Source organism: Strix uralensis, chromosome 1 (genome assembly GCF_047716275.1).
Source record: "Strix uralensis isolate ZFMK-TIS-50842 chromosome 1, bStrUra1, whole genome shotgun sequence".
Taxonomy (NCBI): Eukaryota; Metazoa; Chordata; class Aves; order Strigiformes; family Strigidae; genus Strix; species Strix uralensis.
Window position 1 is genome coordinate 155,612,851 of NC_133972.1, and position 72,089 is coordinate 155,684,939.

The 72,089-nt window shown below is 39.8% G+C and overlaps 1 protein-coding gene across 1 annotated transcript; it reads right to left on the reverse strand.

Annotated features, from left to right (window-relative positions):
• Window positions 1–19,192: 19,192 nt before the first annotated feature.
• KCNV1 (potassium voltage-gated channel modifier subfamily V member 1) lies at window positions 19,193–29,336 on the reverse strand. Its single transcript, XM_074894422.1, has 5 exons — window positions 29,159–29,336; window positions 28,754–28,835; window positions 27,989–28,501; window positions 25,703–26,229; window positions 19,193–20,034 (listed from the first exon to the last, which is right to left on the reverse strand). Exons 3-5 carry the CDS (start codon window positions 28,468–28,470, stop codon window positions 19,523–19,525), a joined length of 1,521 nt encoding a protein of 506 aa, XP_074750523.1. The 5' UTR covers window positions 28,471–28,501; window positions 28,754–28,835; window positions 29,159–29,336; the 3' UTR covers window positions 19,193–19,522.
• Window positions 29,337–72,089: the final 42,753 nt, after the last annotated feature.

The window sequence follows — 72,089 nt, forward strand, 5'->3', positions numbered from 1 at the left end:
CTCCTTGAAGGCCCCCAGTGCAGGGACCTGTAGAGACAGCTCTGAGGATGTGGTGGATGTGCCCAGGGTATACCAGTCACTGCAACTCTGTCCTGGACTGCTCTGGACAGTGCTGAGTCTCTGACAGGGGGCAACATTCACAAATATTTCAGTATTCTCATTTGGGGAATTACTTGTATGAAACTAATTTCTCACAGACTTCAACAAACTTCCTTCTTGCTTATGTAAGGAATGGTAACAGTCCATGACTATAAGGACAATTTAGTCAGAAGGCAGCCAGTACTCACCCCTCTGTATAAATGATACCCGCTTCCCTCTGTAAAGGATTTCCTCATAGCTCTGTTTGGAGGATATCTGTTGATTTGGAGAAGATTCCCACTGTTGATACCCAGCAGTGGGAATACACAAACTCCAGAAAGTGCTTTTTCCTGGTCCATGAAGATTTAACTCAGCTTTTTCTGGGCTGTGCCACTCAAGGTCCTGTCTCCCAGGATTCCTTTAGAAAGATTTAGCAGATCAGCAAAATAACTGAACACAGGAACACCCTGGGACTAAGCCTAAGCCCGGCCAGAGACTGGGAAGAGCTGAGCCCTGAGCTCAGCAGACCTCTCTACCTTATGCTGGACACAACACAACCCTTGAGGGGTTTGCTCTCCCACTCTCAGGGATCAAGTCGCTCCCTGACTCTCCAGAGCTATGTCTGGGTTCACAGTAACAGGCCATGAAGGAAAGTGAGAGAGAATAACAGCTTCTTATAGATAACACACACTCCTGTGTTTCATGGGCAGGAACTTTTGCTGGTCCTGATGTCTTCTTCCCACAGATGGATGGTAGCACAGCTGTGACAGGCTCTGGGGAGGAAGAAATCAGGGCTGGTATGAGCATCCATCCTCTGTCCTCCAGCTGACCTTGTCCCCCAAAAGTGTGTGCATGACCAGCCACAGGTCAATACCCCTACCTCATGTTAAAGTACTGCCACCAGTTCAGGCCAGTCCACACCAGTTCTTGTTATGTAACAACATCAAAATTGGTTCATACTTGGCTGTGAATCTAGCTGGTTTTCCTCTTTTTTCCTTATAACAGATTTTTTCTGGTGGAGGTGTCAAAAAGCAGTAAACCCTCTAGATGATGTGGAAGCTTATGTTGTCTTGGGGTGATTAAGGGCCAAGAGAAAAACTGCTGATTTGTGAAAGGGAAGGAATATTACTTTAAAACATAAATTCTGCTCCCCTCTTTTTTTTTTTTTTTTGATCATCAAGATATTAAAATGCTCTGAAAGACCATGGTTTAGTTCTGAAAAACAAACTCACAAATACTGTCAGACTTGTGATATATAATAAAATTCAGCATGTTTATATAGCTGTTTTTTTTCTTCTGAAGAACTCATTATACCAGGTGGCAATACAATGTGATAGAATTAAAAGTACATGAGAAACCATAAATATAGCTGTTCTTAACTTTTGTGTGCTTGAATATACAACCTTAATATCTTTTCTTTAAGGAGATTTTTGTGATAAGTATGTGGAGTAATATTTATTTGCATTACAGTAATGCCCAGAAGCCCCGATTTGTATCAAGCTTGTTTATTGAGCTGTAGATCAAAATCCTAGTCTTTAGTATTGGAGTGAAAATTACTTGCTGTAGCACAGCAAAAGGCCACTGAAATCAGAGGAGAACAAATGGCAATAATACATATGCTACTGTCCCATCCCATCTGAAGACACCTATCTACATCTGTAACTCCAGCCTACTGACCTCCAGTGCAATAAGCCCTGCAAACCATTTCCTTTGCCCAGATAGAAATGTGAGGTTGCCAACCCTGCATAATTCACATAGTCCATAGAGACTTCTGAAACCCAACAGCCAGTTCACAGTGCTTTAGAGCCCCTGAATTTGGAAGCTGGACAACTTTATGTATTATGTTTTGAATCACATTTTTCTGATTAATATTTCACAATTTCTGAGATTAGCTCCTCAGTGCTGAATCACTGCTAGTCATTCAGTCCTGTTTCCCACTACTTTCCCCTTTCTCACTAATCCATTTGCAAAAAGCAGAATAGCAAGATTTTTCCATAGCCTCCAAGTATACTTGTTCTCTAATCTTCACTGTTTGCCACTGATTCCACTTGCGTGCTTGTGATGTGAGGTCAGAATGAGATGCATCCTCAGTTAAAGAAAAAAAGGTAAGAGTTCAGCAGAGTAGGCAAGTAAAAGAGGATTTTTCTTTTGCCATAAAAATGTTCTCATTTTTTGGAATGTCTTGCTGAGAAACATTTTCAGTTAATTAGATAAATCCTCTTCTCCATTTTAAACAACCTTAAACATAATTTGAAACCATTGCCAAGAAAGTCCAATTCACTTTGCATGCATGTTTGAAATAACATTATATTGTATGGGAAAAGTGAAATCCAGTTACTAATAGTGTCTCTGTCATTTGAATGACACCTCTAACACCCTGTCCAGCAAGAACTGATGTTGCACTCATATCAATTGCTATTCCCTGGCATATCACTCAGTGTGGTGCTGATTAGTGTTCCTGGAGAGGCAAATCGTTCCCTTCATGCAGCAGCAGGTCTTCTAATCAGTCTTCTATGACATATCTAGTTTCTTTTTACAGATATATTTAGTTCTGAAAGAATTTTTTTCCTCTTCATAATTACCATTTTCCAGGTTCCTATCTGATCAAAGCATAAGCACATTTATCCCTTAGATACATTTCTGCAGTGTTACAAACCCAGAAGGACACTACATTTAGACTTTTGAAGGTATAATAAGAACACTTTTCTCCACAGTGAGAATTTGTTCTTTTCAAATTAGTAGTATTATTATTATAAATTATTTAATAATTATACTAAAAATAAACAAACAACCCTAGACAAAAAAAAATGGTGTATACTTAATGTATAGTTAATTAGTCACTTGGCAGCCATCAGAAATAATTTTTATTTCTGTAAACAATGACTGGCATTTTAGAAACCATCTGAATATCATAGCAATAAAATGGATGAACAGATACTAAAGTACAAATGTGTTTTCTGAAGAGTAACAAAATGACAAGTTGCAGAGAAGCAGAATAATTAGATCGTTAGTTACAATACATTGTCCTAAAATTTCTATTATCGAAAACATTTTGACCTTGTTTTAAAGCATATGCTACATCCAAACTAGCCACATACAGTATTTCTTTTATATATTAAATATATATCTCAGGTCTCCTTGCAATGAAGTATTTCAGAAATTTCAGCAAGTACTTGAGAGAAATGTCTCCACCTTTCTTTCCACCTGCTGTGTGTAGTCCTATTTAGAAATCAATGTCAATTATCTCATCAGATGCAGAGAGTCAGATTTACTACCTGAATTTAGCTTTATAAGGGAATGAGTAGCACTCAGGACCAGAATTCTAGGTACAGCCATATGCAGATGAGAATATTCAGTGTGTAAACAACTGCTATGCCATAGACATGTCCTGAACATTGCTTATAAGATTTAATTCACTTCAAGTCAATTGAAAGACTCCATTAAAGGAAGATGAAATAGATCCTTAATAGTATGACATAAATTGCATTGGATAGGTACATTTTCAGTAGCAGCCACCCACTTTCAGTGGTCTTTTTTTTTTTTTTTTTTAATAAGAGACTTAACTAAAGTTGTTTGAAATTCTATAATGAAAATTGTCAGTACAGTTATACAGTCCTAAGAAGGGAGCTGGGGGTTGTGCTTTCCTTCTTTCAATTTATTTAAGAGGAGAACCAAGATTTATCACTGTTTTAATAGTTCATCTCCTTGTTTAAGCTTCAGTATAGAGAGAACACTACCCTTTAATCCTTTATTATTATGGTCATTATGGGCAGCTTAATTTCTGAACAAAAATCCATACATGCTTAAGTAATATTGCAAACTTAAGAGTGATGAAGAAAATACAAATTACAAAATAAACCCAGATATCATTATATCACAATTATTGGAAAGCAATAGCTCTTAGTTATTACTGGCAGGTCCAGAGCATGGGAGCTCTTCTACTCCCAGCTCTTCTGTTTTTACACAAACCATGATTACAAGTTCCAGTGCTTACAGACCCATTTATTCACCTGTTAGTGTCGTTATTCACCTTGTATCAGAGCAAGATGTTATTTTAAAGCAAACTAGTTTTATTTTTGCTTTTTAGTTTAAATAGATATGCTGTTAATTCAGCGTAGCTGGGCTTCAATGTCAACCATTAGTAGGCTGAAATGAATTAACCAGCCAGTTTTCTTGAAGACTCCTCAGGTTACCTTACAGTAGAGCAAGGAATTATGTCTCTAATGTGCAGTTCAAAAGCAGAACAGAGACTGATGGAGACTGCAGTTCTTCTTTCCTATATTAGAGAAGTCCCTTTTGAAGGCAATTCTAGAGCATGTTTTGAACAACTGGCTAACAATACAAATACAAAACCTCAGTAAAATAGGGAAAAGCAGGACAGAAAATATAGATTAGATTTTGAAACCTCAAAAATTGTTTTTGAGTGGTGAGGTGCAGCTAACTGGAAGGAGTGAAGGAAGTTCTCATTTCTTCTTTGTCTCTTTCAACAGATATGTAAGGTATTTGTCAGATTCTGGGCTCTTACAATGGAGTAGGTATTCCACAGACTGTATCAAATGTATTCCACTGTGTGATGCTTTATTAAGCTCCTGAAGAAAACAAACCCATGTGCTGTGTTGAAAGAGTCTTTCCTAAAGGAAAGAGTGCCATCAGTTAGGACAGGGGATATCTAGGAAAGATTGGGAGGAAACTGCTGACTGTTGGGCCCTCAAAAAGCAGCATGGTGATGGTGCTGAAGGATCGGTTTGGGGCTGTGCAGCTGTGGACAGATACCCAGAGCAGAGGGCTGGGACCTGTATGTTGATCAGTATCCCTCTTAGATTTAAAACTTAAAGGTTTCACAACCTTTAGTTTTGTTCTGCACTGAAACATGGAAGAACTGATGAAAGACCCTCATCTACCCCAGGCTAAGGGTCTCATGATTTCCCTAGGACTCTGGTATCAAGGGCTGAAGGGCAGACTGACAGACTGACATCCTAGTTGTAGAGCTATGGAAATCCTACAGAATGACAGAATCATCTAGGTTGGAAAAGACCTTGAAGATCATCCAGTCCAATCATTAACCTAACACTGACCGTTCTCAACTACACCATATCCCTCAGCGCTATGTCAACCCGACTCTTAAACACCTCCAGGGATGGGGACTCCACCACTGCCCTGGGCAGCCCATTCCAACACCTAACAACCCGTTCTGGAAAGAAATACTTCATAATATCCAGTCTGAACCTTCCCTGGCGCAACTTGAGGCCATTACCTCTTGTCCTATTGCTTGTTACTTGGTTAAAGAGACTCATCCCCAGCTCTCTGCAACCTCCTTTCAGGTAGCTGTAGAGGGCGATGAGATCTCCCCTCAGCCTCCTCTTCTCCAGACTAAACACCCCCAGTTCCCTCAGCCGCTCCTCCTACGACATGTGCTCCAGACTCTTCACCAGCTTCGTTGCCTTTCTTTGGACACACTCGAGTAATTCAATGTCCTTTTTGTAGTGAGGGGCCCAAAACTGAACACAGGAATCGAGGTGCGGCCTCACCAGTGCCGAGTACAGGGGTAAGATCCCTTCCCTGTCCCTGCTGGCCACGCTGTTTCTGATACAAGCCGGGATACCATTGGCCTTCTTGGCCACCTGGGCACACTGCCGGCTCATGTTCAGCCGGCTGTCAATCAACACCCCCAGGTCCCTCTCTGACTGGCAGCTCTCCAGCCACTCCTCCCCAAGCCTGTAGCGCTGCTGGGGGAAACATCCAGGGAGACAGAAACATCACAGAGTGAAGAAGTAATACATAAGATTTCTTGGTTTGATAAGTGTGAAGACACTGGAGTCCTGATGTAGGAAAAACCCCCACCTTTTTAGGTGGAATATGAGTGAAGAAGTCAAACAAGGGAAAATGCTACGGTAATTGAGAGAGTCTGGTTCCTAAACTGACTAGCCTTAAGATAATATCTTCCAGGTAGTAAACTTATCAACTTACCAGCCTCTAAGAGGAAATGCCCCTGGCAAGGAATCATTTGTTTAGAAAAGTTTCCATGGTATGGCATTTTGTGGAGAGTAATGATACACAGTATCTTATATGAATGCTTCATACTGAGCGCATAAAATCAAACAGTTGACTGAAATGGTTAAAGTGTTCTGTGAAAAAAACATTGAAAAATAAAACTGATCCATTGGAGCCTATTATAACACCCATATCCTCACAGAACAGAACAGATTTGCACTCTCACTGCCATCTGGAATGGAATTATGTTAGCAGTCTCTAAAAAATACAAATTAACTATTTCATGCATTTCCATTATGTGATCCTTCTTTTCTCTATTTGCAACCCCCGTTCAGTTAAGAATGACAACTTTAAAGTCATTGTGTGAATGTCGCATTTGCTTACTGTTCAGATCAGAAAGAGTAATAATGTTTGTGGAACAGATACATGAAACATGAAAGATAATTTAAAAGCAGTCTCTCTGTCATTGAGTTGCTGGCCTTTACTAAGATATAGCTGTAACAGACGCTGCTTAAACTTGCTAGATTATATATTCTTACAAGTAAAATGAACATCAGGTATGTATGATCAGTCTTTTACAGGTGTTTAAAATAACATTGTTGACATGCAAATCATGAAAAAAGTCAATTAAAGCATAAGAATATCTTTTTTACTGCTGGAAGGGAGCCCACAGTAGATTTATGTGGTTGCTCAAATTGGTCATTACAGTTAATGTTCAGTTTTAAAGCAGCACTGTGTGTGATTTGCAATTAAAAAACTGAGTTTTCCTCTTTCTCAACTATTTGTTATTCACAAGAAGTTGTGGAATAGTTTTGCATAAATAAGTTTCAGACTCAAGGCTGTTTCTGAAATGCTCACTTCAATGATTCAGTAATTGTGATTCATGTTTTGTAACCGATCACTAAAAACACATGGTATTGTTCCCCTTCTGAGAGAGGAAGACATAAAATGGTGAATCTATAACTCAATTTCTAGATGGATGGAAGAAATAGAACTAAAATTTAAGAAAACATTAAGTTTCATAAACTTTTTAAAATTATCCAATGTGTGATAGAGTAATAGAAAACAAGCAAGACTGAAGAAATAAGATGATAAATATGTAATCATTAGTCCCCAAATAATCCACAGGTGAAACATTTTGCTTTGGTTGGTCTCAAAGTTTGCATTGCTGAATTCTTTTCATTCTTTAAGCCTTTCAGATTTTTATCTGGTTTGTCCCATGAACATCTGGAGGACATAAGCTACATGGAACCAGAGTTAAAAATATGTCCTTTAGTACATATGAAATAATTATGCCCGGATTCATTCCAGCAAAGTTGAGGCATTTCATTCTTGGATTTACTTGTGCTAAGGGAGGGGAGCACTAAGAGAGCTGAAGAAATGTTTTCAACTGATTCACTGAGCAAAAGGAGAAAATACTTTTTATTATTATTTCCAATTCAATAAATCTTCCCAGAAAGGGCCATCACCAAAGTTGTGCATAGCTCTCCAACTGCAGTCTGATTAGATTGATTCAAAGCAGTCCTATCTGAATCCAGAGTGAAGAACTTCCCTGAAATCTGTGTGTTGAATGCTTAGACAATAAACTTGCTGGCACCAAAAAGGGCTCAAGAGGAATGATTTGTCTCTCCCTGATTTTGAGCTCTAAGATGTAAGTGCCTAAACCGGAGCTAGTCACCCTAAAGGTCCCTTCAGCCAATGGAAAATAATAGATGACTCTATTTTAGACATCCTGAAATGACTGCAAAGTCATTAAGATGACCTGTTTCAGTGTAAGGTTTTCTACACTGTGCTTATCTAGGGTTAGGTTAGATGACTCTCACTCCTGGTTGTAATATAACTTGTCCATACTGTGAGTTTTAAGGCAGCAGATTAGACCCTCAATGTTTTGAGTCTTTTTCATTAGTACTATGTAGCTGCCTCAGGCATAGCAATGCCCTGCAGGAGACAATGCCAAAATAACTCTTCATTCTAAGTTATTAAGCACAGATTGAGTATATTATTCTGGATTTAGTAATCTTGCTCTACAAAGGTCACTTCTTTAGATTTATCTAGTTTTTAGGGTGCAGATGAGTTAAATATTTCTGTACAGCAGGTTTTGCAGAATCCCCTAGATGCCTTTCATGAGGAACTCAAAAGACTGATCCCACTCTGTAGGTACCGGAATTGACTGATAGTTTTGTCTTACTTCATAAGGAACAGGACTCACATGCATTAATAAATATGTTGTCATTGTGCTGGCAGGTATGCGTTGGTAATGCATGAGTACCATGTCAGATCATAACAATGAAATGTAAAGGAGAAGCAGCCCAGATGGCCTGGTAGAGCATTGCAACTTAACCTTCTTTTCAGATATTATGTCCGACAAAGACTAATTTAGTTATACTTCAGAGCAAAGCCCTTGAAATAGCATTTCCATCAGGAAGCCTGGAATGACAGGAAAGAAACACAGTCTGACAAAGCTTTTGTTTCTAATCACTAAACGAAGTACTGATGTGTTATCCATGACCACCAGTATTGTTTACAAGCTTGGTTGCTGTAGTAATAGCATCATATGAATACAGCAATTGAGACTGTATCCTTCTGGCAGCAGAATTAGTTTTCAAGCCGCTTTTAATTGCTTGTTTACAAAATCGTCTATAATTTTCTGAGCACACAGCCCAACAAAATAGGAAGAAACTTGAATAGACCTATAGAAAGTCTCCAGCATTGCCTTTCTGGGTAGAGAGAGAAACTGATTCCAAATTACAGAATAAAAAAGAAAAGGAAAAAAAAAAAAAAAGACCAGCTCAATCAGATGGTCATTGGCATGGCTGCTCCTTCCCTGCAGCTGCACAGGTGGGAGCTGGAGAGTTCTCTCTCCACTACCAGGCCCCAGAGCAGCCCTGAGAGGCTGTATGAGGGGGCCTTCTACAAGTCTCAGACCTGCAGTCCCTCTTCTTGAGCCTGGGTTTGGTGTGACTCCAGGAACCCCACAAAGTAAGGATCACACTTTGCTGAGTCAGAAACCGAGGTCCATCAGCAATGATACCTTCCCCAGCACCCCAACACTGACTCACTGTCTCAGGTGTGGGTGACAGCTCTGAAACCCCCCTGCAGCTATTAGAAGGGATATAAACCTTCCTGCTAGGCAGTGCAGCCTAGTGATTTAGGCCATTTGGCAGCACTTAAGTGCTGCTGCTCCAAAGCCGTTTTGAGCACCAGTGCTGAGACTTGTTAGCCTCCTCCTTGGAAGGACAGGAATATGCCTATCAATTTTTATAGAGCTTGAATAAGCATGGAAGACTTATTTTGTGTGTTACAATTCCTGCCTTTAGTTTAGTTGCTGTGGATGAGGAGTGGGACCAATGGAGAAAACTAATTGCTGTTCTTTTGCGGTTTCTCTGTCCTTTCTGTCTGGATTGTATTGTGTTATGCTCATGTCAGAAACCACCAGCTGGTTCACTAATATAATTATTTGTTTTCTTTTTCTCTCATCCCTTTATCATAATGCTGGTACTGTGCAGCAGATACTACTCAGATATCTGAAGCAAACCTATCACTTAGCCTTTGCCCTGATATGAAATTTGTCCCAAATGTGCAGCAACAAACTTAAAATATTCTTTTTACAATGTCTCCAAGGTTTTTCAGGAACCTTTCCCTGGAAAAGAGCCTGTTCTGTGTATGCTGGAGCGGGAATGGAGGAGGTGAACCTGGCAAAGCTTTAACCTGATTCTGCAGCATTATGACTGTTCAGCTGTTTTGTATTTTAAACAAATGCTTCAGATCTTTTTATTCCAAAAAAAAAAGATTTTTTAAAGTGTGAAGGATTAATAATTATTCAGTTTACGAAAGGAAAGTATGCATCCAGCTACAGTGCTTTTTCCCTCACTCAAAAACAGGTCTTGTCCAGATCTATTTAAAATGTTAAATGTTTGAGTTTACATACCTAACCTGGCAAGCCAGAATCCTACACAAGAGATTTCTAATCCTTGCCCAGAGTACAGGATGAGGTGCATTTCAAAATAGTTAGTCGCTTGCATGGAAGTTGCTATATGCTAGATGGTTGGACGTATTTTTTATCTGAACCTAAATCTCATATTCTGGACTTGTCTTATCTCTTCTAATAGTTTCTGACTATTCTGCCTTTCTTTGCCCAGACTTAACCTGTAATTCAGTCTTTTAAGATTTTATTTTTCTTTTAAATATTTTTACAATTAGCAAACTATCATGTATTTTCAGCTTGCCTGCCTTACTTAAATTCTTAATTGTTTTTGCTACAGTATTGCTTTTAATTAGCAGATTATATTTTACCTTGCTAATTGAACACCTCTTCACAGGAAGGTTAAGTGTGGAAATGAGATTGTCTGGAAAAAAACAAATTGCACTGGCTAAAATTGAATGTGCAAATAATGCTTTATCACTCAACACATTCAAATTCTAGCATATTTGTTCCCTGGGTGAGTTCAGTGGTGTTAAATACATTCTCTTATAGGTGCAGTTGACCTACTGGGGCATATTCCACAGTTTTGGGGCACTGGCCAGGAAAAATATGAATACTCAAGCTGGAGAGGGAGCTGAGAATGTGGAGAGCAGCTCCTTCTGCCTGCGTGCCTTGTGGGTCTGCATTTCATTGGGGTCATTTCATGACCACTTGGTTTTGCCTCACAGACTGGATTTGGGTTGCAGGGTACAATGTCAAAAGCTGTGGCTTACTGCATCCCATATAGCATCTTTTGTTTCTGAAACAGGCACTTGTGCGACTTTCTGTCCTGTTATTGCCCCCGTACTCTCTTCTCCTGCCTATTACTAGTATTACTAGTACCTGCAACACAGGCCACATCATTCTACCATGAATAATCTAAAGGACCATGTCTCTCTGGCAAATATAGCTCTGATCTGAGACTTATGAAAAAATGCAGGCAAGAATAGCATGCTTGATCTTAAACTGAAGAGATAATGTGAATGGAAGCATACCATGAATAAATGAAACTGTCTTGATCCACCAGCTGGAGATAGGTCTGCAGTCTGTGATGATGTATGTGATAGAGAACATAAGCAGTGATTACTGAAGTACTGAATTGTCATCAGAAAGTGACATTCTTGATACAGAAAGATACCACATAAAAAACACCCGTCATTTTTGCACTGAATATTTTGCTTACTCTAGTGTTGGAACATTAAATAATTGTTAATAAGATGCACTGCCTCTCAACCAGACTGAAATCCTGGTGGCAGGTGAGGACAAGACCTTTCCCTTTTCATTTTTTTTTTTTTTTTTGGCTTGTGTATTGTCACATCTGTTCTAATGAAGTCTCCTGCTGGACAGCTGATGGGAGCATTTGTAGCATAATACAGCCTCTGTATTATAATGATGGCCAGTGGCATTTTGTTAGCTCAATCTGCCAGTATTTCTATTGTTATGCTTGTACAAGCAAACTGGATCCATCTCCATATGGGAGGAGGCAGTCTGTGTAACAGAGGCCATAATTTGGATGTCGGTTTTGGTTCCTTTTGTGGTCCAACTACATATCCAGCTTTCACACAACAAAACCTCTTATAAAAAGCATTGGCTGGAAAGTGGGCCAAATTCATCCTGGTGTAATTCCATTACATCAGCAGATTTGCCATGGGGAACATGTCGCATTATTCCTACAACAAACCCATATGAAGGCTTTTTGGACAAGCTTTGCTCCTTTACACTGTCAAATTGAATATAGGGTTTGTTTTGACCTACACATTGGGATGGAAAGGTCTTTAGGAAAGGGCTGTGTTTTGATTTAGTGCAACATTTGCACAATGGGATCTTGTCTCTTGAGTGTGTTTGCAGTACTAATTATACTAACTCTCTAAACCCAGAAGACAGATATTTTCTCAGAATGTATTCCTTCTTTATTTGTTACTGAAGTCTGGTTTCCTAGTGATATAAATAGATGTGTTACATGACAGGTCGTTTTTGACCAACTGTAAGCGTAATGCTTCCAGTACTTTGGAAATTGTGGTTCTGTTGGCTCCTAATCAATGCTGTCCTTGTAGCTGTGAGAGAAACACCACACTTGTTTCTTTTGACTTGGATTTTGTTTCTAATATAGGAAAACAGAACACAGGTTTGTGGGGTAGGTTTGTCTACATTTTGACACTGAAAGGCTGTGATTGGCAATTCTTCCATCTGTTATTCAGCAATTCCTGCCAGGAAAAGAAGATGGGAGGGTTAAATGAGGACTGACAGCAGAAATAACAAATAGCAGGAACTGGAAATAGATTAAATCTGATCTTACTCCTTTAACCTGAAGTCTACTTCTTACAAAAAGATTTTTTTAGTGCTGATCTACAGAAGAACAATGCAAATATGAAGCCACACATTTACACACAGTTCAGGGCAGAGGTGTGTCTGATGTACAGAGATGAATGGCTAGAATGAAGTATGAATTATTAGTATGTGATCTAATCTGTGGTATGGACTATGATGCATGTCAGTTAATGAGCTGAAAAGAATGTCTTCCTTTGCACTGAACTGTGTTCTTCAGTTCTTGTGAAAAGATATGAGGAGTAAAACACTCAAAGTTGGTCACAAAAAGTCACTTGTAAATCTCAGCTGAAGAATGTCAATTTCTTATTTTAAATTTAAATTAATTTAAATTAATTTTCTCTTTCCTGTTCTATCTTCATTATTTTTCTTCTCATACTCAGTATTAATAATGGCTCAATCTGTCTGTTTAGGGCTTCAGTAGTAATAGCTTTTATCACTGCAGCAGCTAACACACATCGCAAAAGCTATGGAGGGATGCCATGGAGCCTGTAACTCTTAACAGTTTCTGACATCATATTCTAAAGGTCATAATGATGTTGCTAGTGTAGGACAAAGGAGTTCTGAGTTCATGAATGTTGCTTCACTGGACAGCAGTTCTTAAGCAGAGACGTGTACATCTTGGAATATTTTTCCATAATTCAACATGATTGGATTGCATAATATATTTCATACCTCGGGCTGAGAGTCACAATTCAGAAATCTGTAACACAGGGCCAGCTGTAAAGAGTGACATCATTAGTTATCTTTTAACTATTTTCAAGCCAACTGCCTTTTTTGATTGTGTTGAAAAAATGTGCTTAGGACAAGTGAATTCACTGTGCTTGGTTTTTACGGCAATTGCAAGAGGCCATTATGAATTCTCTTCCAAGTTACCCTGAGAAACTGGTTCATGCATTAGGTAGTGAAGAGTCATGCACATTTCAGCCATTTGCCAAGATGTCTCACCGCTACACAGAGTTGGAAATAGAGCTGCATTTCTGCATCAAGCTGTTGGAAATGAAACGTGTATCAGCTTACAGCACTACACATTAATACTACATGACTTACAAGCACTTTTAGTTTTATTAAAAGCTGTACAAAATTAAGTATAGAGGAAATCTTACATCTATAGGAGTCTTGCTTTACTTGATAAGGAAGATTTCATTTTCAGAAGCTGTTACAAAAGCGTGCTTTTCTCACATCATAGTAGGCATTTGTACATACTTTTAATTAGATGAACACGACTATGGACTTTTTAAAAACCCAACCTAACTTCAGGCTGTTCTGGGTTCCTCATTCTCTGGGATGTTATAAATCCATCTTGGCATTCCGAGACAGACTGGGAGCAACTGATGTTTCTGTGGGCTGGTGTTGGGCTTGCTGGTGACATTAAGTGGGATCCCTTCCTTTCCCTCACCCAGCTAAAGGGGTTGCTGATGTCTGCAGAGCAGAAATATAGCATGAGTAAAATAGATAATAGTGCTCCAAATACCTTTAAATAGGCTTTGTTGTTAGTCTAGATTTTTTTGTTTCACACAGAAATCCTATAAAAGGGCAGTCTGCAGTACCTCCCTGCACCAACTTTCCTTCCTGTTTTTCTGTGAGAAGGGGTGTGTATGCTCATGCTTTTCAAGCACACCTGTGAAAGGCACATGCAAAATGGCCTGTGCTGTCCCTGTTGCTGACAGTGCCATCGTCTAGCAGAAGCACCATTCCTATATATCGGGGTCAAAGTTTTGTCAGAAAATATTCTATTTCATATATAAAAACAAACAAAAAAAAAGTTAATTATAATGGAATTCTTCAGCTTAGACTTTCATGAAAATCAATTTTCTGAAGGAATGTCTTTAGTTAATGACTGCTCATCAGGTCAAGCTCACTATTTACACCAAACTCAAATGTCTCATCAAGCTCTTATGAACAGTGAGTGTGTGGCAGCTCTGCTTTTGTTTGGAGAGGTGTGTGTTTTCTAGTACTTGGGTTTAAATAAAAGGCAAAGCTGTAATAATTACAGGACTCATTAAAACTCTCAAAAACCCTAATTGGCAAGAGGCTATAATCAAAAAATGCATCTCAGTCCTAGAGAGGTTATTGACTCCAGCCCTCCTCTTTAGTGAATAATGTTTTCAAGAGCCCAGAGCCCTGGAGACCCCTTGTCTGCAATCAGAGGTGTGACTACACCTGCACTGCTCTGCCCTTTCTGCAGTGAGGCTATGTGATAAAGAGCACAGACAACTAAGTACCAGAGGCATCAGCAACAGTTGCTCTAGTGCAGTTTAGATGATGATCATCTCAACAGAGTATGTTCTGGTAGAGCTGTGTGCATGCCTGTGTACCTCAGTGGAGGTCGAGAGGATAATACCATGGAAAATGATAAAAGCATGTCACTCATTATCAAAATAATTATAACAGTATGACAATACTTTGTTATGTCAGAACACAAAAAATGGGCATTACCTTGTAAAAGACCTCGTAACTTTCTCCTTTCCTTTTTGGTATTTTTTGTGCTCAAGCTGATTTGCCAGATTTGCCATACAGCAATCCCACAAGCTCAGAGTTGGTAGCAAAACTCCTGTCCTGGGCGGAAATTGCTCAACTTAGTTTATATCAAATCAAGACTGAAGTGTTTTACTGACTTACTAACACCACATAATTAACAAGTGATCAGTGAACTATGCATTCAGGATTAATATCAGTAATGCAACAGGTAAATCACAATCTTAGACACTTATCAAATATTAGCAAACACGAATTTCTAAATACCTTTCTATAAGTTACCCCCAGAAGTGATAAATCCCCCTCAGCTACCAGTAGACCCACTTCTCCTGGACATGGGACTTCCCTGATGTGCTGGTCTCTGCAACCTGGCACTCCAATGTTTTGCTGGAGTATCTCCATTAGGTCCTTGTCTTTTGTGTACTGGGGATCTCAGCACTGGACATACTACCCAGATGTCTCATCAGTGTTGAGCAGAGGAGCAGGACCACCTTCTCTGATCTGCTGGCAATGCTCTGGCTGATACACCCCAGGAGTCTGTTTGCTTTCTTCAAAGTAAGAATGACAAAGAACAATTTTAGTGATGTTTAAAAACTTCTGGTGAGTTTGGTCCACACTGTCCCCAACTAAAAGCTGCCCCTAAACATCTACAAACAAGTATATGATTTTTCAGACTGTTAGTTTTCACTGTAGTCTATGTCATTGCATTTTCACTATTACTGCTTCCTGTACTAGGGAACCAAGGTTAATGTGGACTTGCTCTAAGTAACACATCTACACCCTTTGATGTCAGTTTTTTAAAGTACTTGGTGTTTTAAGCTAAAATGCTGAATTTTCATCCAGTGTAACTGATGTTCTAACTCATGATCCTTTCTGCCATGTCTGCTGTGGGATGGAAATGGCAGGACAGATGTGAGGACAAGAGGTAGTTTCTTATCTTAGTGTGATATTCTAAAGACAGCAGAGTAACATTCTTAATTTGGTACCTTAGCGGTGACTGAGCTATTTTCTAAATCTGTGGTAGTAAGTACATGGTGTAGCTTCATGTTTCAGAGTTGTAATGTCCTGTACTGTTTCACAGAATCACAGAATTGTCTAGGTTGGAAAAGACCTTGAAGATCATCCAGTCCAACCATTAACCTAACAATGACCATTCTCAACTACACCATATCCCTCAGCGCTATGTCAACCCGACTCTTAAACACCTCCAGGGATGGGGACTCCACCACTGCCCTGGGCAGACCATTGCAACACCTAACAACTCGTTCTGTAAAGAAATACTTCATAATATCCAGTCTAAACCTTCCCTGGTGCAACTTGAGGCCATTCCCTCTTGTCTTATCACTCATTACTTCATTAAAGAGACTCATCCCCATCTCTCTGCAACCTCCTTTCAGGTAGTTGTAGAGGGTGATGAGGTCTCCCCTCAGCCTCCTCTTCTCCAGACTAAACAACCCCAGTTCCCTCAGCCAGTCCTCATAAGACCTGTGCTCCAGACCCTTCACCAGCTTCGTTGCCCTTCTCTGGACACGCTTGAGTAATTCAATGTCCTTTTTGTAGTGAGGGGCCCAAAACTGAACTCAGGAATCGAGGTGCAGCCTCACCAGTGCCGAGTACAGGGGTAAGATCCCTTCCCTGTCCCTGCTGGCCACGCTGTTTCTGATACAAGCCAGGATGCCATTGGCCTTCTTGGCCACCTGGGCACACTGCTGGCTCATGTTCAGCCGGCTGTCAACCAACACCCCCAGGTCCCTCTCTGACTGGCAGCTCTCCAGCCACTCCTCCCCAAGCCTGTAGCACTGCTGGGGGTTGTTGTGGCCCAAGTGCAGCACCTGGCATTTGGCCTTATTGAAACTCCTACAGTTGGCCTTAGCCCATCGCTCCAGCCTGTCCAGATCTCTCTGCAGAGCCTCCCTACCCTTGAGCAGATCAACACTCCCACCCAACTTGGTGTCATCTGCAAACTTACTGAGGGTGCATTCGATCCCCTCGTCTAGATCATCAATAAAGATGTTAACCAGGACTGGCCCCAAAACCGAGTCCTGGGGGACACCACTCGTGACCGGCCGCCAACCGGATTTAACTCCATTCACCACAACTCTTTGGGCCCGGCCATCCAGCCAGTTTTTTACCCAGCAAAGCGTGAGCCCATCCAAGCCTCGAGCAGCCAGTTTCGCCAGGAGAATGCTGTGGGAAATGGTGTCAAAGGCCTTACTGAAGTCAAGGTAAACAACAAGGTCAAGTTTTGTTGCTCAGTAAGAATGCTCTGGTTCTTCTATCTGTAAGAGCTGAAAGCAGAACTGGCCTTCATCTGTAAAATGATTTGGTAGTCTCAGCCCATAATGGGATAGATAACCTTGCTGCATAAACAACAGGATTGACAAACACTTCTTGGGAGACTTTGAATTTAAAATCAAGAGGTCTGAAAATAGAAACCGAAGCAGCTACAGGATAAAGTCTCAGCCGTATTTCCCCATGGGCATTTCTAGGAAACTTTATCTCCAGAGCTGGTGAAAGGAGTGAATCAACTGATACATCCCAGCACATTTCTCTCGTTCTTTTGAGTCCTTCATAAAAAGCACAGGATGCAATAAAAGCAGCCTTTCCCTAAAGAGAATCAATCAGCTATCTAACTGCATTTCCTTTCTCAGATCAGATGCTGCACAAGAAAGCACAAAAGACATTACAAAACAGCCTTCCCACAATGAAAGCTTCTTCTTAATTCTCTATAATTAGACTGACTTTTGAATGAGAAACAGCCTGTACAATTTGTGCAAGCCTGAGAGACTTCCTGCTCCAAGGAGCTATGAAATAATAACCTAGAGTGTGCTGCATCAAACCTTCCCCTGCAGAATTAGTTTTGTCTCCTGGACATCAATGGGAGTTTTGTGATGGAGATTCATAGAGTATTTGGGCAGAGGGGAACACTGTGATTAACAGTTTGCTCTCTGTGTGACATAGATCATGAGGCTGACCTATTAATTTTCACACCTAGACAATTTCTGGTAGAGCAAGACACCCTCTTTTAGTCTCCAGTATTTTTCCTTGGCTACCTTCCGACCCTGGTGACAGCTGAATGTGCTGCATTGGTCCCAAATCCAAATGCTGAATGATGCCAGCTGACAAATCAGAAGTTTCATGCTGAAATGCTGCTTGGTTTGCATCAAGGTTGGAGCCTTTGAAAATTTTGCTTGCTGTATTATGTTTACAGCACCATTCATAGGGAATGAGAGGAAAACATACTGTTGTTTCAAAGAAAGTATTATCCAATGTTTATTAAAAGCAGGTTATTTCACCCATTCATATACCCTCAAGGGCAGTTTAAGCCTTCTGCATACATGAATACCTTATAAAATTAAATAAACCACAGTTAATAGATTTTTTTTAGAATGTTGAATTAAGGTCAAATGTAAATAATGATTGTACTTACATTACCCAAAAGAAACGTGAAATGAGAGAGGTTTGTGATTTTTTAAAATTTAATTTACTAGTTGAGTTATATGCATACCGTGGCATGTCATAGTCTATAACAGTGAAATTATATTAAAGAAAAGCTTTGTTTGCTAAGAATAATATTGGGCCACTGGAGAGGTAAGTGGTGGGAAACTTGACTGAAAATACCTTTGATTATTTTAATTCCGTACTTTGATTACTTCATTAGACTAAACATCCAGTCCAACAAGTGCTCGTTTTTCCTTTGGAGCAAAAGATTTTGTTCTAATAATGGGGCAGTGAAGATTATTAATTTTTTAAAAATCTGTCCCACCTGGAATACCTACTGATTTTAATGGGAAATTGATAAACGAGTAGCTTATCTTTCACCATTTCTGTTTCTTCTGATATCCACCAGTGACTTTACTTGAGCACAAAAACTGCTTAGCTACACAAATAAGTTATGGGAATCAAAAGAGATACAAAAGTCATAGTTGAAACTAAGTTTGAAAATTACTTCTATGCTGCAAAGCCTGTATCAGCTCCTGCAATTTGTAGAGCAACTGCAGAGGATGCTCTACATTATGGCACCTATTTCATGACTATTTTATACCTTGCTGCAGATCTTGCATCTGCTTAATGGTTTTACCTATCTCCTGATACCCACCATGTATCTGGTAGCCCTCTGCTTCTCTTCAAATGAGGAAACTCTATCCCCCCAGGGTCTAGTAACCTCTTTTTCAAGCAAATGGAAAAGATGGGGATAAGAAAGAAGGTCAAGATGAAGCTTGTTATAGGAATGTTATCCTAAATTTATCCAACATTTCACTCCCTTAGACTTTCCTTTTCAGCTTTTCTTAGTGTCTTTAGCTTTTTCTTCCAATGTGAAAACAAATCTTACAGATCTTTAAAATTCAAAACACCATGGCAGTTTTCACTAAGACTTTATTATTATACATTAGCAAGGGCATAAGATTCATATACAAGTGTTTGCATCACTGTTTTACTTTGATGGACCCATTATTTCCTGTCTCACTCACCACAATCCAGTTCTGGAAGCAGATTTTAGAGTCTCTTAGGAGACTCAATATTATGAATTCTGCCTTTTGTATACAATAGTTATCTCAGTCTGTCCAAGTAAGTAAAACTCCAGCTGGAAAAGCAAATACCATAAGTGGCGAATAATAAAAAAAGAGATGCTTAGACTATGTTTTTGAAGTAGTCTTATTTGCTATACAAGGCTAAATAACTTAAAAGTCAAAACCAAAAATCATCTGCTCCACTGCTCCTTGTACTTGCTCTCTCTCTGCTTTTTAGCCGTAACATGTCCATGACACTGCGTGCATATATGTCTCGCAAATTAACATTTATATTTGACTCGCTGGATGAGTTCTTTGTGAGTTTCTTTAAAGCTTCACGCTGCCGAAGAGCAGCTTCTTTTATCTTCAGTGTAAAGTAACAGGCAGAAAAACGGTCATTTATTATAGCTATTGGCAAAGCCAAAACCAGTATTCCTGATAGTATACACATAAAGGCCACTACCTTACCAATGGTAGTGTCTGGTCTAATGTCACCATAACCAACAGTTGTCATGGAAGTTGTTGCCCACCACCAAGCACCAGGTACGCTTGTGAAAGTTGTGCCTGGCACACCTTGCTCAACAAAGTACTCCACGGTGGAAAATATAGATATTCCTACAGAAAGGAAAAGCAGCAGAAGGCCAACCTCCTCGTAGCACTGTGCGATAGTCATTCCAAGAGACCGCAAGCCTGAAAGATAAGAAATGCTGTCAGTAGGTTGATTCATGTAGCTGTTATAACTTCACAAAATATCTCTTATTTAAAAGCTGACTGCCTTATGTTTTTCTTTGACTGCTAGTGACCATGTCTTAAGAAAAAAAACCCACCATTCACTCAAAACAGGATAGGGGTGCTGCTCTCAACACTACTGGGAAAATGTGATTTAAAGAAACAGATTAAAATGTTAGACTGAACCACTGACATCATCTCCATTTCCTTAACACAGAGCATAGAAATTCTCCTCATTACTTATTGTTTGAACTATGTATGCATATAATTTAGAAAAACTAACCAATCTTGATTTAGTAATTGGCTATAACAGAAGATCTAGCACAGTTTTTAATTAGTTATCTAAATAGCCTCTTAAAGACATACTAAAAACACCTGCTCCCTACTTTGAGTCTGAACGTGCCAAGCTTCTGTTTTCCAGTCATTGTCATATTTTCTCTTGCACTGAGCAACCCTCAGTTACCAAATTCATGTTTCCAGGTAGGTGCTTAGAGCCCAGTTCAGCCCTTCAGTAACGTTTACTTTGCTAAGGACTCTTTTCAACCCTTTAATAGTTCTCACAGCCTCTCTTCAACCTCTCTTTCCCCCCAAAACGTATCAGTATCTTTCTCTAGACATCAAAACAAATAGAGTATTCCAGCAGCAAGCTGCACTTGTGCCAAAACCAGAGATAGCAAAGCCTCCCAATGCAAACATGGTATTCTGTCACTCCACTGACGTACTGTATCGGTCCCATTGTCCGTGAGCTGCACAGGGAGTTTGCATGCAGCCCACCACTCTCCATAACCTCTCCCATTCCTTTTAGAGCTGCTGCTTCAAGGCTAGGCCGCCTGACAAAGCAAGCAGGAAAGTAAATCCAATAATAGTGCAAGGGATAAATGCGCACATAAACAAAGAAGGAAGATAACAGGGTACAAACTCAGCTGAGACACAGGGGAGACTGAAATTATCTTTTGAATCACAAGCGACATTGGATTGGTTTTTAGTACTGTTCTTTAAAAATGTGGTATGTTTTCTTTAATAAATGAGAAAAACACAATACTTATGAATTGCCCTTCATGGGGTACACTTCTAACTAAACTAGTGTTTGTAAAATAGCTTATTGGAGCTCTGCCTCTGCTTGCAGACTTCATATGCTCATAAACGTAATAAGCAATTCGATTTGCTTTTCTTTCCTCAATCCCAAACTACAAGACATTAAAATTTCTTCTTGCTTTTTGGCTCTTTCTTTTCCCCTTCATGTCTGCTGAGTTTTAAAGTTTTTGTTTATATACAGCAAACAATGGATGTACACACTAGAGTTTGTAAGGAATGTTTCCTTTTTCAATGTTTTCTTCTACCAACTCCAGTTAAGGACTTGTCCATATTCAGGTTTTATATTACCGTAACTATGATCTGTTGGTTAGAATGTTTATTATAATGATATAGTTTAAATCTGCAACACAAGGGGAGTAAGATATGTCAGTGTGACCTTTTCTCTGTTAATATGACTGCCTCCACATTTTGAAAATGCACCAATATCAGCAGTGCAAAAGCTGTGTGAGACAACAGCAAGGATCCAAATCACTCTCATCTTGCAAGGAAGTTACTATCATCCATTGCCCTGCAAAGCTTCCTCCTGAACGACGTAGAAGAATAAGTCCTTTCAGGTGACCTGGGAAGAAGGCACTCCAATTTAAAATTACCTCTGTAGCACTTCTTTTCAAAGCATAAATGAGTACTATGAAAACCGGGGTTTGCTCTTTATGGTGGATCCTGAGAATACTATAGCTGAAAAACAGTCCAACTCTCACATAAACCAGGTCAAAATAAGGAGGAACAGGGCAGTGACTGCTAACTCTTTGTATCACATTGATGACACCTTCAGTAAAATATTGTTCCTATGGTTAATTATTCTGACGGTTCATGAGTCTGAATATTTTTATTATTCTTAGTTCTATTATCTGCATCTAAAAGATACATTTCTTCATGTCTTCAGATGAATTCAGGAGACATTTTTAGACAAATCTATGAATCAGACAAAGTACTGGACTCCACAGCTCTTTCTAAGTGGGAATCAGTTGGTGTACTCAAAAGAATCATGTATTCTGCTGTATTATTTTGCAACTTGTAAAAACGTCTGAGTCCTAGCACACAGCCAAACTAAGGCTGTTCCAGCACAGGCACCTCAGGAAGTCTTATGACTTTCCATGAGAACTCCTTGCCAGGAGCTGTAACAGCTTGGTTGCTCATCCTAAGGTGCTGTAACAGAGCTGGTGCGGGGCAGGCGAGCAGCACGAGCCCTGGGGCTAGCAGGAGGAAGGGGAAGTGTTTCTGCCATGCAGGTCAAGTTCCATCTCTTTACTGCCCAAAGAGACTTGGCAATACAAGTTGATGTTCGGAAGCTTCAGTTTACACAGAGCATTTAAATAATCCTAAATTTTTGGTAGTAAAATTGCTTAAGTTTTGCTTTTTCATGTCTCCGGAGGCATAGGCTACATACAGCCTTCTCTCAAACATATGCCCAATTGCCATCACAAGTAAGATGCTCACATCCTAATTCTTCTCAAGGAGCCAATCTGTAAGTGCTTCCCAGAGGATCAGTAAGACATCATACAAAACATGGCCCCAGGAGGAAGGCAACAGCTGAGGAGCATCAGAGAATGTGAGAAATCCAGGTTCATTTCTCACCTATTCTTGAAGCCACTCAAATCCATGGAGTAGTCTCACCCTCTAGCTATACATTTTCTGGGTAGAGGTACTACTGATTTCTCAGTTGTTCCTTGATGAAGTATAGCACTTTGCATAAATAATTACACACTCATGACAGTCTAGCCCAGGTGTTTCTAGGCATCACATCCCTCCTATTAGCCAGGTTCAGCTTTCAAACCCCACAAAAAGGGTTAAGTTGCCATTTCTTTAAAGTGAAGAAAAGAATTGATACATCTTTTCCTAACTCATTTCTGCCCCCAACAGCAGAGCCAGGCTGCTGTTGTGATCCCAGCTTTGCTGTGGGGCTGCACAGTATTACATTCTCCTTATGACTGTGAACACCCCTACTTGGTGAAAGGGGAGTTGCTGCCTGCAGCTACAAATTTTCTCATCTCTTTTCTTCTGATCTCATACTGCTCTTGCCACACAAATCAGGTGAGCAGTGCCTGAAGCTTTGTCTGGCCTGAGAGTGCAGGAATCAGAGGGAAGCTTCACTGGGAGGTAGCTTTAAGCTGCCAGATCCAAGGCAAGGGCACAGAAGAGCCACCCCTAAACACAAATTTATCAGGACTGCCTAGGTATGTGCAAGGAGGATGGTCTCTGTGTATGGTACTTATGGGGTTCATCTTACATTAGCAGCTGTGGTTAAGGATGTGTTTAGAACTATGTTAACAAAACTCTTCTGCTACATACCTCTAGCGGTCAGAAACAGGGCTTCAGGTCTGCTACTGTATGCTTCTATTTTGATTTATTAGGGATATTTTTCATCTTAGTAACAGATCTCCTCTGACCGAAGATCAAAACAGTTACTTTCTACATTTAAATGATACAGATTTGATTTAGTGTTCTGCGCCTAAGTGGGTAGCAACTACACTACCAAAGAAGCAAGCACAGCGATGGTAATGCTGCTCTGGATGAAACCATCCAGATACATATGTCACTGCCTGTATGTTGAAACTGGTACTTTGGTACCAGTAGAAAGATGATAGCTCACTTCCAGATTAGGAGACTAGATTTTTATACAATCAATTCACTTCTACCTAACATGGAATTACTAAACTCAATATTAATGGCACTCAATATTGTGATATAAACTGTGGTAATATTTTAATGAATTTAAGAATAAATAGAGAAGTTTAGACCATCCCTGAAAGTCAATATACCAGAAGTTAACAGTTATCACACAAACAGTTATTACACAAACATCTGAGCCATAGAACTGAGTTTCATGCATTCATTCTGTAACAGTAAAATGCGATAAACTGGAAACTAGAACTAGAATCCACATACTTCTGGATCACTATTTTGTTATTCAGCACAAAAGTACCTTGATGAGTTCAAATCTTATTTTCAAAATACAGTTAGAGAAGAATACATTCACATTACAGCTACCATCAAAAGTGGATAGCAGCCTTTCTTGCAAGCCCCCCGCCCCAACCCTGCAAAAATGATAATGAAGCAAAACAAACTCATTGACTGAATGAATCATTACAAGCTTCCTTTCAACTGCTTTCTAAGGGACAGTTATGCATCACTATAGGCATAATCTAGGGTAGACAAGTAAAATACTTCCCAAACCACTATGATTATGCTCAGTAATATTAAAGCTACTCCCTGCCATTGGTAGGCAACAAAATTAAAGGCCCACATTCTGCTGCTGTGAGCACACTGTAATGCCTGCTGAGTTGGAGACAGTTCACAAAGAGGGTGGAGATGGCTTTCCAAAAAATGGAGGGGCATTAATCCATTCCTGCTTCATAGCAGGAAAGCCTGGAAGGGTATGTTGAGCGTCATGTAAGAATGATCATCACTGTCTTCAGAACAGGCTAATATTGCAGGACAGAGACAATGACTTACTCTTAGGATCTAATTTTTCAAAGCTCCAAGTGTTGACTGAACATTTCTCCCGTCAAATTCAGCACCCACTGATTTAAGTGGGAACATAATTAAATAATTTTGAAAACGCCAAGCAATGGACAACATCATGGCATGCAGAGGCTGTGGTGGGAGTACAGCTTTTACTCTTTCATATAGCCAGACATGCATGTGTCAAGAAGTAATAATAAAAATAGGGTAAATGCAAATGCAACACCTTCCAGTCATTTCCAGCTTCCTCTGACAAATTCCCACCGGAAACCATGACCTTTTATGCCTTCCTTTCACCACTCAGAGTGTACAAAAATGTTCTCAGAAATGCGTTTCACCTTCCACCTTACCCCTGCTTGCTCTTCATCTGTCTGCTGACTTGTCAGGAGCACTTGGACATGAAGGGCCCCACACCAGTGGGTGAACTCTGACTGAACCTGACACTGATGCTCTGCACTCCACCTAGGTCCAACTTGGTAAGAAGCACCCAGCTGTGCTCTACATCCAAACAGGTACCAGTGTGTTTAACTGAATATCGTAAGATTCAGTTTAAAGTTTTCTTGAAACATTCTCTACTGCAGTTGTTTTCAGGATCTATGATGTAGACAGAATCGTAATATATTTCTTTGCATATACTTTTTAACAAAAAATTTGTGACTGGTAGTTGTAAGCGGTCATTAGTGGGCCTTTGATAATACAAAAAGCATGGGTCAGTGATCTCTGCTTCTTCCCTTGCTTCATCGCTAATAAAATCAAGTCAAATACACATTTGTAAATTTATGGCATTGTGAATGACTGGTGCATGATTTACAGCATGCAACTTTGGGGCCTGTTTCTGTAAATGTTCTATGCAAACAATATATACTGGCTTTATGAAGACCTGAAATGTATTGGAGAAGGCCCTTGTCACTCAATTATCAATGTCCAAAAGTAAGACTTTCACGAGCCATTACTGCTAACAGATCGGGCAAAAAAGTTTAGGCAGAAACACATACAATATGGAGTACTGTGCCCAGGGAGAACTGTTGCAGGCAGCAAAAATGAGAAGTACCACTGCCATGGCCAAAATTACCTGTTGAATGTCTTCCCAGCTTCAACATCCGCAGGGCTCTGAGCAGTCTCAGCACTTGGACAATGCGCCCCACGTTCTCCAGTTCTTGGGAGCTCTCCCCACCACACAGACTCTCCACCAGCAGGGTGATATAGAAAGGTAAAATAGCAAGGAGGTCTATGATGTTTGCCACACTCCTTAGGAAGCGACACCGATCCCGTGCACACAGGAACCGCAGAACAAACTCCACAGTGAACCACGCAATGCACATGTACTCTAGGGCATCCAGTAGCGGTGGTGCCAGCCAGCTTAGCTCTACTGAAATCAAAGCCATGTTGGCAATGGACACAACAACAAAAGCCATGGACAAAGTGCCAAAAGTCCTGGCAGCTGCAGAGGAGCCAGGCTTTTCCAAAACTTCCCAAAGTTTTTGTCTGACACTGGGACAGAGGCTACCAGAAAAGTCCTCTTCTTCATCTTGGGCATCCAGTTCTTCTGCATCTTTCTTGATGTCTAAGGCCTCACTCAGCTCCTTCCTCCTGAAGTACCTGCCCAGGAACCCCCCCAAAGAAATTTTTAATAGCAATATGTGTATGTTTTTCTTATCCTCTACCATGTGAGGCATAAGAACATACATTAAAGCATACCTTCTGTGAGCTCAGAAAACTCTGATGTCAAAGTATACGGTTGAAGATTTTATTAATTGAGACCCTGCAGCATGTTTCCACTGACCTGGTATTTCTACTCCCCCATTTCACATCAGTGACAGTTTGTATATGCAGAGTAATTTTATTCTGATAGCATGTTATTTACATGGATCATGTTGACTACAGTAGGATCTGCTGCATGCCTAACATGCATTCTTACAGACAATCCTGGTGCAACCAGACCCTCTGTTTCTAAATTGTCCTCAATTTTATTAATTTTATTATATTTGTTACATTGATGTGTATCTGTAATACTAAAACGGAAGGCATAATAAAAGCCATGCCCTTCACGGATGAAGTTTTGATCAATACACACTAAGACAACGAGTTAACTTTCTCTAAATCCTCACACAACAAAGTGCACAAAACATTTGTGCTGAGACAAACTTACAGATCGTAATTGCGTGGTTGAGTGTTTTGTTAGATCTAGAGTATATTTACAGAACAATTTCATTAAACAAAAACATTCCCAAAGAACACTAAAAAAATAATTTTCTTTCGTATCTGTATTTCTTGACTGCTGCAAATCTCCAGCTTTAGACAAAGGGGCTATGCAATTTTGCCTTCATTTGATAGACAGTTACTCCTGCATATATGCCAAAGAGGTCTGTAGCTCCTTGTACCACCAAAGGAGGAGCTTTCAGTTACACCTACCAGGGATGGAAGAAAGGGATGAAAACTAGGATCCAACTCTCAGCTGCAGAACTGGACCATACTGAGGTAGGATGACTTCAGTATCCTTTCAGGGTGGGGTGGCTTGTTTGTTTCTAATAATTTTGACATAACTCCCTTAGATAACTAGCAATTACGCTCTTCAGAGAATTCATTTATTCAATACTAACAAACCAGTAGCACTAAAAATGGTGGAAAAAAATAAAATTAACTGCAAATAAAATTAATAGAAACATCTTGGGAGTGGTTCAGTTAACACCCACCTCATTTGTAAACTGCCTGTTACCATTTGTCTCCAGTGAGCCATGTTCCTGCTGTTGATGCCCCCCGCCCTGTAAGGTGCTACCTCCATGTGTGATGCTGCCCATCACTGCTCCTCCTGGAGCCATGCCACCCACACTCAGCCTGGCAGGTGACCACCCCCCTTCTGCCTCTCCAGCTTGGATCTGGAAATCCTCCAGAATGGAAAGTGCAGGGTGGGGAGGCTCCAAACCCTCCCAGCACCATGCCTGACTCCACATCCAATCCCTCTAACTAAATAATCCCAAACTGGATGACTGAAGGGACATCTCTGCTTTCACAATCTTTTTCATCTCTGACATTGTCCAGGACCAGTTCAAAGCCAGTGCAGGACAACCCAGACCCTGCTCCTGTTAGGGTCTCACTACCTTGACCCCACCACCAACCTGTCCCGCAGCAAGGGTCAAACAGTGACCTCACCCAACACATGTCCCATTTTTTACACCCATCCACCTCTAGAGCAGGATTGAGAGCTGAACTCATCCAGTTTTGAGCACACTTTTCCCAGTGCTCTGCCATCTCACCTAACCTCACTGCTGCCTCTCTCACCTGAGTGACCCTGCACACAAGTCAAAGCTGAGCTCGCCCAGCCCACAATACCGCCGCGCCGCATCCTCCCACAACTCACCGGTCTCTGCAGCAGGAATCGATGCTGAGCTCATCCAAACCCCAGTACTGGATCTCTTGCAGGAAGGAGAGTGCACAAAGCTGTTCCATCACATGCAGCCTCCCTGTCTGGTAGTAATTCAGAATGTAGTGAAACGCCTGTGAGCTTCGGTCAAAGAAATATTCATTCTCCACGAGGTTGGCGTCATCGCAAAGCTCAAGGAGGCCAGAGGCCACATCCCGGGCAGCAGAGACCACCACAGCCAGTTTGCCAAGACGGGTGTCAGGGTAGCAAGACAAAGTTTGCTGGGACATCACAAAGCGGCTGCCTCCTACATTGATAGTAAAAGAGTCCAAGGAGGGAATGACCTTCTGGAGCAGGGGTCCCCGCTCTTCCTCACTGGAGAAAACACTGGAGTCCAGGGAGCCCAGGGATGTGCTACTCCCTGGTTCCTCCAGGGATGCTTGGGAAGAAAGAGACATGCAGCAGGGAGGCGACTTCATCCTGTAGCTGCCAGCAGCAGCCCACACTCTCCTGGATCGAAAACACAACAAAACTGCAGAGAAGGCGGCCGCGTCGGGGGGGGGGGGGGGGGGTGGGGGGGGGGGTGGGGGGGTGGCCGGGCCAGCCTAGGAACGTGTCGCTTTGCTGTGGCTACCGCCCCACGGACACCCCACTGTCCCCACCTCCTCCGAGCGACGCCTCCATCCGAGGCGGCGGTCGGGCTGGGTGTCGAGCAGCCCAGCGGTGCCGACACGCGGGAGGGTGCCGGGGGACCGGCGGTACCTCAGACGGCGTCACCTCGTGCTGTCCGCGCCGGCACCATCCGCCGCGACGGCCCCTCCGCTCCGGCGCTCATCTCACACCGCTGGGTCGAGGGTGGGGGGAACCAACCGGGGCAACAGAGCTTCAGCGGGGTCCCCGGGAGCCGGGGGCCGCCCCGACAGCATCCCCAGGGGCTGCGCCGCTGCCGGGCCTCGCCCGCCCCTGCCCCACAGCTCCCTCCTGGGTCCCGGGGCACTCCCCACGCCCCCGCACCGGCCGCTGCGCCCGCACTTCGCCCGCTGCCGCTGCCCGAGCTGCCCGCTCGCCCCCCGCCGCCGCTGGGGCAGCCGCCGCCGCCCGGGCGTCTCGGCGCGGCCGCCTCCCCCGCCGCCAGCCCGGCCGCCCCCCGCCGCCGCCCCGCCTCACCTGCGCGCCGCCCGGCTGTGCCGCCCGCGGCCGGGCGCCGGGTGCCGCCGTGCCCTCGCAGGCAGCAGCCTCCGCCCGTTCCCCCGGCTCCAAACTTCTGGGCAGCGCCGGCGGCGCCTCCATGGCGGGTCATGTGCTGCGGGGGGGGCAGCGCGGACGCGGGGCGGGCCGGGCCGGGCCGCCGCCCTCCCCGCCGCGGGGCCCCGCCACCGCCCCCGGCCCGGCCCTCGTCGGCCCCCGGGGTGTCGGGCGCGGTGCCCGCGGCGGGCGCGCGGGGCGGGTCCGCTCCGGGCGCACGGACGGGCTGCGGGGGCTTCCCCCGGGCACAGAGAAGACCCGCGAACTTCTGCAGGCGAGCTGACGGGGCGAGTTTGAAGCCGCCCCTCCTGTAATACACGTAAACCCAAACGTGTTTCTAAATAGATAATGTATCCCCACTCACGCTACTCCCACGGCCACACGTCTGAAGTCACTCAAGTAAAACAGTCATTGTAAAGGCCAGTCGATGTACGTGAAAGAGCCTATTTTAACTTAGCCGCAGTCAGCTTGTTTTCAAAAATACTCTAGAACATCTTTGGCACCGTCCTGTGCTGACTTTGTAGCTCCACAGTTAAACAGTGCAAGAGTTAGGTTCACCCTCCTCACTGCATTTCCTCTTCTCCTATGAACAGTTATTTCTGACGAATCTAAAATACTCACTTTCGCAAATTTGCGTTTTCTGCCGCCTCTTACTCCAGCCTGCGTTGCGGTGGAGCCTGCCAGGAGGAGAAACTCTAGCATGTAAAATGTGCCTTTGTGTGTTTTGCCACCAGGCATCCTGTGTCGTACCACTAGTCTTTGATCCCCCATCACTTGCATACAGATGCATCCAGTTATGTACCTTTCTAACATTAATTTCTCAGAGACCTCATAACAGTTCATCTTTTGGATACCGATAATCTTTCATATTTTACATGCAGATTAGCTGAACATTTACAGTAATGCAGTGTTGCAACACCCGCAGCGATCTCTCTGCTCAGCACTTGCTGGGGTAGAAATCTGCTTCAGGGTGACTGTTGGCGAAAGTGTTCACTGATCAGAGAGAATCCGGAGGAGAGCAGCAAGGGTGAGGTTTGGAAGTCGTGGCCCAAGAGGAAAAGCTAGAGTAGGATAGCTACGGTGGAGGGGAATGGGTATTATAACAGTCAGATAGGTAAAAGGCTGCTTGCAAAGGTGAAGGGTATGCTCTGTTCTCCTTGGCCACATTGGACAGGTGTAGAAGTAATGAGGTTGAATGACAGGAAGGACTTTCAGGGTAACCATTAGGAAGGTTTTGGTGAAGCAGTGGAGGAGGTCATCTGGGACATTGGTCTCTCTCTCTCACTGTTCATCAAATAACTGACTGGACAAGGATCTGTCAGGAATAGCAGAGGTGTGGTGCTCCCTTTCCTGAGGCAAGCTGGAAGGGTTAGACGACCTCCTGAGACCCCTTCCAGATGTATAATTCTGTATTTCAAGTGTGTCATAAAGAAAAAGAACTACTTATTTGCATAGATGTTCTGCTTTTTATTGTTTAAAACAATCAAATTGAAAAATAATTAAAGTGAATAATCACTAGTTTCCATCGAAACTGTCAACAAATGCTGTTATGCAGCCAGCTTTCAGGTATACCCCTTTTTTAGTCCAGAATTGCCATTCAGGAGTGCAGTCCCTCTGTTGTATAGCACTTAAGCCAGCACTTAATTAAAAGTAATAATTAAAAGATTCATTAAGACCACGAGTAAGACCAATTCATTATGACCATCAAAGAGAAGTAACTACCTCAGAGCAGCAAGATGCCTCACTGAGTGTAATAGACCCATAATTGTTCAGTCATTAAACTGCTCACTCAACCTCTTTTCAGACTCCTCAGTAGTCATTTTTTCTATCTTCTGGAAAGACTTTTTCGGGCATATTTTCTCCGTTAAAAGGGAGATCTGAAAACACTCTCCTCCCCTCACCATGATTCAAGGGATGGATGCTTTCCCTGTTAGTCCAGATCCACTGGTATTTCGGAGACCCTGACTAAAAGTTTTGATTTTGTCTAGTTGAAGTGGGTATCTAATTCACAGCATCATTAAAACTCTAGATCATTTGTTCTTAAAATACTCTGATGTATCATTTTCAGCACATGTATAAGACTTTGAGAGACTGGGTTCAGTTTTCTGTTTACCTATGTCCTTTGTGGAATAACGACTGTATACAGCTATATTTATGTCACTTCAAAGTTATTTTTTTGTCTGATTATCAACTGTTTGAATTAGAATGTTTTCTTCAAGGCGCTAGAGAAAGCCATGTGTTAAGGTAATGTTTTCCATTAAGTTTTGTGCACTTAATATGCATTCTTCAAGCTCAGTTCTCACTGCAGGAAAGTGACATTACCAACAACTTCCATAGTGTCCATAACTTCCATAACGTCAACTCACATCACCACAATTAGACAGGAGATCTGAGTATGATCTTACTTCTGAGTTCTGTCTCTCTGCTAGTTGTCAATTTAGATTTTCACTAAAAAATCTTTCAGAAAACTGTTCAGAAAATTATTTTCAAATGTACCAATAAAATAAAGCTGGAACATTTCAAGGAAGTGAGAAAAATGTTTTATGTGTAGAAAGGCTCAGAAATAGAGGATTTATTTTTCTACCACTAGAGACACAAGAAACAGGGACTACTGGTGCATTTTTCATTTTCCGGGGAACTCAAAGGATCAGCTATTCATTGTTCCTGCTCATTTGTACATGAGGAACCAAAGCAACAGCTTTCATAATTTTATCATTCCCTTAGCAAACCTGCTCAGACAACCATATTCTTATGCCACTGGAGTAGCGGCAAAAACTAATATAACAGTACAAAGAGAGTAATTTGATCTTACTCACTCTGCCAGTGAAGTGCTGCTGCTGAAGTGAACCTGCATGGTTCAGACCGAAGGGGTTATAGAGTACTGCTTTGTCATGTCAGGAATATCTGTAACAACTGAATGGTAGTGACATCTGTCTGAACTACTGTCTTTACCAATGCTCCAGCTGATGTTTCCCTGGTATGATACTATGACTGAAAAAAACAGATTTCATTATTTCAAGAGACAGTACAAAAAAATTTTTGCTGGAATGCTGAAATATGAGTTGCAACCCAGTATGTCTGTTGTGGGAGTTGAAAAATTCGCTTCAGCAGAAAGCCAGCTGTTACAAAAACCCTCTTTTATAATATATTTTCCTGATCTTCTGTACTCATGTTGAAAGCTATGATTTTATGTCATTTGTGTAGTCACTTTTTCCAGCTGGAATATTGTGATATACAGGAAAAAGCCAGGATGTGCAGATACCAAAACTGGTCCTTATCTTCTCAAATAGCCTTGATTCTCTTCTCACAGGAGTAATTCTTCACAATCAACTGATTGTAAGTTACTGGGATTTCTGACACATTATATTTCCAAATTTTTAAACTGTTTTGATCTTGTATATTAGTCTGTATTTGGAATGTAAATCGGAGTGTCTCTCCTGGACTTTATGTAGTAGAATAGAGAGAAAAGGTTAGGAAAAGAGTATTCTAGGTAGAACACATCTAGGGAAAACTTTCTCCAGGAACATCTTCATAGTCCAGCAGCACAGGGACTTGATGAGCCAGAGGCTGCATGGAGCCAAACATGTTTAATAACATTTCATGATGTTGCAAATTAATTGTTGAACTAATTTCTGTTTTGATGTTGATAACGCTTTGTGCAAGGTTCTCCACAATTTAACTGTGCACAGGGTGAAAGATACCATACAGTTCTGTTAAACCTTCCTTTGTCCTGGTGCCGTGACTGCTGAATAATGGCATCCTGCTCATGTTGCCAGCACCATTCATGATTTTGCTGACATCTGCCACACAGTAGTTTCTATGGAAGTGGCTAGTTTCAATAATATGTCTTTAAGTTTTTTATACAGAGCCAAGCTTTTTGAGTAATACATCATATCAAGAGTTAAAATTAATGGATGTTGGCAGCTCCAGTATTTGTCTGTTACAAATTTTGGACAAGGTGCAAGCCATTGAGCCCTGAGCTCCATTGCATTCAACACTAGACATAATCCGTATCATAAACTGAATTTCCTTGACACAGATCAAGAGTCACTTTAAACGTGACAGTGGTACTGGCTAGATCCTCTGCTGAATCTTCCCCTTTGCTTAGTGTGAAGCAGTGCTCTTTGGGAGCTGTTGTAGCTCCTTTACAATCAAGTTACCTGAAGTCTGTCCTTTCATGTAGTCTAAGAGCTGCTGTAACCTCACTCTTGCAATAACAGGTGAGAAAAGATGAAACTTAGAAATTCTCTAGACAAGTCTCTGCTGTTTCCTTTGACAAGTGAAATAAGAGCTTATCAGAACAGCTTTATTCCCTCCAGGGATATTCTGCTTTTGTTGTGGAAATGGTCCAGCCAAAACCAGCCAGATCTCACTTTCTTTGAGCTAGCTGCATAGAACAGACAGATCAGAAGAAGACACACAGTTTGGTCCACATTGTGTGAAAACAGTTTAAGAGAGTATGGAATAAGGGCTATGTTAAGAAAGCTGTTTTCGGTATCTTTGAACACTACCCACTTTCAGACCCTATTTATTTTCTTGCCTTTTACAATGTGGTAGGAAGTAAAAAAAGAGTAGCTGCGGAGGTAGTTCTGTAGAGCAACCTACACATATGAGCAGTTTTATTTTCAAAGTAAGGGCTAACTTTGCATCCACCAACTGCATAGGAAAGCAAGTTGCTGATATTTTCTGTTGAAATTGTAATGGAAATGGGCTTTAATATATAAAACTGAGTTTAGTAAACAGTGTGTCTAATACTAGACTGAATGTTGCTTTCATTTTATTAGATTGGTGAAGGGGTTTAATAAAAATTTTCAAATTTTAATTTTAGCTGCATTATGCCAAATGCCCCAGAGTCCTCAGAGATGAATAAAAGGTATGCAATCAGACCTGTTAACCTACCAAATGCATTTTTTGGGAGCTATTACTCCATCCTCCTATAAATGAACAGGTGCAACACAGCAATGCCAAGGAAGATTACATACAAATATTAAGAGGAAGAGTACTTCTCTTTAAATAGGGCCATAATTTGTTACTCTGAAGGAAAGCTCCAATGGCTTAGTATCCAAAAGAAATTTATTCAAAAGAACTTTTAAAATAGATCAAAGAGAGTGAAGTCATTCGGCACAGGATGAGATTTAAATCAATCAGATTTAAATCCATATTATCAGAGACAGAATCAATTTACAGAAAAGCCTTTTCAGTCCTCACCAAAAGAGACTAAAGTTTTGCACATTAAATGCATGCAAAAATCTATGTACTGTTCCTGCTACTGTTCCTCCCCAGGATTACTTGTTTTATTCAGTAGCTAAGCTCACTGCTGGATCAGCCAACGAGCAAAGCTTTTGGTCTTCTCTGTATGTAAACTTGAAATTACTTAGCCTTCAGATGTCAGTTCCTTTCTGCTAGCAATTCAGCTAAACTTTGCAGCTTTTAAATCCATTTTGTATTAATTCTTTCCTGTGGTCTGTTTCGATGATTACTTTTCAGTGTTTGTGTTTCTTCACTAGTTTCTTCTGTGCTAATTTACCACCCAAACTTTTGCTTTCCTTCAAGACCACTCACACTTTATTACCTGAGTTATTTCTATAGCTGTATCTGAACTGAGTTGCAAGTACTTACCTTAGTGCACTCTAGGCTGCTGGTCTCTAGTCAACAGTGCAAGAAACCATCTGGACCATCTTCTGGGTCCCTCAGGAATTTCAAGCCAACATCAATTCTCACTGCTCTTCTCCGTGGACAGCTGCTACATTCCCATATATAACTTTGCATCATTAATGTTAACAACACCTCATTTTCTCAAGGTCTACCATTTGTTTATAAATTAAGGAAAGCGTAGTGTGTCTGGCTGGGATAGACTTAGTTTTCTTCAAAGCAGCCAATATGGTGCTGTGTTTTAGATTTGTGACCAAAATGGTGTTGGTAACACACTGATGTTTTAGCTAATGCTGAGCAGTGCTTACACATCATCAAGACTTCTCTGTTTCCCACTCTGAACCCCAAGGAGTAGGCTGGGGGTGGGCAGGAGGCTGGGAGGGGACACAGCTGGGACAGCTGACCCAAACTGAGATACTCCATACCGTATGTCGTTGTGCTCAGTGGTAAAACTTAGGAGGGGGAAGTCTTTTGAAAGTAGCCGTTGTTCGGAGACTGGCTGGACATTTTTCTTCTGGTTAGAGGTGGTGAGTGATTGCCTCTGCATCACTTGTGGTTTTTTTTTTTTTTTTTCTTTTCTTTTTTCCCTTTCTGTTATTAAAATGTCTTTGTCTCAACCCATAAGTTTTTTCTTGCTTTTGCCCTTCCTATTCTCTTCCCCATCCCACCATGGGGGAATGAACAAGCACCTGGGTGGGGGCTTAGCTGCCAGTTGGGTCAACCCACCACAGGATGGAACACAGAAGACTGTATATGATAACATGATGTGCTGCTGCAACTATGTACTTGGTTAGTAAAACCAAGTATATGAAACAAGTAATACCCACTCTTCCCTTCAGAACATAAAAAACTGGTATAACTGTTACAACTTTTTTTACACAGCATTGACTTTCTGATATTTTCCGTTATTCCGTTATTCTCCTTTGATGAGAAGAAACATTTCTGTAAGCTATGTTTTGTGGAGAGACCTCTGTATGCAGGTGAATTCAGAGACACTCTGAGCAGAAAGATCTTGTGAAGAATTATACATAGCCTTCACTTTATGAACTTTGTTGTCCAACTTCAAGATAATTCTCTATTTAGATAGTTGAATAGCTGGTAAGGGAAGAGTTCAAGACATTATATAGCCAGGGACTTCGTCTCTTCTAAGGGTGCAAACAGGACAGAACCAGTTTCTTTTCATAGAATCATAAAATGGTTTAGGTTGGAAGGAACCTTTAAAGATCATCTAGTCCAACCCTCCTGCCATGGTCAGGGACATCTTTCACTAGATCAGGTTGCTCAAAGCCCCGTCCAACCTGGCCTTGAACACTTCCAATAATGGGGCATCCACAACTTGGATGGGGCAAACCTTATCATAAAGAATGTCTTTCTTCTAAGCTAAATCTGTTGTCTGTTAGTTTAAAACTGTTAGCCCTTGTCCTGTCACTACAGGCCTTGGTAAAAGTTCTCTTTCTTTCTTATAAGCCCCCTTTAAGTATTGCAAGGTTGCAGTAAGCTGTCCCTGAAGCCTTTTCTTCCCCAGGCTAAACAACCCCAACTCTCAGCCTTTCTTCATAGGAGAGTTGCTCCAGTCCTCTGGTCATTCTCATGGCTCACCTCTGGACCTGCTTGAGCATGTCAGTCTTGTGCTGGGGTCCCCATAGCTGGATGCAGTACTCCAGGTGGGGTCTCATGAGGGTGGAGTAGAAGGGAATAATTCTAGAATCGTAGAACAGTTTGTGTTGGAAGGAACCTTTAAAGGTCATTTAGCAATGAGAATCCCCCCTGCAATGAGAAGGGGCATCTTCAAGTAGATCTGCTTGGTCAGAATCACCTCCCTCAATCTGCTGGCCACACTTCTTTTGATGCAACCCAGGATACAATTGGCTTTCTGGGCTGCAAGTGCACATTGCCAGCTCTTACCTAATTTTTCATCCACCAGTACCCCCAAGTCCTTCTCTGCAGGGCTGCTCTTAATCCATTCATCCCCCAGTCTGCACTGGGGACTGCCCTGATCCAGATACAGGACCTTACACTTGGCCTTGTTGAACTTCATAAGGTTCACATGGGCCCACTTCTCAAGCCTGTCAAGGTCCCTCTGGATGGCATCCCTTCCCTCCAGTGAATCAACCGCACCACACAGCTTGTTTTCACCTGCAAACTTGCTGAGGGTTCACTCAGTCCCACTGTCCATGTCCTTATTAAAGATATGGAACAGTACCCATCCCAGTGGTGCCCAATGACAGAACGAGAGGCAATGGATGCAAACTGAAACACAGGAAGTTCTGTCTGAACATCAGGAAACACTTTTTTACTGTGAGGCTGACTGAGCACTTGAATAGGTTACCTAGGGAGATTGTGGAGTCTCCGTCCTTGGAGATACTAAAAATGCAGCTGGACACGGTCCTGGGCAATTGACCCTGCTTGAGCAGGGAGGTTGGAGTAGATATCCTCCAAAGGTCCCTTCCAATCTCAGCCATCCTATGTGTAATTTTGAGTATCATAAATAAATAACAGAAAGTAAATATATTAAAAATATATTACAATACCATAGTACAGTGTACAACAGAACTTTGAATTTTCACATGAAATATATAGTTGACCCTTCACTTTTAAGTGAAGAATCTTTGAGGATTATCAAAAGTGAAGGCTTTTTGAGGAATTTGTTTTATTTTCTCCCTAGAACATCATAGCAGAGATGGAAGACAATGCTCTTTAAACTTTAAACATGTCTCAGGCAATAAAGTCCATACCCTTCAAAGAAATTGGCTCCCGAATCTGTGAATGTTCATTGTGTTATGCAGTACATGATGATCTTCCGGTGGCATACTGGATAACAAAATGATCCTTTTTGTGTAAACTTTAATTTTGCCTTTATTTTTCCCAATTGTAAAAGGACAGAAAGTATAACAGCCAACAGCAAGAATATCTTCTTTAGAAGTGATATGATCAATTCCAGCCTATTAAAAATATTACTTATACGTATCAAACAGTAGCAATCTCTGAGCAATAGTTAGTATGGAAAATAATTATTTTAGGCAAAACTAATCATTATTTGTTAAGAATTTGTGTAACACCATTGGAGTGTTAACATTGCAGTTACCTCTGGCAATTTAAAATATTGAGTTATTCATAAAACTTTTTTATTGTAATAATTCCTATATCTGCATTAAAACAAAAAGATCCAATTCATCTATCTGTGTACTTAACAATTCCATTTACAGCACTGAACAGGCATAACAGCTGAGCATCCAATAACAAACAGGAGAACGAGAACAGGCACATCTTCATACAGAAAAAGCACCATGATGGCAGTAACTTCAGATGATTTTATGCAGTGCAAAAGAGAAACGTGTTCAGGCAACTTCATCTCTGCTGCCATTCTCTGCTGACTTTAAATGAGGTTTCTTTGCCCCACAATCACTCAGTTTACATTTTATGTATTGAATAATTTCCTTTAATTAATAATGCAAAAACCCGTACTTGGCGTAGTATGTAAGGTGACTGTTCACCATCTTTTCATGAATTCAAAGTAGCTTAAGAGCCTTTAAATTTACAAAGTTAATTTGGGTATATTGGCTAACCTCATATATATCCTGTAGCAAGAATAATTAATTTTGTAAGAGGAATTGTGGTTGTTAAGTGGCTATTATGTGTAAATTGACTTCCTGTGCATATGAGTGCATAATTGACCAACTTTGCCTATGAAAAGCAGAGGTTTCTTTGCCCTGACAGTCACCCTCTTCAGTCAAAGAAGAGAAATAGGAGCATCAAAGAAGCAATTAATTATTTGTTTTATACACCCCTGCTTTAAGATGGGATTAATTGCACCTTCCAAAGGTCCATTGGTCTCTAGACAACATCTGAGATAAGGTATTAACGTTGCATATGGTTTCCCAGATGAATCTGACTCAACTGTTTTTTACTGGTTTGTATTTTCTTATGTTTTTGTAGAAACAAAATAATTCTTTACTACTTAAATAAGTACAGTTATTAGTTCTTATTAGTTCTTGCTTACCAACACAAGCATTTATTACCAGTGTATCACTTACTTTGATAACTATGAAAATGCTTTGTATTTTTGAAATAGCATCATTTGTTCTGGATGGCACAAATAATTTTAGAAATGCAGCATTTCATTAATCCTCACAACATCATTGTGAAATAAGTAAGTAACATTATGATTAAATGATGACAATTATTTAATGCCATGTGCAATTAAGCTGTACTACCCTAGGACACCTCATGCTTCCAGGTGACTGAATGTTTAGAGGGATCTGTGTCATATATGTCTGCATGATGAAGTGCTGAACTTCTTGGGGGAGACATTCATCACTGCTTCTGGGTGCATAGAAGGGAAAGTGTATTTGTTGACTTCTTAGCTCATGCATTAGAGTTTATTTGTGTTGGGAGAGGAGTTCTTGTCCTCTGGAGAGCTTTGGGAACTCAATTCTGAGAAAACTTCTGCAGATAGAAACAGTCCTTGTTCCTCAGATTCAGCCTGTCACATTTGCATAAATAGTACCTCATAATAAATGGCCATAACAAATTTTCCAAGGTTTTCAACTGCATCAGCAACATGACTTGAACATCACTGGAACAGTTCCCTTGTTTCATACACTGTGACATGCATACCTGACTGTGGGCATAGGGACCAATGATGTTTCATGACATTTTTTTATGTAGGAGAAGACTGGATTCTAACTAATCTGGTCACATCTTATTACATCTGAACAGTAATAAGCAATCATGGTAATTTCTGTTCAATAGCTAAAAACCACCTTCTTTATTGTAGGCTTTTTTTAATCTCACAGATGATTCCCACACAGCATTAGTAAGTTTTTCTTGATTTGGTTGAATGCATGTAGCAAGAGGAAATAATGGCGTATAAGCAAATGTATGAAAGTAATCACCTCGAACATCTATGAAACTAGGTATGTTAATATTGATTCCCCTCATATACAGTATTTCAATTACCGTTGCTTCAGTGTCAATATCTTTGGTATTCATTTATTAAAACTCCAGTACGAGATGTTTTTATATATGTCAGTAGGTGTACGTTTATGGGTATGAGGCTGTCAGAAAAAATCTGTTTAATGTCTCCAATTTTTGTAAATCTTTCATTGTTGTCAGACAGAATTTCCTAGGGGTGATGATGGGTGTGATGATCAATTTCACTCCTTTCTTCAGGCTATATGAGACTTGCTATAGCTTCAATCAAATATGTAATGTTCGCAAATAAGAGAGGATTCATAATCTATCAGACTCCAGGAGGTCTCCTTAGGTAATGTCAATAATGAATTCACAGGTGACAGTCCTAAATGGCTAAATACTCAGGTTTTGGGTTCCACAGACAGTTTCCAAGGGAATTTTGCAACACTGACTTTTAGGGTTCTAAAGCCTATGGAGTATTAGAGGATCTTTGGTGGGGTGGAGGTGAAAGAAAATGTATTAATTTCACAGAAGGTTTAACTTGATCTGAAACTTGTTAGCCATATCTTGTAAAATACATTTCTAAACTTTTCAAGATCTCTGTCTTGTAAGTGTATATGTAAAGATTGGTTAAATGCCCATTTAAGTCAATGAGTGATTTGATTTCAAAAGACTTTGGACAGGGCCCAGACACTGGTTGTGTGAGCACATACTCCTGTCCCTGCTGTAGAGAGGAAGTCATCTCTCCTTCCCTTGGTCTTTCTCTTCTGTGTCTTGAACTAAGGTTGGTATTTAGAGCCTTAAAAGTGAAACCTTGTTCTCAGCTTGCCTGGGAGCAAATACAGTTGAATTCCCCTCTAGACACTACTGTAATACAAACCATGAACAATAATGTATATGATAGCAGTAATAACCTTAAATGTCAATAAAACCATAAATAACCATGAGTAACCATAAAAGACTACAGTCATGCTGACATCCGAAAGGGAATTAGAATCCAGAAGGAGAGGGTAATCTATTGTAATACCCAAATCTGCTCTTCAGTAACTCTGTGCTGCATCAAGGTTTTGTTTAAATGGAATGGTAGAAAGCCTGAAAGACTCATGGTCATATTGTTCTCTTCTCTTTCCTATACTACTGCTTTGTCTGTGTAGTTTCTTTCCACTCTGTTTTGATTTCCATTTGGCTTAATCATTCTGCTGCCCTTGATAGCTCTCAACTTCTGACTCAATGGAAAAATTCCTGACAAAATGACCACCATCAAGAAAAAAAAGTGTAACTTTAGCATGCAAATAAACTCAGTTGTTTCAGGGAGAAGCCTTAAACTCCAGCACATACATATGCTTTTCTGTAACTGAACATGTGTAATAATCCTAATCAAAGAGTTTGTGTTCTTGATGAATAATTGGGATGTGATTCTGTAAAATAATCCCTTTTGATTTGTCTTTGAAAGCATAATTAAATGTATGCACCTTTATTAGTGTTTTACTTGATCATTTATAGTAGGAATAATTTTTTGTTAATGAGTAAAAATGTTTTAAAAGCAAATGGCAGAAATATTGAGCAAAGGCTACTGAGCTATAAATTCCCTGTGAATTCATAGATACTATGAATGGTCCTTCTCTATATATCATTGTTGCTTGCCGCAAAGCACAATCTCAGTGATCTCAGCTAAAATTCATTTGGTTTAAATTCTGCTCATACAAGTAACAAAATTCTTATAATCTACTTCAGCAGTTTTAAGTAGATTTCTGTGATTTATGGAACAAATACTGTCTTAAAGAATTCTTTCAAGTTTAGTTTTTATTTTATTTTCACTTGAATTCCCTTCTGCATGAAAAATTTAAAACTAGCCAGTGGCTACACTCCATGTCAGTTTTTGTGCTCCCTTCCCTATGTCAGCTTTTCTCTTGTGCCTTGTCTTGCATTGCCTTGCCTTGCCTTGCCTTCCCTTCACAAATTTTTGTCCTGAGATCATCAGGTTTAATAACTATACTGAACTGTATGAATCAACTGTTTCATGCCCCTTTGTTCTACTATCTTAATGACTTCCAGAACCTTGGTGACTCAGGGCTCAATTCATTCATCAGAGCTGACTGCTTTGAGCTGCTTCAGCAACACAATGTGACTGCCAGCCCCTTTAAGCTGCTCTGGGATAGAATTTGCCTTTGCATGAGGGAAACTTCTGCTGCTTATTTGCTTAACAACCATTCCCTTTTCATGGCTCCAGCTGGGGTATTTGTCTAAATCCTAGCTGCCAGGCAGGAATCTCTAGGCTGGACATCATTAGTTAAATCTAAACCAAGGCATTTTTCTGGAAAGTGGTTTATAAGAAATTTTGTCTCTGGCCTTTGCTTGTGATGTTGTATATGACTTTTAAAAAAGGGTCTCCCGCCCCTGTTTTCCAAATCAGCTTTCAAATTGTCCAGATGAGGTGAGGGTTTATGGTCTGGATAAGGTGGAGAAGGGTTATTCTCAAACTATTTTTCCCTATTGTTGTTTTCCTGCACTTGTCATATCATATTCAGCTCAGCTGCTTCTTGCCATAACGTTACCCACCTGTGTGCATCTCATACCACCTTATATGTACAATCGTGCTTCTGCTTCTTGGCCCCCACTTGCTTCCTTGGGGAAGCATGGGTCTTTTATCAGTTTTGCATCACATCTGCTAGTCCTAAGCAGGTATCTCAGGTACCTTAGGTACCTTTAGGAGTGTCAACTGGCAGTAGACACCTGCACTTAAAAATGTGAGTTAAGCCCAAAATATCCATGTTAAAAGAATTCAAATACTTTATAGTTAAATGAGTAAAATTTCATATATAGAAAGTCAAACTTCAAAAAAATCTCATTTAAGGCTAATTATTAATTTTACCCTACCCAAAGATTTTCCTTGAAATAAAAGCATTACTTTTACTGAAGCAATTCCTTTCCAGTTGTTTTCAGTCTTTTTCTTGGTTGTGAAGTATCAGCCCCACCTAGTGAATGATTAATGAATTCTTAAAATACAGCACACCAGAAGAGTTATAAGCAAATGCTCAGTTCTTTCTGGTCTATATCTGTTTCTCCTCTGAAAGACCTCTGACTCTCAATTTCACTGAAGCAGTATGTAAAATATGCTGGTGGAAGTGAAATCAGAAACAGGCCCAATGGCTTGCTCTCACATGTTAAAATATTAGTTGTAACCTCCATCAGTTTTAGCATTGTGGCATGATTCAGAGTACAAGGAGCATCACAATAGTACAAGTTTTGGAGGACAGAAGAAAGAAAGAATATTCCTTTGTTTTCCAAAGTTGTCAAAAATATGCTAATATGTTAAATACATCACCTAACTCAGTAATTCTGCCATAATCAGTGCACTGAAATATAATTGAGAGAGAAAGTAGTATGAGAAAATTTAAAGGTACTGGGCCAGATTCTTGGTTGGAATAAATTGGAACAAGTTGGAATAAATTAGAATAAGCTTCTTTGGCTTGAGACATTGCTTTATGCATCTGGGAACATGGCTTGCTAATACTTGAAGGAAAGGTCTTGCTGATAGCAAATAACTATTTCTGCTGTTTCACCCGAAAAGTTTATATGCCCTTTGAAGAATTTAAACCAGCATGGGTTTGAATTTAATTTAGCTTAAATTTAAATTGAACAATTGATTTTTTTTACTCTGATTTAATTTTGTATGGCAGCAGAATAGAACATATCCTAAACATCAAACTTCTGAAACTACATGAAGAGGCTTTTAAGGGACTTAGTTTTACAGACTTAAGTACTTAGGTTAGAAGGCTTATTTTCCTGAGTTTTCTATGTAGTCCTTTACATCCTACTTCTGAGAGGAAGTTTGGTACAAAACCAATTTTGAAAGCACTAGAAAGAGAGTTGTCCCTCACTAAAAGAAGGTGAAGAACAGGGGTCTGTGGCTGTGAGCTACAGATCTCAGCAGCATAGGTGAGATTTGACCTTCCTCTGAGAGATCCGGCAAGGGCATGTTCCACTTGTATACCACTTGTACATCAACATGTGTACCGCCAATGGCATACACTCTGTATCTTACAAACAGGGAGAGTTTTGCCTGTATTGCTTTTCCACGGGTAGCATATTCATATGGGATGCTGAATGGCCCAGAAATGGAGGCAATTGCTGAGAAATTCTGCATCACATCCTTGCACTCTCACAGCTGTCTTGAAGAGCTTCTCTCTGGATTTCTTATAGTAGACAGGGAGGGGTGATAACACATTAACTACAGAGAGAGCCTAGGGAAATTAATCTAATTGAACTGCTTGAAAAGGACACCAAAGTTTTCCTGCTGTTCATAAGCAGGTCACTAGTATCTGTTAATTTCATTTAGCAAATCTTGATTAGACAAGACTTGGAATGACAGAATGACAGGGTGACTGAGGTTGGAGGAGACCTCTGGAGGTCATGTGGTCCATCCCCCCTGCTCAGCTTCAGTTTGTTGCACTTCATTCCATGTTCTGGTTGTTAGCAGAACCATGATAATGAAAACACAGGTGCTGCCGAGGAGAGCTAGACCTGGTTTGGAGACATCTAGCAACAAGAAGATGGAATCCTGATGGGAGAATGTCACCCGTTTTATTTAAATGAGAGTCCCTACCTTCCCCTCAGTGTCGTACACTCGGGTGGAGTTGCCTTGGAGCAGCAATGAGCTGTGCTCCCCTATTTTGGCCTTCTGAGGCACATAGAATGTGCTGCTGCACAGGGGCCCTAATCTAGATTTGGGCTGGATCTGGCCTTATCTTTTGTATTGTGATTCCTGCAATATAACTGTAAGATATTATACCAAAAAACCAAGGTAAGTCACAAACTTGGCTTTTCAGTTATAAACACAAATACAGTTTTACATTACCAGATACAACTATTTCAGTAAGACTTACAGTGTTTCAATAGTGAAATAATTTTGAATTTTATTTTTATTAATCTATATTTTCCAGTGCAAGCCAAAGGTAATGTTTGTATATAAAATTTTCCTCTGGGATGAGATTCCCTCTAACTCCATTTATGGATAATCACCCATTTATTATAAATCCCTACTTGAAGCTCTACAATTCTCTTTAAAATCTCATATTATTTTCCTGTTTTCTGTAAAGTCTTGGCTCCAGAAATCCTATGATGTTAAACAATAATCTCATTTTTTAATAGAAAGTAAAATAAAAGTCTTGGCTCTTATATTTGTTAAGAAAGTGTTGATCTTTTGTTCATAATCCAAACCCAAAAGAGAGAATTAAAATAAACTAGTATTCAAAGACATGCTTCTTAAAATATCTCATGGGATTTGAATGCCTTACATTAGTAGTTTAGCCCATGTCTGGCCTCACTGGAGACAGGGTTGGGGCGTAGGGGATCTGGCTTCTTCAGCTATTCCCCTGTCACCAAACCATGTGGCAGTCAATGCACTGCCTCAAAGAGGAGAAGGAGATGGCTTGCCCTGCGCTTTCTGTTTTGAAAATTTTCAAGGACCCTTTGAGATTTTACAAAATATCAGAATATGTAGAGTTGCAGTGGTGCCTTTTCTCTTAGTTTGCCTGGTACACCTCAGCAGCCTGATGGGGCCTGCTGTGGTGTTTGCATAGTGCCTCATGGTGGAGGAATTGATGGGGTGATGCCCTACTCCGTGGTGTGTATGGTGGAGGATGTGGTGTTTGGTGCCCTGTTCCCGGGGGCTTCATGGTGGAGGGTAGGGTGGAGTGGTGCCTTGGTCTGTGGTGACAGCACAAAGGAGGAGTTGCGATCACAGACAAATTTACAAACACATGCTGATGTAACATCCTCTGTTTCATGTTTGACCCAAAATGAAACTGAGCTTTTCTTAGTTCAGACCAATAAAAAATAGACCAACACATCCTCCATTCCCATCCAGGGATCTCACACTTTTGATTTGGAAATACATTTTTGATATGAAAAGCTTTCCTGGGGCCAGAATGGCTCTGTGGAAGTAGAGCTCTCATCTCTGACAGACTGTTTTTTTCTTCAAGATTATGATCCAAGTTGCCTACCCTGAGAAGGCAGAGAGTCTGCATTTGAAGCCCAGCTTGTCATTAATGGACATGGAAGGGTTTTGCATGGCAGAGAACTAGTAGTTAAACAGACAGTTTCTCTTCCGATAGTTGGCTTAGGCTTCATAACCATGACCTGAAGTTAGTTATCCATCATATGGCCCAGTGGCTTGTGAAGTGTTTGTGCTTTAGAAATTTGGCCTCAGTGTGGGAGTAAGGGGCTTGAAAAACACATATCAGCTTGCCTTACAAATGTAAAGGGCAGAAACACTCAGAAGTATCTCATAGGTACCAAACAGGGACATGTGTTTTGAGGCCTTTTCCAGAGGTGGTTGTAGCTGACGGTTTTACATATGCACAGTTATGGCTGTAGCTATCGGTGCTTCAGAATGGTCAGACTGCTCCTGTTCCTCATTCATGAAGTGTCTGATTATTTCCAGCCATTTCATAAACCTTTCAGTAAGAAGCTGTTTGCTTTTAAGATGTAGTAAAAGCTGTTTTTCCTTTGTCATTATATCTTTTGTAGATAGTACTGTATGTGAAAGGAGAGGAAATTTCAGTTTTGTTGTCTTATTAGCTATGTGATGAGGAACAGTTTTAGAAAAAATAATTATGCATGCTTCAGCTTATTTCTACTCGGAATGTAGAACTGCTGTGATGGCTGAACAGAGAGCAAAAGGAATCAGCACAAGTGTATTGGCAAATGTGATAGTTCAAATCCAGGATTAGAACATTGCAAGACTCAAATGGTTAATCAGAGATGAAGAATTATTAACAAGTCATATTTAATTATTCTGTGCAAATTTGCATGTCACTCATTTTTCCATTCTATTATCTATGAATAAGACCCGATTAAATATGAACATGATTGTATGAGTTTTGACGTGACAGTGCCACCTGCTGTTACATTATGCGATTTGTATAGAATTTTCTGAATAATTTAGAGGTTTACTCCTCCTTCCAGAAGATAGACATACAGAAAAGCTTAGGAGCTGTGATGCTGAGCTGGTAGCATCAGGCTGGTACTTGGTGCTATGTTAACATTATTCTTTCTTATATTTAGTTAATTTGGGAGGAATGGAGTAACTTTATTGGGAGAGACTGAAACACATTCATTCCTCTGAGAGATGACTGATGAGCATTCATATTGCTTCAGTGCCTGTTGAAGGTGGAGTCCACTGGCAGAATGTATGGAAGCTATACCATTTCCTTCTCATTTGATTTAGGACCTCGACTGGTGCATATGCTCTCTGAGTGCCCATAATATTTGGCATGTGTGTGTGAAGTCTGCAGGAGCACGACTGTGGCTCATGGTGGAGCTAAGGAGCCTTCATGCCTTGGCTTGCTTAGTATAGTACCATTGGGCAGTTCTGGACTGACCAAGAACAGTTCTGTTGGTACTCAGGGTGCCTTTACAGCTCAAAACTTAGGCATCTGTAGACCTTAAGCATCTCTATGAATTGACACTCTTTGAACTAACTGGAATTTTAAGAAGCTAGAGTTTACATTAAAGCACCTACTGGAGCAGTTGAGCATCTCACTCTCCATCCTTCTTTGTCCTTTTCATCTTTATCTAATTCTGTTCTACCCATTATGAAGTGAAGAGTGGGGAGGGACCAAAACAGCACAAGATATTCATGTTTTGGATGCACCTTGTATTTATAATGATCTGTTCTCTTTTATTTTCTATTTCTATTTTTACACTTTCTGATATTCTGTGTGGGTTTTTTGCCTTCTACTGACCTCAGGTTTTCATAAGTGCTGCTAAAACACCAGGATCTTTTTCTTGAGTAGCAATAGGTAATTCAGAATCCTACAGTGAAAATGTAAAGGCAAGATTGTTTTTCTTTATGTGCATTAGTTTATCTAGACTGATTTTCGTGTGTTATTGCTTACTATCATTAGGTCCTTCTGTTATTTCCCCAACCCCACCCACTGGATGTTACTGTTAGAGCCCTGAATAACTTGGTGGCATTAGAAAATCATATCACTTAACCATTTGTTCTATTTTCCAGAACGTTCTTGAGCATGTTGAATAGTACAAACCTTCACACAGATATCTGGGGGATCCTGTTTTTATCCTCCTTCCACTGAGAAAAAAAAAGTAACTTATTCTTACTTTCATCTTACTTTTGTTTTATAGCTTTAAAGAGGATCTTCATCCATGTGAGGACTTTCCCTTTTACTTCACGACAGCTTATTGTCTGTAACTGGCTTTGGTGAACAACTCTGTTGAATGCTTTCTGGGGATCCTAGCAGATGATGCCAAATAGATTTTTCTCCAATTGATATGCAGGGTACGGCTTCTCTTTGCAAAGCTATGCTGATTCTACCTCAAGATATTTTTATCCATGTATCAACTTTCTAATTCTACTGTTTATTATACTTTCTAAGAATTTGCCTGGTACAATTTCAGATTTACTTCTCTGGACTACCCAGAGCCCTTTTTAAAACTAGTAATCACATTTACTATTTTCTACGCTTGATACTGAGACGGTTTTAAGTGCATGGTTACACATGGCAGTGAATTGATTTCCTTTAGAACTTATGTGGAATGGTATTGTTTCTCTTTGTCTGTCTTCTCAGCTTAGCCGCTCCATTTAGTGTCTATAAATGTAGTCTCAGAATTGTCTGTGAAGTGATGTCTCATAATTATACATTTGAGCAATGCCACATATTCTATCTCCTAGTTTTGCAACTTTTTAGACCTATCGCAGCATGTCACAGCATGACACCTGATGCTTTCTTGGTCAGGTGGTGATACTGTACCAATATTATTACCTGTAATAGATATTCTGTGTTATGAGCTGATATGGTGGATTCATTTATCTGCTTTGACTCTAAGTAATCTTTTATAAACTACTGCTCTGTTACTAGTACAACAGCACGTGTCAGTCCCATATAATTTACATCCTGGAGTGGGAACATGTCTGCAAAAATAATATGTGCCTGTAATGAGATTTTTGGAATCAGTGGGCTTTAGTGATAAGTATTTGAATATGTAGTTAAGCATTTATCTGCATTTTCAGACACCTCTGTAGATGAATTTCAAATTATGAATGTAAGAAAGCCATTTTCCTTCCTTACCAAATAAAATTTTGGTAGTCATAACCAAGTTTACTGTTACTAAAACCATAGTTTGGACAATAACATATTCTCTTAATGCACAACCAGTCAAATAGTTCTACTGTTCCTTCAGGGATTCATAATACACATTGAGGAAACTTCAGAAAGCCTCATATGTTCAGTTTCCCTGAGATTTTTTTTCCTTAATTATGGACATCTCGAAGCACAAATCAACTGTTTTCCCTCCTTTTTAATGCTGCTGCTTTCAAACTAAGGCAAGTGGTGTCCTATCTTCTTATGTCTATATTCCTCTGTTCCTAGGACTCTGTGGACAAACTCTTTTCTTCCCAGTTATTTGTTTATCAGTATGTAAAATCTTCAGAATTCCTCATTCTTATTACTGGCATGCCTGTGTCACTGATGGCATTAAAAGTCTCAGACTAATGGATTTTATGCATACCTACCTTAGCCTTAGTCCTCACAGGTTTTGTACTGCTGAAGTTTCATTAGCAGTATTTTAATTCTCCTGAGCAGCTATAGGGGGCTTTGGGTAAAATTCTCACACAAGAGTACACAGAGTATCTGAGATTACATTTTGAAGTAACTCCATTTATATGCGTTCTGTTTACAGCATATAGCAATAGTTTCTCTAAAATCGTAACATGTAATAGGGTCTTGTAAGACTTACTGGTTTCCTTCTAGGTGTCCACAACATTAGGTGCTAAGGATATTTTTGAAAATGGAAATTAATTATCCAGTCATTTATTCCTTTTGCTCATTTCTACTCATGCCTTGTCTCCAGTTTAGCAAGTTGACGCTTAACTGAATTGTTTCTCTGTGTGGACATAAATTGTAGTGAGAGAGCCAAATCATAACAAAACCAAAGTGTGTGTCTAGGCAACCCCTAGCTAATTACTTAGGGGGGAGTGGGACAACATTTCTGTTTTTCTTTAATCATGTAGTTTGTTGTTGATTTTTGCCAAACTTGCTCTGGAGGAAGGAGAGATTATGAATAAATCACTGTTCGACACGTTAAGATGGGTAGATTTTTCTGATACTGTCCAAAGAAGATGAAAGTGATACCAAACAACAGTTCCCCTCAACCTAGTAATTAATTTGTAGATTAGTGTAGTTCAGCATTCCACCCCACAGAAGAGAAATATTTTATGGTTTCATACATTAAGACAAAGAGGAAACATGATAATAAGGTTGTGTGTCTGCATGCTGAACACTGAAGAGCTCTTATTTGACACAGAAGGAGGTTTGGAAGAAAGAGTAGATATATAGTTGTGTAGCAATTCCTCCCTCTGAAAAGGGCAGATTCAAGGTTAGAAGCTCCCATTATCTTCAGTAAATTTTGGATCATACCTAGTGGAGCTGATTATTTCCTGTAAACCTGAAACATTCTTCATCATCCCACAGTCTCCTCTGCAGAGATGAAGGAAGGATTTGGGATTTCAGTAAAAAAAAGATAATTAAGCAGACTATATATTTAGAAGCTACTGCCATTTGAAAAGTCTGTTCCACAAACTGGCTACAGCCCATTTGTGAATCAGTGCACAGATACAATAGCTGCAACATTTATTACTGGCTTAGGTGTGTGAACAAGCACACTCACAGGAGATAAATTGCCATTTTGTGACATATATCTGTGGTACAGCTAATAAAGAAGAGGAAATGGAGATGCCAGACAAATGCAGTATGAGAAGCAGCACAGAGCAGAGATTCCTGTAGAACAGTGGGTGGCACTGTGCACATGTGCTAAAAGATTTCAAGCTGCTGCCTAATGTGTGCAGTGTTAGAAAAGGAAAATGAAGGTGACACTATATATAGTTCAACATTTTATCCATAAAGAACAGGACTTGCACATATTTAATACTAGGTCTTCATCTTAGGCAAATAACAACGATGGTGATGATGATGATTATACTTTACAGCTCCATTCAGCCTGCTTTTGGGAGATAGCAAAGCACCCTGCAAACATTAATGAAATCAGCGTAATGTATTTCACTAAGATAGGTAAACACGATTCCTTTCCTGACAGGAGGAGATATGGAATTGTTTTTATTCTGGTCCCTCGAGGGCTGGGGGGAGCGCTCCAGCAGCACACTCAGCCACTGTAACTTGTTTTAGTGCTGGCCGGGGCGCTGGACCACAGAGCTGCGGAGGGACCGGCCGGCTGCCAGAGGGCAGGTGAGAGGGGGAAAACAGGGTTAGAGCACACAGTACCAAGCCTTGACTTCTCTCTGCTATCCCCCGGTGCTCTCTGTGTTGCTGCAGGAAGCATTGCAATTTGCTTCTGCTCTTCTTAGAGAGGAGGCTTATGTTTGGCTATCAAAGTGACAAAGCACCCTCTGTAATTTTCCGGTGTGGACCAATGTACAAAATTATGAATATCTGTTTCAATAAATAATCTTCCTACAAAACAGAACCTATATTCTGTTATGCAGTATAATATGCAGAGATGTATATGGAGAAATATTCTGTGGGAGATCTTCAAACAGTAGAAGGAAAAGCTGTATTTGCATAGATCTCTTCCAGATTCATATGTGTGTATTATTTCTTGTGTAAACCTAATAGAAATTGTAGTTCCCATGTGAATATATTGAAAATTCTGGTGATATTCCTTTGTATGGGCACAATGAAGCTGACCTTTTTCACAACTGGTGAGAAATCCAGAATTAAAGTACATTCAGTTATATGAAATATTTTTTATTCTTTCTTTGCTAAAAATACATATGCATTACAAAAAGATTAATAATTCTAACTAATCTTAGTCAAATAATGAAAGAGTGAGCAACCTAAAAACCACATCTGTTAGTTAAACTGTGCCAGATATTTAATGCATGACATGCACAACATAAAAAAAAAGACAATTAACAATTCAAATAGGTTTCCAGACTACTACACAATGATCCGATGGAAGTATGTATTCAGATCATGCATCCCATTCTGCAGCTCTCTTCAGCAAAACTACATACCACTGAGAATGTGAAACATGGCCAGAGCTAATGAGATAAAGATGAACAAATTGAATCTTTCAGTAATTCAAGGAACTGATCCTCCACAGCCAAGCACTGTTCCAAGCAATCTTTCCATTGGTGTAACCATATTAATGAGGTTGAAATTGGTGATCTAATATAATGAAACTTAAGCAAGGTGTAATTTTTTTCTTTTGTACAGTTGGAAATCTTGATATATGCCAGCGTAACATATTTATAATAGACATTTGTAGTGGAATAACTATTGACAGTGGTGGACTGCTAGTGTTCTTAACGGATACCAGAGACCTTGAGTTACAAGCAAGGAAATTTTGGAAACCCCCATTAGTGGAGCTACAGCCCAGAGGAGGTAAAAGGAAGCCAAATCTAGTGGCCTTTAAGACTCAGGGGAGTTCTGTCCTATGCAGACACACACACATATGCACAGAGTGCACACACATCTGGCTGCAGAGATCAGCACAGAAAGCAGTGCTGTTCCTGGCACCCACAGAAACACCAACATCACCCACACAGACATCACCACCACCAGCAGCAAGTGTACTTCCTTCTCTGCAGCTCACCGAGGCTGGGGTTCCCCAGTGGGCACCCACTCCCTGCCTTACCCCACACTCTCTTTGTCCACTGTCACACACACCTCCATGGGTCCCTCAAACCCCAGAGCAGTCAGTCTTGAGCACGTCTGCCAGGCGTTCCTGCCCAGCCCCTGTTTGTCCAGCCTCCAGCCCTGACACTGGCTCTGTCTGACCTGACTGCTCCAGGTTGAAGTTCAGTAGCCAGTCATCCCTCAACTCCCCATCACAGAGCAGAGCAGAGCAGAGAGAAAAGTGCACTGCAACAGCTCAATTACACGTGAGCCACCACTTTTATTCCCACCTCCTCTCCAGTTTCCCTTCCTCCAGTGAACCTACAGGCATGACTTCTCAGTGTCCATATAGTTCAATGGGGTTGACTTCCAGTTGATTAAGATAAATGGCACATTTGGGGTGATTATAGTGTCAGAATAGGTGGTTGCTTTGGCAAAACAGGATAAACAATGCTATAGAATAGCATGGACTATATTTTCACCATCCACTACAGAAAAAACCCATATTTCTGCTTTTGGTATTTTGGATGAATGTGTGTTAATCAAAACTGAACATGTGCTGTCATGATGACACACATCATTGTGCTAAAATGGGAGAGGAAAGGGGTTGATGCTTGAAGAATTCTGAAGGAGACTCTCAGATTAATTTAAGTGGTTTTTTTCTATCCATTTCTTTCTATCCATTGACTATAGAGAAAAACATGAATGTCTCCATAAAATGACCCAGTCTACTTAAAACACTGTTACATCCTTTGAGAATATAGGGAACTGGTACTTTATGTCAAATGCCTCCATCCATTTGGGATTCGGTATACTTAATTTTCTCCTGAGAATTGAAAAGTCATGATGATATGGCTTCCTGGTTTTTGCACAATAGTCTATAGACTCATGAAATTGTGCAGGTTCAGGTGGCTGGGCTGCCCAGCCAATGTTTTGTTCCGCTGAAAGTAATAACTAGCTAAATAACTCAGGACTGGACAATAATTAATGGTAAGATCAAGTCAGCTTCCAGCTGACCTGTGTCTTTTGAATGCTCCTCCAATAACAACTAAATTACTTTCTTCTGAATAAATTTCCTAACCAGAAAATGATTACATGGAAGGAACATATCACCACCATGTCAAATTAAATTAACAATAGTGCTAACAAATCTAAACTTTTGTGTATTTCCAGGAATGTAGATGAAGATTCTGTGCTTTTCACCCCAAACCTGGACTGTGATGAATGTTCTTATCTTACCAGAGAAGATATCTCTATGAACACTGGACGGTGTGTGGCAGAAAGACTCAAGGGATTTCCAAGCTAATGAGAAGGGGGTTTAGTAAGGTAGATATGTAAAGAACAAATTCTTCTGGAAAGTAGGCAGGCTAGTACGTTGCTTCAAATAACAAGCAGATTTTTGATATATAAATCCAAACTTAAACAGGATGCAGGTTGATGAGATCTCATTTTTTATTAACTTCTCCTTAGGAAATTCAATTGTTGTTCTTTCACCAGTGACACTGACATTAATTTTATTTTGCTAGCTGCAGTCTGTGACATATATTCCAAGTAGATTACTCTTTCCTGAAGTTTTTCACCTAGTTTCAGTTAAAACTGAATTTCATTTCTACCAAATAATTCATTATCCATGTCTCTGATGTCTGGGTTAGAAAATAACAAGTACCACATTCTGTGGTAAGAAATCTGCATTAACAGCAAAGAAAAGGATTGTTTTTCTTTGACTCCACTGCTTCTTTTGTATTCTGAAAGTTGTCAGGAAGTTCTCTAATATCATTGGTTGAAGGGTATTATAGAAACACACAAATACATCATAGTTACAGAATGTAGTCACCTCTTCTTCCTCCCAGCCTTACAGAAAACTACTTTGTGATTGATTAAATATTTCAGCTTCTGTTTAGCATTTAATTTGTCTCAGCTGTCAGTAGTTTTGAGTGCAGTTGAAAGAAATTTTCTCACTTAATTTAACAAGTTTCTATGTAACAACTGAAATCACCTGAAAAGGAAAATTCTTTAGCCTGATTGAATGTGAGAATACATTAGTCAGGAAGCACTATGCACATGGAGCCTCTTAAGGGGCAAAGAAGAGCAGTGGTAGGTAAATATTTTTTAGAGCAGATCTTAGCAAGGGACAGTAACAACAAAACCTCAGAGACCCCTAGTAGACTCCCTTAAGCATCCAAACCCAGATACCTTCCTCCAATTTAAAATCCAGGAAGAATTTATCATCTGTCTTAAAAGTAGCTTTCAAGTCAGATAGCCTCAGAGATACCTTATAAATATTCTAAATATGTTTTCACATGAAAGAGTACAAATAAATTACAGTCTCTGGGGAGGCAGTTCTGCTCATGCAGTTGCAGCTGTTGGAGGTACCTAGTCCTAGCTGTTCCTGTTGACTGCCCTGGTAGTCAGTGGAGATTGATGGTAAGCACCTAGCTTGAACAGTCATCTTAAAACAAGATAATCTTCCAGAAGCATTTACCATCCTCTATTGTCTTTAGAGGAAGTCTAAAGGACAGTCATAAATTAGGTGCCTTACTTTCCACAGCTAAGTGAGAAGGGAAGGCTTAAGTGGTAAATGTTGATTTAGTTTAAAAGCTTTTGAAAATAATGTTCTTCAAATGTGCAATGTCAGACAGCTTTAGCAATGCTACAAGCACTATGTCTATCCTTAATCCTTAATCTATTCTGCAGATTAGTTATACTTCAGATTTCATCATCTGGAGGGTTTTTGACCCAGAAGACATGTGACTTCCTGATGCACTGTTTCAAATTGGTATACCAGCAAGTAGCATGCCTTTGTACATGGAGAGTTCTACATATTTTGTCTTTGAATACATTAGTCTTATTTTCCTCTTGCTGTTCAAGAAAGCTTAGACTTGCAATCACTGTGTTTTACATCATATAAATTCATGAAAAATGGGGCTTCAGAATGACCTGAAATCAGAGTTTCCATTCAAAGAAACCAAAATTACCTATTCCTAGGGCAATAGATGTGTCTTTTACTTGTGCTTAAAATCCAGCTATAAGAACTACATGTTATCCTCAAGCAATACACCCCATTGCTTCTATCCTCTGTGCTAAAAAGCTTTTTCCAAATGCATAACTTAAATTCTCTTGTTATGATAATTAAATCAATTTTGTGTTTAGACATGTGGACACATTTCTTCTTTCCTCTTTCTGCTGCCTTCTACTTATCAAGAATATTATCAAATATGAGAGGAAATTACCTATCAAAATATATTATCTGAGTTATTATATCCACCCTATACTGAACATTTTCTTCTATGCCTTCTTCAGTTAGTTTCCATAGCTATATTATGGATACTGTTGTGAAACGCAGGCATCTGTCAGGAAGATCAATTTTATTTTAGGAAGGAAGATTCTACTTGATGCTTTCCATGTGGGTCAGTGTGAAATTTCACTGAGAGAGCCATTAAATTATTTTAATTACAGTGGCTACTTCAGTTTATTCTGGATGGTAATGTATGTCTAATGCACTCCATGAAAACAATCATCAATGTATTCCCCTAACAAATTAATATAAGTTCTTGAACATTAAATGTAAACTTGATTTCTTGAACTCTTAACATTCCTCTTGTTGAAGAACACATATTTTTAACTAATACATTTTGTATGTGTAATTTTCTAAATGGCAAACAGTGCTAGAATTCACGCATTGTCAGGGGTAGTTGAATCAAACCTATCACCATCAGAAATGTGTGTTTTTCTTCCATGTGTATACAAGATCTTTTCAGTGCCAAGAAGTGTGTAAACTATAGTCAGGAAGTTTCAATACTGAGGCTTGATGCTTCAAGAAAAGGCAATTGAATTCCTCAAGCAAAATTCTGGCTAAAATGACTTAATGACATTTCTGACATTGTCTGCATTGTCTGTGTGGCATTTCAGCTCCTAACCAAAGGCGTCCAGAAACAGTGATACTGAACCGAGACATAATTTAGGAAGCTATTGTTGGATTCTAGTATAGGGATTTGCACACTATATGCTAATAAGCTTAAGTTTCTTTATACCACTGACATTCCATCAGATCATGACATACCTAAGCCTACAGCTTGTCAAGGTCACCAGCATGTGTGAGCTCCACTAACATCTGCATAACAGTGATTCCAGGCCCTTGTCTTTAAACAGGCTCTAGAATATTTTTCAGTATGGGCTATTGTATGGTGATGCAATAGAGTCAATTACTACATTCTAACTTTACTGTACATTTTCTAAGTTTCTTGGAATAGAAGTCTCTTACATTAAGCTAAGGGAAAACCCTGACAGAACTTACTGTAATTCACATTAGGACTGCATGAAACCGCTGTAGATGGTGGATTATAGCCTGTACCATTATCAAAAGTTTGGACTGATCTCTTCTAATTCAAGCTACATTTGTCTTTCACCACTCAAGAAAAAAAGCATCTGTGAGAATAACAAAAGGGGTAGTTTTTAGTAGCAGTTGCTGTCAATAAGTACCAGTGGAGTGTAATTACAATAATCAAAGTAAAGAAAACCATTCATGCTGTTAGTAAAATAGTATGTATTCTCTTACGAGAATAACTAAGGAAAAGGAATGTAATGGTATCGAACACTCCTAAGCACAGAAAATAGTATCCTGAAAGGCCGTGCTATCTGACATTACATACTTGTTTTAAGTGGCACCATGCCATAGTGAAACAACTAATGTGTGGTTGCATGAGTTCCTGTAGGCAGCTGGGACACAATCACTTGCAAATAGGTACCTGCTCACAAAGCAAACAAAAGCTTCTTTAGGAGATGTAAGTTTTGGAACCTGTCCTCAAATCCCTAAAAACTGCTGAGTAATATTTACATAAATATACTGAAATTGCCTTTGCCATACTGGTAATCATTTCTTTCTAACTAGAATCAAAGAGTTTAAACGATGGTGGAAGTGATGGGTTTGCTTGGTGTATTGCTGCCTGCAGGTAACTTAATAGGCTTTTGTACTTCCTCAGGCCCATTTTTTCTAAAATTGTTAGTTTGAAGTCTGCAGTGTTAGTATTGAATATACTGTCCAGACTTGGGCCAAAAGCTGTCCTGTAAGCATGTTCCAGATATTTAACACTGTGGATGCTGGTTGATGAAATAAACTGCCATGCAGAAACTTACTGAAGCACAAAGCTCTGATCTGTGAGGCCAGGGATCAAGAACTGTCCTTCACATTTATTTGTGAAATGACATCAAATATATGAGATAAATAGTTGGGGTGAATTTGTTATCATTAGCCAAATGCATTAAGAACTTTAAAAAAAGAATGAAAAGGACTCCAATATAAAAGGTAAGTTTCCATGCTGCTGTATGTTGCCATGGATCTTAATTCAAAGGCCCTCTAAGACCCACGAAGTAAATTCAGTGAGTGCTTTCAGATCTGGCTTTAGGCAGCTACTGCTGGGGAAAAGTACAGGACTATTGATCTTGAACAGATAAAAGCACTTTCCTGTAAAAAGAAATAAATCTTGGAAGAAGAAGCACTCCCATGCTTAGCATTTTATATTACTAGAGGAGAATTTGTGGTTGAGTGTGCTCCCTTGTTTTCTCTCCTTCTTAGGTGAGTAGTTTTCTCCAGCCCTCCCTAGGAAGCTTCAGCACCTCCTTCTGGATCTGGATTCCACTTCAGGATCCAAATTAACTCAGTCTAGATCTTTGTTTTGTTAGTACCTCAATTTCCTGCCCTTTCTATTCTACAGACTTAAGGACAGATCTTTTAGTAATCATTTTAATAACCATTACTTTGCTCATGAAGGCTATGTTATGCCTTTGCTAAACTAAAGAGAGAGTGTTTTCAGCTAGCTGTACTCCTTATTTTAGAGCTGTTAGAGAATTTCAAGGAACATTGTTATTATTGAGAGTATTATTGCTGTTATTCCCTGATGCATTGAACAAATATCAGTGAGACAAAAGTTTCTTTCCATAGAAGTTGATAATATAGATATATAATCTGGAAGAAGGAGAACATAGAAGATAGTGAGAACTCTAATCACCATTCTAGAAAAGGATAGCTGCAACAGCTGGAGATGAAAGATTTTGTTTTCTGTTAAAGTTCACAGCACAGCTAAATGAGTGAAAACATAGGCTTCCGTCTTTACTGTAAAATCAAGATTATATTGTAATTGCTATTATTTTAAAAGTTTGGAATTTCTTTAGTTAAATCTTGTTCAGATGAGGCTGTGCCAGGATTTTCCTATCAGTATAAAAATGGTGAGAACCACTAACCTTCAAGAATTAAAGAACAGAATTGTTTATACATCAGTAGCAACTTGGTTCTGTTCCATTAAGGAATTAGTTTGTGTCTTTCTAGTCTAAGTTTACAAATAATTTGAATTTATTTTAATGTACACTGGGAACTAGGAAGCTAAAAATATCTGTGATTTATGGAATTAATGTATCATTTCACATGATAATCATTACATTGCACACTAGCTCCACTACATGTAAACAGGGTAGCAATAATACTCTAATGTAAATGTCCCAGCTTAGAAAATGCCATAGCACAATACTTGTATATATACAATTTCACAAAGGCAGGCTGTTATCTTCCCTGAATTTAAGGCTAGTTTTTTGTTATCAATTTATACTATAAAAAACTCTTGAACTTTCAATGAATTTTTAGTACTGCAGTATGTAGGTCAAGGACAGTATAAATTGCTTTCAGCTGACTTTACCCAAGAAAACAGGAAAAATTTTTAAAATATTAATAAAACAGGCCTCAGGATATAATTTTAAGTCATGCAAATGCCTGTTTTTTTCATGCTTAATTGATTATATTGATGATTCGCTGTGCCAAGGAAAACTACCTGAAACAATGAAATGTCTCTGCCATTCCTATCAAAACACATGGTTTGAAAACTGGAGCACATTCTTGGGTAGGTTTAGTGTAGCATAGTCTGAAAATGGTCTACACTCCTTTCCAGAGGCAAGAGCCTCTGTGGATGGAGGGAGAAGTCTTTTCAGTGAACCCAATGAAGACATTAGATGAGAGTCTAGCAGCAGGTTTTTTTCATTGCTGCTGTTATTTTTGTAAGGTGTCATGATTTGAGCCCAGAGGGCAACTGAACACCACACAGCCACTCGCTTACCCCTCCCGCCTCAGGAATGGGAAAGAGAAAATAAAGCAAAACGCTTGGGAATCAAGATAAGGATAGGGAAGGATGATTCACCTGTTATGGTCACAGGCAAAAGACAGATTCATTACAGGAAGAAAACATTTAATTCAATCACCACCACTTAACAGAGCAGGACAGTGAGAAGTATAACCACAGCTTAGAAACACCTTCCCCCACCCCTCCTTTCTTCCCAGGCTCAGCTTTGCTCATGATTTCCCTACCTTCACTCCCCAGGTGATTCAGGGGGGCAGGGGATGGGGGTTGTGGTCAGTCCCTCACACATTATTTCTACTGCTCCTTCCTCCTCAGGGGGGACTCCTTGCACTCCTCCCCTGATCCAGCGTGGGATCATGGGAGACAGTCCTCCACAAACTTGGTCTGACATGAGTCCTTCCCACGGGCTTCAGCTCTTCATGAACTGCTCCAGCGTGTGTCACCCCACAGCGTGTTGCAGTCCTCCCAGCACCAAACTACAACGGCAGGAGCTTCCCTCAGAGTCCTGGTCTTCTTTGGGCGCAGCCACCTGCTCCAGTGTGGGGTCCTCCATGGACTGCAGGGGGACAGCTGCCCTCTCACCATGGTCTGCAGAGGAGCCTCTACTCCAGCACACCTCCCCCCTTCCTCCTTCTCCTTTCTTTCACTGACCTCACTGTTTGTATAGGTTTCCTTCTTGCAACTCCTCCTCACAACTCCCACTCCTCCTCCTAGATTCCCCTTCTTAAATACGATATCGCAGAGGTGCAGCCACCATCACTAATAGGCTTGGCCAAATGTGCCCTCATCAAGTTTGCAGATGATGCCAAACTGGGAGGATCAATCGATACGTGCAGTGTCTAGGTGGCCACCCAGAGGGACACAGACAGGCTGGAGGATAGGGCCAACAAGGAACATTTTGAAAGTCAGTGAGGACAAACACAAAGTCCTGCACTTGGGAAAGAAAAGCCCCTGGTAACAGGAAAATCTGGGGACTGGGGGGATTCTACTCAGGGAGCAGTTCTGCAGAAAAGGAGCTGGGGAACAGCAAGCTGAACATGAACCCGTCTGCAAAAAAGAAAGTCAACAGCACCCTGAGCTGTATTCCCTTCTAGTCAGCACTGTCTAGATCACATCTAGAGTACTGAATCCAGGACTGGGTACCCCCATTACAAGAAAGATGTTGAAAAACTGGAGCAAGTTTAACAGAGGGCCACCAAGCTAGTCAGGGCTGGATCACTTGCCATATGAGTTGTTGAGGTAAGTGGGCTTATTCAACTAGGGAAGAGGTGGCTACAGGGTACCTAAAACCAGCTGGTCAGTACCTACAAGAAAGCCATGAAGAAGATGGAGTCAAGCTCTTCACAGCATTTCCTGGTTGGAAGAAGAGACACAGTGGACATGTATTGATGCAGGAGAGGCTGCAGCTGGGAATGAGAAGCTTTTTCACCATGAGGACAGTAAATCAGCGGAACAGGTTGCCAGAGAGGTAGTGCAGTCTCCGTTCTTGGAGATTTCCAAGACCTGACTGGATAAAGCCCTGAGGAAACTGGACTGATCGCATTGTTCGCCCTGCTTGCAGGGGGTTGGATGAGAAACGCCGAGTTTCCTTCTACCCAGAGTTATTTGTAATCAGCAGCAATGCACAATTTGCTGTTATTTGTTGAAGAGTTATCTTCTCTTTTGATAACTTTGCATTATGTCAAAAGGACCAGTTTTGCCACTCTTAATTATTTAAGACACTTTCAGAGTATCCTTCTGAAATCTATAAAATACCCCATGAATAAAATTGACCAAACTAATAAAAACTAACATTCTTAGGAGTTTTTAATGATGATCAGTTTTATCAAATTATTTAATTTTGCATTTCTAGTCTGATGTCTTTTCATGCTGAAAGTCTCAGGGTAGACATCTAGTTAGTAGGTGATTTCAGTACCTTAATTAACTATTATATTTAATTGTGCTTACATAAAGCTCAATAAATGACTGAAGACAAACAAACCTTCTCTAATAGATAAGGGGATGTTGACATAACTGCGCATTAATAATGTTGTTAATTATATTTTGGACAGCAGTAGCATCCCTAGACACCGGTCAGGATAAGGTCTTATATTGTGCTAGGCAGCTAACAAACAGAATGGTTCTTATCCTGCACTTGTTTGGCATTGTGAGAGATGTAGTTTCACTGAAGGACAATACTGGAGGTTTAAAACATGGATTCTTATGTGCTTAGTCTTCAACTCCCCTAAGGGGATGTCAAAAAATACTAAGGGATGGTTTAATGGTTTAAAAGGGAATTGACATCTGACAAAAACATCATGCTGTTTCAGTGGAGGAAGATGGTTTGATATGGATTTATTGGTTTGTTGTTCTTTTTTCCTTTTTCCAGTGAGAACTGAAAAATTTCAACAAAATGGGAAATTACTCAAAGCAGGAATTTTACCACAGAAAAAACAGTTTTGAAAAGAGTTGTTCACTTTTGCCTTATAACTAAATTCTGGAAGGTAGAAGGGTAGATGTGAGGTGTAAGACCTGTACTAAGTGTGAAGCTTTTCATGTTTGTGTGCACCAGAACAGAGAAACACTGACAAATAAAAAGAAAAATATTATTGCAACTATAAATATCTATAAAATCATGCGTTAACTGACATCTTCCTTTTCTTCATGGGAACAAGGGGCAGATCTTATCTATGCTGGATATTTACGTGCAATTTATTCTGCTAGCATTGGATAAAAATAAGGAATTGTGTTTTGTGCAGCCTTAAAAAACTCCATGGGAATGCAGCAATTGTCATACATTGAATAATAGATGTGTACTTAGCTGAAAGTAAATACTGTCTCTTCCAAACAACAAATTGTTTCTAGAAGCCAGAAGTCAGCCAGATGAGCCCTAAGAGTGTCCATTCTTCTTACCTTCATTATGTTTCACAGCCATCTTTCTCCTGTTCATTATAGTTTCACCCACCTCTAAATATTTGGAAAAAGCCATCAAAGACAAATGAAAAACATGCTATGTTCAGCAAGCACTCCATAAAGTGTAAAGCTGTACTAACGCAGAGTGAAAAAGATGAGTTTTCTTATACAGAGATGGAAGAAAAAATTATTGCCTGTAATTAGTTTTTGAAGCTGTACTTTGACATGCACATAAATCAGCATATTCACTGGAAATGGATGTCTATTCTTACCTCCTTTATGCCCCCAACTATTTATTTTCACTCTCTCATAGCATATTTAATACTAATACAATGTTATACTTGGTTATTTTTCAGAAGGGCCAGTGCTAGAGCCGGTTTACTGCATGACTTCATAAATGTTTATGCTGGCCTAATGTGAAGAGAAGGAAGACCAGAACAGGATGATGAAGACAAGGTGAAGACAGAGCCTCTTTATACCAGGCACAGTAGAAAAATAATTATACATCAAAACTACAGACCAGCAGTAAAAACTTGGAAGTATGTCACAATTCAGAATCAAATAGTATGCAGATCATAGCAAAGAGCTGAAGTATAATTTTATTACCATAGATGACTTTGTTGAAGTGTTGCTGCAGTTATTTTATATATTGTCTTATTGGCCAGTGATACTGGCCTCCAGAACTACTGCTCCTTCCCATTCCTTCCTACAGCACTCTCCAGTACCATACCATGGGGCATTGCAGTGGGAAACAGATATGAATTACAGTCATATGACAGCAAAAGAAGAAGAATGGGTCTGTTATATTTTTTAAAGGCAAATTGGTTCCTTGGTGTACACTGCAAGGTGGACCCACAAAGGGCTGTGCTGACATAACTGAGGATCCTGTATTGACCCACAGAATGGGCAAGCACAATTTGATAGGCCTAAACACCAGCTTTTCAAAAGTAGGTTGAACGCAAAAATTTCTTTACTCCCAGTATGTGAATGACTTGCTTTCTCATCAGGTGAAAGGGACTGGGAATGAATGTATGTCAAGGAGCTGGATTTATGGAAGGTGTCACAAGAAGTAAGAAAAGATGCTCAGATGACAGCAGTTGTATGATGTTTTAACAGACTTGCAATGTCAGCCCTGCAAATTGAAATCTTCTTCATTAGATTTTATATTAGGATTAAAGAGAAAAAGGAATGTATTAACAAAAATCTTAGTAACAGCCTGAAAAGGTATATTTCAGTGCAAGTAAGTACTATATAGAAATCAATGCTAAAATGATGGGAAATGTGTATTTTATTTCACTTTTATCTGTTAAATTTAAAGATTAATTTCAATTACTCTGGCATGAAAATGTGGAAACAATTAAAATATTGATATTAGATAATTTATTGTAAGACTCTGCTATCTTAAAGTCTCCCAGATATTGTCTAGATAAATATTCCACTTGTGTGTGGAGTATTGATCTTAGAGAAGTCAATGTGTTTTGATCAACAGAAGATACACAACTACTCTAGAGGTTTCTTGCAAAACTAAAGTAATTTGTGTGGAAGTTTGCAATTAATATGTGCTACTCAATTTTACTCACCTAAAGTCACAATTCGTGGTCTTTGTTTTCTGTAGGATGCTGTTGTATAATCAATTTCTCCATTTCTTTTTCTGGGTCATCCATGTAATTCTAACAAAACTAAGTAACTTCTATAGATATACAGTGTTCCCACAGCACACATTAAACTTTGCTGTGTTTTTTGCTATATTACTCTAAGTGTGAACTCTATGGTAACAAACAGATTCTATCTGCACTTAGGTAGCTTTAGGCCTACAATGAAGAAATCAGTATTTTATATTACCAAGATGATTTTAAACCTCATGAATACATTGCAAGTTATTTTGCATATCCAGGCCAATCTTTTGCCACAATATCTGAGCAATGTGAGGCCCAGGCTGATGAGTGGTTAGCTAATCTAATGATTCTCTATAAATTGGTATATATAATTTTACGTATATATAAATGGTGTATATATATATATACCAGATTAGTGTAGGTGGTGGCAGTGAGCATGCACTCTGTATTCACGAAAGACTCAGTGCTGAATAGTTTGCACACTGTAAACTTGCTTGTTAGACCAGTGATTCTTTTCCTTTCCTGTATTTAATTTTGTGACTTCCTCATCCCCTTACTCCCAGTTTTGACAGCACCTTAAATGGCCGCAGCCTCTGCTCAGTCCTAGGGGGTCAGGATGAGGATGTGGTAACAGACAGACATCCCCAACCTGCAAAGAAAGGAGTGGGAGAGAGATTACTTGACTGATTATCACTGCTACTCCCACAGCGCTGCTCTGCAGCTCTTGTTGGCCAGGTTTTCTGAACAGAGCTGCCTTTACCCTCCCTCTCAGCATTGGGTTTCAGCATCTCCTCTCTTGCTTTGCTTTTCTCCACCTCTTCTTAATGCAGCCCAGGCTCTGAGAAGCATCCTTGTTTTTGTAGCCTTCTGGCAGGCTATCAGGAGCAAAGCACACATGTCATCACCATCATCCCACTCCTCAAAGAAAAGTTCTTATCTCTTTGCCCATAATATGTCCTTGGGAGAAAGACGTTCCCCAGTAGGAGGATATCTGGCTGCACATTAACTTCCCAAAAGATGAGGTTCTAAACTCCCTTAAGAACTGATAACAGCTATAGGAAGCATTTTCCCTGATGTTTGAAATGTTACATGAGCCAAGGGGTTGCAAACAGTAAGTGCTGTAGCTCCGTAGCCCATCCTCCAGATGCCCTACAGAGGTTGTGTAGGTGGTACCAAGTACCACAGCAGTGTGTGTGGATGACACGACCAACCAGAAATGTTGTCTGGCATTCAATAATGCATTGGGGAGCATGCCTGAACCACAATTGTTCCCGTTAGGAGGTATACCAAAGTGGCTTCACACAGATAATAAACTTGAACAAACTTTAATTTGTAATCGAATCCAAACAGCCAAAACCAATGAGATGACGGGGTAACCAAAATAACTCTTTGATAACATTTAACAAACTGTAAGTTCGGTCTGCCATTTGGGGAAGTTATTACTACACAACGACATAGAAGAATGAAGACACGTAAGAATGGTGACTCCAAAGTGTGCACACACGCACTCACTGAAGGGGAAACCTCTCACTCAAGGATATCCAGAAGATGTAATTGATCACGCAAGGATGGTCAAGGGCTCATTCAAGGATATCCAGAAGAAGTATTCACTTACCAAGGGGGAGATGAATCCACTCAATTCAGGGAAGTTTCGTTGGGTGGTATCCCAGTCCCAAGGGGAGGGCTTCCGATCACAGACCCGCTGCTCCGAGAACCACTCAAAGGGGATCTCCGGTCGGGCTCCATTTTATAACCTGGTCGGATCTGAACTGTGGTCACATATGGTCAGTGTTCTTCTAGAAATGTCTCTCAACTGAGGCATTTCGTTGGCTAAGGGGCCCCACCTCCCTTTTCCCGCCAAGGTGTGGTGGGCAGTATGTGCTGGTCTACACCTGGCATGGGTGCCTACAGCAACCATGGTGTACTGCCAGAGGCGTGAAAATAAGGGCATGAAAGAGCCATCGGCCACCATGTTAAAAGCTCTAGACCCTGAGGGGGGGGAGAAAGCGGGAGAGGGGGTACGTGCTTCTGCCACAGTCCCTCAGAGTTTATCATAGTTATTTTTCCATGCCACTGGAATTAGTCAGAATAAACCTTAAGTGAATGCATTATAACATAACTATGAAGTTTCCTAGCTCATTTATTTAGATTTTCTCACAAATTAATGGATTTTTAAAGGCAGAAGACATGATTATTTCACTTAGATTGATCCCTTATATGTCACCTACCATAGAAATTTCTTCTTTTACTGTTTTGCTGAGACCAATAACATGTTACTGGCTGAAGAATAGCTACTGGAAAAGATCTTGTCATCAGTTTCCAGGAATCAAAAATGGAGAACTGAACCACTTCTCTTACTTTTAAATGTAAGAGAAAATTTTAATCTGAATTTCTTGGGCTTCTGTCAGCAAGCCCTTTTCTACTGGATCAAAATCCTTTTCAAATATAGTATTTACTTTCTAATAAATTGCTTATTTGCTGAAATTAAACAACAAACAAAGCTACATGTTTGTTTAATTGTAGTGCATTTTCTCTTGTTTATGGCTTCTTTTTATACCTTTCCTGTTTTTCCACTTTTTTTTGTTAAAATACAGTGAACAGAGTTCTAATACTACCTTCATCAATGATTGCCACTTTTTCTGAAGATAAAACATTATCTCCTTTCCTTTTTCAATTATTCTCCTGTGTTCATATTCAAATATTTAATTAGTTTTTTGGCTTCTGCAATGGACTGGATCATATTAGTTCACTTACTCACTGCAACATATACATCGTCTCAAAGTTAGTAACGTTTGTAATATCTGCTTTTTAGTCATTTGTTGTATAATCTTGAGCTTTGTTTCATTAAAGCAACTTATCAGGGCCTACCCTACAAAGGGATTCAGATCTCTCTGTGTGACTGCTCTGTCATCATTATTTGCCACTCTTAATTCCTCAGGCATACTTATACCTCATTATGTTGCAGAGATTTCCCAGCTATCCTCAAATGACGCTTCAAAATCAGGAGCTAAACTGCCACTCTCAGACTGACCTTATGCCCAAGTTAATAATCTCTGCTGAGATGCAAGATAATAAGTTTAGGAAGAATATATGAGAATACAGGTATGCTGCTTCTAGGATTTGAGCTGGTAGTTCTTGATTGCATTTCATTGGGCTGTGCAGATATACCTTTAATGTCCTATGAAAATTCTTAAATCAGTTTACATTTCATTCTAGATCATGGATCACTGGGCCTACAACCATCCAGTTGGAAATTTATATAGGAAAATAATATTTCACAATGATTCCCCACTGAAAAAAAGTGTATTTTCTGAGATATACTAGTTAGTCCATTCTTAATCCTTATAATTAAAAAAATATTTTTATTTTTTACCTTTTAAAATGGCAGTGGTACAATTCATTAGTCCTTCAATTCATTCCCTAGGGAATACTGTTAGCTGAAACACTTTAAGTTCATTTTAAATCATATGGGGATAGATTTCACTAATATAATCTCTATTTTAAAGATAGAGGATCTTGCAAGTAGCATGAGTAAAATTATTAATGAGACACTGTCCAATTGTTTGAAAAAATTCCTTTGGAGCAAAAACTGCTTAGCTGCTTTACAAATAAATACAAATGGATATATTAGTAAACATTCCTGTGCATTAACTATATTAGTGTACATTGCTGTGTGTTAACTCTCAGTATGACCTTGAAATTTACTGGGATTAATGGCAAAAGGGAAAGAAAAAAATAAGAACATTGAGAGAACAAGACTTTTGTGCTTGTTTTTATAAGAACAGCACTAAAATCTTATGAATGGGTATAAAATCCTGTAGTTTAAAAGTCCATTTTATGTGTTCATAAATGAAGTAGTAATTTTGCTGTAAAAGAATATTTACATTTTAATTATGCCCTACAACAGCAAGATCTAGAACAATTTCCCTGAAGAAATACTGCTAAATATTTTTTCCATCTTCCGAAATGGATCAAGATCGTTATGCTTTTGCCATTTTTTTCCTTTTTTTTTTTTTTTTTTTTTTTTTATGTAATAGGTAGAATATAACTCAAGGGAGATGAGAAGGAAACAATAAAGTCTGTGAAAATAATAGAGGGGTTTTATTCCTAGATACACTAAAATGTTTTATAGTGTTTTAGGAAGGTGCAGAAAATTGGATCACATGAACTGCTCTTTCTAGAGTGGATCCAGATTAGGAAATAATTGCCTTCAGTTTCTTGTTACTTTGCCACCAGAAAGTATTGCTCATTGTGGTCTGCCATCAGGGCTTCTCCTTAATCTCCTATTTGGTGTCTCAGCAGGCTTATTAACTTTGACACAGAATCACTCTGAGAATGGCTGATTAACTTCTGATTTTGAAGCAAGTTATTCATTGCTTGCTGACAAATCTCTGCACCATATTCTGCTATCCAGCGTAAATATACTTCAAGGTTGAACAGTGGCAGATGTTCATGAGGATGGAGGAGTCATATAAACTGATGTACTTCTGGTCAGTTTATATGTCTTTTCTCAGTACAGTATTTTGAGAGAACCAAGGTGCAGCTGCACACACAGACATGCGATAGATTTCAGGAGATAGGAAGGTTGGATTGGGACAAAGAAGCAGTAGCAAGCAGCTGGGGCAGAAATATCTTAACTGATATCACTTATGATCAGAACAGTATGTCCTTAAGTACTGTCTATACCATGATCCATTTCTTCTCACACTTATGTTGGTGTAACTAAGCTAGTGCATTGATAATCTGGTAGCAGTTATTTCAGTAAAAACCAATTTCTTATGCCAGCCTCAGAGATCAAGATGACTAATTACAGTAGAAATACAGCTATATTGATGCAATTACATATACATCAGGGCATTTATGGAGATAGTTAAGTTGTTTAAAATATAGTATCTCTAGCAAATATAGCTATACTGCTAGACATGCTAGTAAAATGTAAAAATATCTACCTAAGGTAACAAGGAAATTAGAATAGCTGAGGAGAGAACCCACTAGGTAAAATTCATCTTTGGGAAAAAAAAACTGCAGAAGACTGTGCATCTCAAAAGCTCTAGTTAAACTTGTAAAATGAGGCTCTAATAGAAACTCCATGTTGAAAGTTCTGTGTTTACTCTGAAATTCACTCATTTTAAACATAAAAGAAAGAAACTATTTTATTCATATGCTTGTGGAGAACAAGAATAAGGTTCTGCACTAATGAAGAAATCAGCTATAGGGTGATATTTGATGGACTGCTTGTCTGCAGTACACCACCAGATGATGAGACAATTATTTCAAGCTATTGCCAAAACACACAAACATGAAGCAAGGACATATAAACAGAAATAGAGCCTATTAAGAGATGGCAATTCAACCACTTCTCTACTCAACACTGGTAAGGCATCAGGTGGAATTCTTAAACATTTCTGGGTCTTGTGCATCTGTGAACCTATGAAGCATAACTATAGGAAATTGATCATACAGAAAGCATTCAGAATGAGAAACAACTCAAATGAATTGCAGTTTTTTAGTCTTCAGAAGACAGAAGGGTTGGCCAAAAGCATGGAAACAGGCAAAGAAGATGACAATACACTATTTTACGTGTCTGCTTGTCTGCTGTGGAAGAATAAGGAGGAATGATCAGCTCTGTAGCGATAAGGATTCAGATGAGACATTAGGAAAAACTTTCTAAAAGTAAGTTTGGTGGAACACTAAGATCTGAGGTATCTGTGCAGGGAGACTGTCAGAACATGTTCTCTGGGCTCCCTCTACCCACAAATCTCAACACAGCAGGGATGTTAATTTCTGAAACTGAAAGAGCCCTGCTGTTGTGTGGCAGAAAGGAGAGCAGATGAACTCAAAGACATCTCCAGTGTACATATATACAAGAGATCTTATGCAAACCCCATTGCACTTAGTGGAAATGGAGTTCAGTAAGGCTGGGCCAAGTCCATAATGACTTTTTTGGTGATAAAATAAGGAAGCTGTCCTCTGTCTTGGTTAGGCACTTTTCATCATAACCACCATTTCTTTTTGATGCTGTATTTCTAGAATGTGTAAACTCAGCACAGAATCATGCCTTAGCCAAAATTCAATACATGTGTGCCAGGAAAGCTCAGTACTTTTATCTCCTTTTTGTTGTTGTTTTGTGAGTAGCTTTCACTCTAACAGCAAAGACAAGGCCTTGTCTGATACTAGGCTATGATTAGACTCCCTGCTATTCAGTTCCTTTCCATAAACTGTTACCAACAGCATAATATAAATAATCTCAGATTCAGTCTCTAAAGCGTCAGCCTGAAGGGGATCATGCCTAACATATTGTTGCATAGTTAGTGAAACTGGCATTCACCACTTGGGACTGTAAATGTCTTCTTCAGCTGCATGAAGCAGTCTAGACAGTGGTGTTCTGCATAAAATAGTCTGGGCAGTAGTCTCAAAAAATGTTTTTCAATGCAGCTATGTCTACTGCTAAAATACTTTTAGAAATGGACATGCTCTGTAGTACTTGTCAGGATAATATTGATTTTAAATGCACTTTCTTAATCAGTTCAGAAAAGAAGATATTCCTGTATTTAGGAATAGAAGTAATGTTGATCTATACTTTTCCTTAAGGCTCTTGCCTTTTTTTGTAAGTTAACAAAGTGCAGCAGTTTCCCAATGGTTTGACTGAATACAATTGATATTTCCCCCTCACTCCCCCTTCATTCCATCATTTATTCCCTTAATGTTTCACAAAATTTTTACCTGTCTGCAATTTTATATGAATACCATTTATAATAATTACACACCAAATGGGTGACATTAGAATTTAGATAATGGATTTATTCTTCTGTGTGCACTATTGTGAGATGACACCCAATGGGATTAAAGAGAAAACTGTATTAAAGTAACATTAAGTATCTAAAAGACTGAGAAAATAATGGTAGATGGTTGCATGGCTTACTGTGTATCACAAGCCAATTATGCCTTGCCTATTACACACATGCACACAGTTTAACCCAGCCTTTTTCTTCTTCTGTAGAGTTCATAATAATTTCAGTGAGTGCCAATAACTTTCTCTGCTTTTTTTATCTGGGGGTAGGGAAGCTTGTCATTCCATAAAAGTAAATGCAAATTTCACCCCAACTGTAACACAAGGTAGAATTTGTTTGTCAGATGGAAGAAATTATGATCAATCAATCTCACATTATTTGGAGGTTGTCTTCAAGGAACTTCTGAAGTTAGAGAGTACCTTGGCAATGTGAAAGACAATTATGTTTAAAACATTGAATCTTGTTCCCAGATACAGGATCAGATTTGTAAAGATGCAAGTTGGCTGAAGTGTGCAGAACACAGACCTGATCTTGATCTGCTCATTATTTATCTGTGCAGAAGTGTTCAATTAAATGTAAATAAAGATGTGTAGTGAAATTTACGTAAATTGTGAAATTTTTGCCAACAGCATCTGTATTCTACACACACTATGGAGAAATTCCAGTGCCCCATTTGGGTCTGATGTTACATGGCTTAAATATTCAGAAGGATCCTATTTATTTCGTTTGAGTTTGTTAAGATTGTGCCCAGAGCTCAGATAAGCAGCCGGTGATATTTAAAAGAGGATTGACAGTGGTTAGGCACCTGTGTTGCTGACACCAACTTGTCACTCTGACTGCTCTTTTCTCATCGAGTATTCACATTGCTGAACTCCTGCTTCTGCTTAGTCTCCCCAAGGAGCTACTGTGAGACATACAGGTTTCTCAAAGGGCAATTTGGAGATGAACTCAAATATGAAATGCCTATGTAGAATGTCCTATGAATTAGGCATCCCAGGGAGATTTTGGGTATAGCTTACTTAGCTCCAGATATTTCCATTCTGCCTCTATCTTTTCTATTGCTTCTTCTTTCACTCACATTATTCGCTTGGTAAACATGGATGGATTTGTTTCCTTGCTTTGTTTGTTCTTTTAACGCATGCTGGGATTCCTGTCCACACAAGTAGTCTTCTACATACTATTAAGAATATACATGTGTAATAAAAGCTAAA

Excerpts from the sequence above, each read along its gene's own strand:
- KCNV1 (XM_074894422.1), bottom strand. The coding sequence starts at position 28,470 with ATGAAGTCGCCTCCCTGCTGCATGTCTCTTTCTTCCCAAGCATCCCTG. Across the intron at positions 26,230-27,988 it reads GATTCCTGCTGCAGAGACCG|GTACTTCAGGAGGAAGGAGC; the intron begins GTGAGTTGTGGG and ends GTTCCTGGGCAG. Across the intron at positions 20,035-25,702 it reads GCTGGGAAGACATTCAACAG|GCTTGCGGTCTCTTGGAATG; the intron begins GTAATTTTGGCC and ends CTTATCTTTCAG.